Source organism: Silene latifolia, chromosome 1 (genome assembly GCF_048544455.1).
Source record: "Silene latifolia isolate original U9 population chromosome 1, ASM4854445v1, whole genome shotgun sequence".
Taxonomy (NCBI): domain Eukaryota; kingdom Viridiplantae; phylum Streptophyta; class Magnoliopsida; order Caryophyllales; family Caryophyllaceae; genus Silene; species Silene latifolia.
The window spans coordinates 14006426-14078514 of NC_133526.1; the positions used below are offsets into that span (position 1 = coordinate 14006426).

The 72089-nt window shown below is 35.7% G+C and overlaps 2 protein-coding genes across 2 annotated transcripts; both read left to right on the top strand.

Annotated features, from left to right (window-relative positions):
* The first annotated feature begins 6484 nt into the window (after positions 1 to 6484).
* On the top strand, positions 6485 to 15495 carry LOC141640890 (uncharacterized). Its single transcript, XM_074449568.1, has 8 exons — positions 6485 to 6637; positions 7037 to 7249; positions 10254 to 10358; positions 10470 to 10522; positions 10611 to 10707; positions 14356 to 14429; positions 14691 to 14805; positions 15448 to 15495. The coding sequence occupies exons 1-8, from the start codon at positions 6485 to 6487 to the stop codon at positions 15493 to 15495; spliced, it is 858 nt and encodes a 285-aa protein (XP_074305669.1).
* Positions 15496 to 41039: 25544 nt separating this feature from the next.
* LOC141640896 (uncharacterized) lies at positions 41040 to 48827 on the top strand. The gene is made up of 8 exons (XM_074449576.1): positions 41040 to 41225; positions 41920 to 42027; positions 42145 to 42275; positions 42468 to 42534; positions 42613 to 42677; positions 42780 to 42873; positions 46758 to 46825; positions 48401 to 48827. The coding sequence occupies exons 1-8, from the start codon at positions 41040 to 41042 to the stop codon at positions 48678 to 48680; spliced, it is 999 nt and encodes a 332-aa protein (XP_074305677.1). The 3' UTR covers positions 48681 to 48827.
* Positions 48828 to 72089: the final 23262 nt, after the last annotated feature.

Consider the following 72089-nt stretch of genomic DNA (forward strand, 5'->3'; position numbering starts at 1 on the left):
GCATTTTGTAAGGAGTCGCCACCAATTTTTATGGGAAATTGGAACCGTTCGAATACCTCGTGTCATGTCAAGACACAAAGTAGTGACATGAACACTAAGCAATCGTTACCCTTAGCATTCTATGTCTAGAATGACTCTCGTGGATGCCAATGAACACGGGTGCTCACGGAGATCTGGAGTAAGGGGTGAGGGTACGTATTAGGAAGCTCTTTTGATCGAACACCTAATCCCGCCCGCCTCGATAGCGGCCTCTACTAATGATTAGGGAAGTTATTCGTACTTGATATATCGTCGGCTATATGCATGCAATGCAACATCCAAGTTTTAATCCTAACATGTGAGAATTAGCTAAGTCGGTTGACACGTAATTAGCATACAATTGGGTCGAAGTTGGATTTAATATTGATTTACATGTGGAAACATACAAACAATAAATGGAATACAATAATTATGAATTACAATAATGAAAATTACAACGATTACATTGGATAGGCGATTTATGTCGAAAATACCTTTAAAACGGATAATTTGAGAAAAAGAAATAAGAATAAAACACGACAGATCAGAAGGTGATAATACGATATTAGTTGATTAATACGTAGCTAATTAAACTAGGTCAAGGCAGAAAAGGAGTTCAGAGACAGAACTCATCCTGGAACAGCGCGCGCGAGCATCGCGCGCCCTTTGGAAGAGAGCGCGGCGATTCTTTGCGTCTATTCCAAGGGTGAACTCGGGTGTTTGAATCGCAAACCGTTAATGTTAATTGGTGATTTTAAGGAATTGATTGCGATTTTAGACTCGGATGAAAGTTATTAGCAGATTATTTACATATGATTGAGGTCATAAAACAGTAAAACATGGATGAGACGGAAATAAACGGATTAATTATGTGAAGGGTCGATGTTAATGAATGATTTATTAAACTAACTAACTAAACGAATTATTAACTAAACATGATGAATGACGACGGATTAATGACTAAACAAGTGAAAATATATCAACAATGAATCCCAGAAACTCAACATGAACGAATTGAATCTCTAAAACTCGAATTGAATTTAATGACGAAAAACCCGCAAATATTAATTATTAGGGATTTGAGTCGGATTTATGACGAATTAAAACATGTTAATGATGATGGTTAATATACATATGAATTATTAATGATGAAGAATTAAAGAACAAACATATGAAAACAAATAAGGAAGACGGAATTACAGAGGACGAAGGAAGAAGAAAAGAAGCGAATCTGCTGGCGGCCTCACGAAGAGGCGCGGCGAGAATCGCGCTCCTTCAAGAGGCGCAGCGATTCTTTGCGTCTTTTCTCGACGTCCTCGTCTCACGGAAATCCGTAAAAAGGTTTTTAACAAAGGGTTTTAGAAATCGATTTTAACGGTATTTTCGACATAAACCTTACAATGATGATACGATAAATAAAAATACAATAAATAAAAGGAATTATTACACCCTCAGACTTACATGTTGACGAAACGAGATGAACTAAGATATCGATTAGTGAATGCTCGACGCGAATGCAAAGAGAGTGCCCTCGTAAGAGAAAAATGATTGATTAATTAGGTTGATTGAGTGTAGTTGGTCAAATTGGTCGGTCATGCAACGGAGAGGCTGGTACCCGGAAAGATCCGAGCTTACGTGGTCGGAAGTCCAAGCACGTAGGCGCCAATTAGTAAGAACGAAGTCTAGAATGCAAAGGGAGAAGAGAAGGGCGGACACTCGCGTGAGAAATATGAGGGACCGAAGGTCTCTATTTATACTAATCACGCGGAGGAATTATGGTAAGACTAGGATACGGAAGGAAAGATCCGGAAATAACCGACTTAGGTTAAACGCGGAAACTTGGACAAAAAGAAAAGCCCTGGGAAAAGGCGCAGCAGGTGCTGCGTCCCTTGGAAGAGGCGCAGCACTTGCTGCGTCCTTTCCCGGGTAGGTTCCTCTGCGCGTAGAAAACGCGCGTTTGACAGCCTGTCGTATTTTAGGCATAACTTTCTCTACAAGACTCGGATTAAGGTGATTTCGGTGGCGTTGGAAAGCTAAGAGAGAGATCTAGAACTTTCTGTGAAATAGGTTTGACCCAAAAAAGTCGTTATGAGCTCGTAAAACGGGCCTAAAGCTCGGGTTGTCAATTTACCTTAATGAAATGCACATTTTGTAATGTAAACTTTATGTTTAGCCTAATGAAGTGACATGGGACTCAAAATGAGATATAATCTCAACATTTTATGACATCCTAACCTTAGGTAGACAAGCACGTTGCTTTGACTCGGGATTTGACGGTTTATAGAAATGAAGACGGTTTTTGACCCAGACTCCAAATGTACTCTAATTACTGCCAAAACGACCGTATCGGCGCGTAGATGACAAATAAGAGGTAGACATTAATATTTGAGCAATCACTTGACGATAATCTTACGAACTGTCACAAATCGTTCCGCGTATCAAACATGCGGCCCAATCATCACCGGGTGGTTTGCGAGGGGTGCAGAAACGAGGTGTCTACACATATTACTATATCCAATGTTACTACAATTCTTTTCACTACTAACAGAATTACTTTTACTCTTTAAGTATCCAATGAGTGATTACTATATCCAATTAAGGTTACTTTTATTACTCTCACTACTCGAAATAAATATATTATTATATATATGCATTAAATATATTACATATATGCATTAAATTAATTAAGTCGAAATAATTATTGAATATTATATTTTTTGGAAATCTAGCTTGATTTATTTACTTTTTAATAGTTTTCAAAATATAATATACTTATATTATATTTGTTTATGTTAAAATAACTAACATCTTTATACTAATTAATACCATAAGTGGGGCATGTTTATTTTAAGGAAAATTACCATATTCCGTGTTCTCTAAATTTATACTTCCACCAAAACTTACATTGAAGTTACTTGTTCAGATCCATCGCACAGTGCTATTGATTTAAAACTATATAGTATAATTAATTTGTATAAACCAAGTGGTGTTAGTCCAGTGGTAGCTGAGTTAAACCTTGAAGCTTGCAGAAATGCAGGAGTTGAGAGGTCTCAGGTTCGACTACCAGCTGGGGCGATGATCACTTGGCCACTGCAGCCCCCGAAGGGGGTGGCTTACATGGTCCATGTGGTGGTGCGGGAATGCATGGGCCCGGGGGGACTCAACCCCCTCGTCATCAAAATAATAATAATAATAATAATAATAATAATAATAATAATAATAATAATAATAATAATAATAATTTGTATAAATTTATTTAATTATATTGAAGTCCCTTGGTTTCTGGAATTAATATATAGTACTAGGTTTGGTGCCCGGCTTCGTCCGGGCTACCTCTATTTACCGTTAAATTTTATTTTCAATGAAATAAACTATGTTGGAGTTCTCAAACTCACACGTTTATTATTTGTAATATATATTTCTACGGCATATCTTGCAATTATGATGAAATGTAAAATTTATTTTCAAATTATGAGAGACGTTCACTACCCCTCTATTAATATTATTACTTTCACGACATTCTTTCTTAATATCATTACGTTCACTACTCCCGTGGTTACTATTGTTTCTTTTACTAATTCCTCTATTTTTTTCTGTTAAATTCATTATTCCTGTTAATTTTATCCGGCTTATATTTAAATAAATAAAATATTTCCTTGACTCGATTGGTTATTTAATTGTTCATACTTTTTCTCATTGTTACCAATATTACTTTCACTACATTCGTAGTTACTTTCACTACTCCCATTATCATTATTATAACTGTCACTACTTCCACATTAATACCATTAATTTTATTAATCTCGTTAAAGCTACTATTACTTTTACTACATTTAATCAATATATATATATATATATATATATATATATATATATATATATATATACCATTAATAGCATTAATTTTTTTTTTTGAAGAAAAACAACGTACAAATATTAATGGAGAGTACTTGATCATATTATTAAATTTAAATATAATTATTAGATATAATGAGTAGCAATTGTCCGTATTCGGTATTCGGGATCTGGTTGGATATTGAACTAAGTGGAAAAAAGATAGTGTAATTCTGAGTATGTTATTTGTCCCACATTGAAAAATAATGCAGGTTTGATGAATATATATTATGTATAAATAGTAGAATTGTCTCACATCAGAAAAATAATCCAAGTTTGGTGAATATATTACATATAAATAATAGAATTGTCCCAAATCGAAAGGTTAGTATAAGGCAGGGTGATTATATGATTATAAATAAGAGTTAACCCATGTATATATCAATCTTTTATTTTTTTTGAAAGAGATATTTTAATAATATGTAAACCAATCATTAGACATAGAATATAAACATTAAACCCTTATAACGTTTTTTTTTGCATTATAAATAAGTTTATTACCCCGTTGCAACGCACGGGCATTCAAACTAGTACTATACTATAATTCTATGATGATAGTAATTAATTACATAAGTGGGGCATGTTAATTTTAAGGAAAATCACTATATTCTTGTGTTTTCTAAATTTAATTACTTTAATTTAATGTAATTTCCATAAATATTCTTCATCAAGGCATCTTTATATTATACTTTTAACCAAAACTATATAATATTTACATTGAGGTCCCTTTATCAGGTCTATCACACGGTGCTATCGATTTAAAACTATATAGTATAATTAATTTGTATAGGTTTCTTTAATTACATTGAAATCCCTTGGTTTCTAGAATTAATATATAGTATTGATATGCGATTTACTTACATTTCGTTTTTAACTCAATGCTCATATCCTATGGAGTATTAGATTATGTTTTTTCCATAATAGCCGGCTTTCATTATTTTTAGTAATAAAAAAAGGTCCGCACAAAAATAATTTAATCTAAAAGTCCTTTAAATAATACACTTTTCTTGAAAATATCGCTAACATCCCCCTACTACTAAGAGAATAAAAATTCTCTTAATTTTCCCTCCAAAAAGCATCTAGCTAAATAAGGTAATAAATAAAATTTTCTTTCATTACATTATTATCTTTTCAATGAATATATTCTTATAAATAAACTCTAATTTTTTAAATAACTTCATAATTATGATTTTTTCATTAAAATAAAATAAAATTGATAAACTATAAAGTATAAATTGCTAAATTTTTCAGTAATGCAATAATTATTACTGTAGAAAATAACACATGTTTACTATTAGCTTCGTGACAAAAAAAAAACATTCACTAAAAAAAATTCACAACTTAAATAAATTTTTTTATTGGTTTTCCATTTCATTTTTTCTTTTCATATCAAAATACAATGGGGTGAACTGATAAATATTAATGAGGTGCAAATTTAAAAAAGTATAAATCCTCCTATATACTAAGAGAATACAACTTTTCTAAAGTTTTCCCTCCAAAGTGCTCAAACTCATATATGAAAACAAATTAGATTTTCATTTATTAAACTAATTTTCCACTTAAAATAATCTATACATAAAAACTCATGTATCTCCTATAATTAACTTCGTGACGAAAAAAGATTTTTTTTTTTAAATAATTTGATGTAATTAAATATTGTCATAAAAAACACAATTCATGGAATTATTCAATTCTTTTGATCAATTTTAATATTAGTTAGTTATTTTTTATAAATATTCGTGAGATATAAATCTAAAATTTATAACTAATACACTAAAAACTAAAAGGCCTATATTTACCGCGCATTTGCGCGGGATCTACACTAGTTATAATCAGTACATTACAACTTATTATAATCAGTACATTACAACTTATTATAAGTACAACTCATTTATATAAATATCTTAAATTATTACTATATAAGTCAATCTCACAAATGTCGCGCATTAGCTCTCAAATGTCGTGCTTTAGCACGAGATGTCAACTAGTAATTAGTTAATTCAATAACAAATACGAACACAAGTTATGTTATAAGACGATCGTATGCTATGAGCGTTCGACCACTTAAAGTATGATCACTTAATTGTAAAAATTATTATTATTATTATTATGAAATGAGCACTTTTTAAGTTTAAATGTTCATTTTTTGTTCGTTACACCATACAACAGTCGCACACAATATTTTCTATAAGGATTCAGACACACATGTTAGACAAAGTCTTACGAAGTCACGAGTACCAACACTAGTCATATATGTAGAGGTCGTGTTAACTCTTAGTCTCTTAGTTATTACTCGTAGAACAATAGAGATAGCGGCTGCGGGTCCCCTCGTCACAAAAAAAAAAATACAAAGTATGTTTTAAGATAACTGTAATTACATTTTCTTATTTTAGTAGATAAATATTCTAAATTTTGTTTCACTCCTAAAATTATGAGGCCAAAAATTGACTTCTACCATCCATCCTTTTTCAGTTCATATCAATCACATTTGTTTTTTACTTTTTTTTTTTTTCCTTTCATTGTCTTTCAATTGCTAGGTTTTCCTAAGCTTCATCATCAACTAGTTAACAAAATGCCGTGGTTAAAACTAGCAGTGAATAAGGTTATAGAGGAAGAAAATAAGAAAAAAGCCAACTTCTCACGCATTCGTAATGTTGTTGATAATGTAGTATTTCATGCTGGTCATGTTGTTTCTACCGGCGTAAACCTTTTTCAAGATCGTATTGTAATTCTTTCCTTTTGATTATTTTTTTTTATATTTTGTCGAATTTTATATTTGTCGATCTTGGTTATACGGAATAATATTTTTGTGTAACACTAAAAAATTCATGGTGAAGTTTAGACATTATTTTATGATATAATTCGTATGAATTATGTGTACAAATTCTTACGATGTTTTAAGTATGTGCAAAAAAGAGGTAAAGTACGAATAAAATGGGTACACGAATTATAATCATGTGAAATTCAACTCTTTATTAAAGTGATTATTGAAAAACAAGAAATTTGCATTATACCTAACGCTTGTAGGTTATAATAATAATAATAATAAAATTGATCGAGTTTACGACGAAATTTGTATGAAACTAATTATATTATTATTAACACTTTAAATTTTATATTTCAGGTAAGTCAAAGTCGACAAAGTTTTAAGCAGGAAATGAAAAGATTGGAAGAAGATTTCACTTCAAGTAGAGGGAAAGAGAGAGTTTTGCTCTTACAAAAGTTGTTGGGATTACTTGTGCAAATTGAAAAAATGAATCAGAATTTTAGTGATGATGACAAACGTCAAATATTTCAACAAGACAAAAACGTGGAAACTGATAAGGAATTAACAGAAGTAAGTAAAATAAGATATATCTTAAATTGCTTATAAAGGTTAACACTAATGTTTGGTATATGATAAATTAGGTCATTATTGAATGCAATCTTGAATGTTTGACTCGTCAAATTAGTAGTTTAACAGATATTTTAACGTGTGTCCTAATTCGTGATATATTAACATTAACAAGTCATATGAGAAAATATTTTCAAGATTATTTCATGAGAAATTAAAAGACGAACGTATTGTTACATGCCATTTTTAATAATTCTGATAATTTTTCCTCATGTGACTTTTTAATGTGTGTTATCCAGTATATCTAGTTCTTCTTGTTACTTATCCAACTGATCTCAGAGATGTAGTCATACCCAATCAAACAAATGTTTTCAAATAGTCCTGCAAAAAAAAAGCACTTAAAAAACAGATGGTCATGAGAATCATCTAAGCATGATCTTTAGACCACCCCAAGCAAGTTCAATTGAGAGGTCAATTTGTGAAAGGTCACCTTAATCCACATTTAAGCAAAAGATTAGGGTGACCCAAGGTGAGAAGAGGTCAATTGATGACTTTCACTTGCTCAAATTGACCCAAGGATTGACCTTACATGTGTCAAATTGTAATTGGTTACAATATTTAAAATCCAATAAAAAAAAGAAAACTAATATATTAACATTAAAAGTACAAAGGCCTAAAAAGTAGTCTGCCCAAGTGCCAAAAGCGTCAAGAACGATTCGTTGAAATTCGTGGTGAAATTCGTGATTATGCCACTCATATCGCTCTGAAAAATGATCTCATTGAGCATATTTGGCAAAACTTTCGTAACTAAAATTAGTTTCGGATGCTTTATATTATTCCGTAATATTACATGTTTTTTAATATCATGTTGTGGGTACATTTATTATGTATATAGGTACGAAATTACTATGTCACGATCAACAATAAAAATGGTACGAAATACAAATAAAAGGGTACGAAAGTTTGGTCTCTCAATAACTTAGTGAGAGATCGTATCTCCCAAGTTTTAGTGTATCATGTTTTCTTTTTTTTTTTTAAAAAAAAAATATGTATGCAGCTTTTTAAATTATGTATGCGGGTTTTTTTATTGTCAATGAAATCGTCTTTTCGATTATTAAATTTTAACTTTGTTATTTAATAATTTTTTTCAGAAGTATACGTCATTAAATTAATGTTTAATATATTGGAGTACTTTTATTTTTTTAAAATTACAATAAAAACTTGTGTATAATTAGTTAGTAAATATTAATTGAAAAAGTAAGAGAGAGGTTTCAGTGGGGTAGAGAATGTGGGAAATGATTGGAAATGATTAGAAATGTTGAAAAGTGGAAAATGATTGGATTAATTGACCCAGGTCACCTTCTGCTTGGGAGGGTAAAAATGGGTCAAGTTAATAAGGGGTAATTAAGAGTAAAATTCTGATTGACCCGATTAAGTCGATCTTTTGCTTGGAGATGGTCTTACAAAGACATCATTTGTTCATGATTATTAACGTTTTATGCACAATATTGTCAATAGATGAATGTTTCTTTTTAGCCGCAAACATAACAAATATGTTGTGACTAGGGACTATTGTCTTGCATGCTATATCTTGAGCATTGGCATATCCAATGGGGATTCAGTGGATACATTTGAACCCCCATTTTCCAGAAATAAATGCATATTGTGTAATGAAGATTCACAATAATTAAGTTGATTTAGTTGTTGGAGTCTCGTGGTTCTTATTGTTTAGTTGAATGTCATGAGTTCAATTCTTGTACTGAACAATTTTTGTTCAATGTTATTTTATTTTAGTTTTTTATATTTTTTTTTTGTCCCATCAAAGAAGAAAATTTCGTGATTAGACTCTATTTTTTATAGTAAAAAAATTATTTACCCCAGTCAATCAAATCCTAGATACGTCACTGCTCTTGCCCAGAGAAGCTTAGCAAATGAAGTTAAATATCAGTGATATGCAGATGAAACAGATAACCTTTCATTTAACCGCACAACCAGTTAATATTGCAGTAGCGGCCTAAATGCTACCATCTTTTTTCAAACAACAATCTCTGACTTTTAATATACACATCTAAAGCTCTAAGAGTGTAAATCCTTAGGAACAATAGTCCAAATACCATCATTTGTTAAGAAATAGATGTGCATCCATTTCATCCAATGCCCACCAAATCCCTTGTCAAGGTTCCATAACCATTTGAAAAACAGCTAGTCTTGTTTGTGGCGGGCTAATTCCGTCACAAGCTTGTGACCTCTCACAAAAAGAGAGAGGGGATAAGGTGGAGCACCTCCCATGTGCTTTCCAGTCACCTCTCAATGGGTATTTTGTGAGAGAAAACGGTATCTGTCACAAGCTTGTGACGGATATCGCCCGTCTTCAATGAGATTTTGTGTTTGAAAAATAGAGTTGTATTCCATGTCAACAGTTTTTTATATTGAAACCCACCAAAATCCTTGTCAAGGTTCCATAAACATTTGGAAAGTAGAGCTTTATTCATGACAACAATTCTTTTATATTGAAGATTCAAACAAGCAACCATGGAGAATAAATATTAGCCAAACTTTTAAATATCATTTCTTCTGCATTTGGCATCTAATAAAATCCTTCGTTGTTTCCAGATCCCTTCTAGTAATGTTAGAGAAATTACCTTTATGTAATCAATTAAACAAAATGATCTTTAGATATACTTAGTGTATATGTATTAAAGTTCAAAAATTCATTCCCTCTAAATTAAATATGCAGGAACGATAAAGAAGTTGTTCTAAAATCATCAAAGTGTGTTGATTTTTTCACTTTGTTAGTTGCAAGACCTTGAAATTAAAATGTTCAAATTTCATACTTAATTACTCTCTTAACTACATTTAGACAATATGACCATTTTATTAAAATAATAAAGTTAATATTTTTTTTCCAAAAAAAGTCAATTCGGGTTTGATTAAAATTTTATGCACTTTTTTCTTTGCTACAAAGATTAGTTTTAATATATTTTTATTATTCATTTTTTTTTTTCAGGTTTCACATAATGACTTAAAACATGCAAATTATGCTAATGAAGAACTTAGTCTTTATGAGGTATTCTTTCAAAGTCAAGTTATTGAGAGAATACTCTTATCAATGGTAAATTTTCATAACTTATTATATTCTTATGAAAATAACTAAATTAAGGAATAAAACTCATATAAGACGCTAATAGTAATACTTGTGACAATATTTTTTGTCTTATACCAGATTCTTGAAGCGCCTAATGATGAAGAAATAAATCATCTTCTCGAGATTTTCAGGTGACTTATTATAATTTTAAATCAACATTTATTCTATGCTTTAAAAGTCATAATATGATGCATTTGATGTTTTGGCACTATTTGGCAGAGTTACACTCATACCAGAAAAAGACCTTCATATTTCTGTTATTCATTGGATAAAAGATTTAGCAGAAGTATTTTCAACATATCATGAAGAAATACTCGTAAGTATATATCATAATAAAATACATAAACCTAAATACGGAGTATTTATATGTCTTTACTTTCTTTATTTACTTTACTACTTCGAATGAAAATGATGTTGCTCCAATGGAAATGACACAAATTGGCATTAATTATGTTTATTTCATTTTATAATAAACCATGATAAAAAAATGACGATTTCAAATACAAAACTCGAACCCTAATCAGTTTAAAGTGGAGAAATAATATATAAGAAATTATTTATATGAGTGATCAAGTGGCAGAGTATTTATTATTTTGCTTAATAATAAATAAACTAGTTTTGAAACCCGTGAAAAATCACGGGTCCTATACAAATTTTCTTTTTTTATTAATACTACTTGTATAAAACAGATTTTGATTTGGAAACATTGTAGACGATAAAATAGGATGGAAATTATGAGATTGAACATAATAACACGGTAATATAAACAATAATAATATGAGAATAGTGGGGAATAGAGGCATTGTATTTATCGTTAAAATGTGGGTCTTTGTAAAAGATACAAAAAAAATCTAATCATGAGTAACTCTTCTTCTCCTCTATTAACTACCTAGTAAATTAATGGGATTTAGGCATTTAGTAGAGAGTTTTTTTGAATGTATATGTTGAACGAATGACGTTGCTCATTGCTCTGATGATTCATAATTTATGCTAACTCGTAAATTCAGTAATGATTTGCATTCTCAATTCATCATACTCAAATTAAATAGTCTAATTACATGTATATAGACATAAGTTGTTTATATAAAAATCAATGATTAATACTTATACATGGGTTATGTATTATGTAACTTCAAGATATTGGTGCTCCGGAGATTGAAGATTTTCTTAACCGCCAATTTACCAAAGGCGGTCAAGTTTTTCTCCTTCAATAGGTAAAAGAAAAATAGCCTAACAAAGTGAATGAAGTAAGACTAATATAGTAATTGAATACATTGAATACGTGTCTCTCCATTTCAAATTTAATTATCATTTGATGGTTTTTTTTTCTCTTGTAAGATTATCCGTCGATGTTGTGTCGATACTATCACTACAACTAAAAGGCCAAGAATAACTAATAGGCTAAAAACCTTAGCATAATTATTGGAACAAAAATAGATAGGCTAATATCAATTAAAATGTCAACGACATAAAAATACATCCTCAATATGGTGATTACTCCATTCACGAGCTTCAGATTTGATCATCCATATGAACACATCCTCCAACATCAAATATCGTGTTAACTGATATTGAACTAATATCTAAAATAAAAAAAATTGATAATTCTTAAATTGTGTTCTGTACTCACCGATTGTCATGTATTAATAATTAAAATAGGAAAATCTCCCAAAAAAACAGAAATTCCAAGAAAAAAATGAGAAACATCATGCTACATCTTAAAAAATCCACATACTTGTCGATTGTCATTTGCACGTATTGATCTCCAAGTATGTCATGCTCCTGAAAGTTCAATCAATTGTACAAATTAGTATTATGCCAAAATTATTTGTACACAAAATACAAAATTGCATAAGATATACCGAGTATATGTAAAATATTATCAAATAAGTTTTGTATTAATAATTAAAATAGAAAAATATCCCAAAAAAAAAAAAGAAATTCCAAGAAAAAAATGAGAAATACTATGCTACCTCTTAAAAAATCCACATACTTGTCGATTGTCATTTGCACGTATTGATCTCTAGGTATGTCATGCTTCTGAAAATTCAATCAATTGTACAAATTAGTATTATGCCAAAATCAATTGTAAACGAAATATAAAATTGAATAAGATACACTGAGTATATTTAAAATATTATCAAATAAGTTTGACCAATATAGTAAAATCTTATAATGGAAAAGAGAACATGAAAAAAAAAACGAATGAGTTGTAGGCTGATAAAAAATTATAATAAAAATGCATGTCTATTGTTGTGCTCATGGAATAAACATTATTATCTCAAGAAAAAAAAAAGTAGTAATTAAGAAGTCATAATATCATAAAAAGATTTAAGGTAAACTAAAAATATGAATCATTATAAAGAAACTTGGGAAATGAGTTATGGAGAAAGAATATGAAAAGTATGGTTAAATGCTTGTGGTGAATTGAATAAAGTATTGAAGTGGAAGAAGATAAAAAGTTTGTTGTCTTCTTTAATTTTTTTTAATATTGTAATTGTAAGAATAAATATTAGGGGACATAAAAGACAATAATGATGATATGATGAGACTTGTAATATGGCTTCTTGAAATCATATGGTTATATCAAATGTCATTTAAAGTGTACTCAATGTTAGCCTTTTTATACTATTTATTATTTATTATATAGATTTTAAAGAAATAAATAAATATATACTTTAATTTTATGAGTTGTGTTAATATGAAAAAATTTAACCGATTCACTAACATCTATGTTCTCTTCCAAAAATTTCAATTAAAATGTGAAATATAATTGTAAATTATGAAACTTTTATGTGAATTTTGGTAAATTACATCTTTTTTTGGTTTTTTAGCTCATCAAATCTTTAATATATACATTTAGTTTAAGAATATTAATGATGTCTTTTGATTTTCTTTATTTGTATTTTACACAATATGTAATGACTTTTTTGTAAGGACTTTTAGTAATCATTCAATTTTGTTTTTAAGAATCATATCAAATAACCAATAATCTAATAATAATTAATAATTAATAATTAAACAGTCAATAAAAATTAATGGAAATTAATGGGGTATAAAATATTAAATGCTAATGCCATGTGAAATTAAATTAAATGCTTTAATCTAGCCTTTTAACTATATTGTATAGATTTACTTGAGTATTTACAGAATTTGTTTGTAAATTACTTAAATTAAATAAATATTTTCTTTTCCATATATTTTATATTTTCCAAAACCTTATCCTTTACGTGAAATAATTTCATGAACTAAATACGGTATTTCTACCCTTTTAAAATTCTATTATTAGTGTTTAATTTCACAAGTATTTACAGAATTTGTTTGTAAATTACTTAAATTAAATAAATATTTCCTTTTCATATATTTTACATTTTCCTAAGAAAATATTTTATATGATCGTTAATACTTATTTGTCGATTACTTAGTTCTGTAAACATCTTCTATATACAACAAAGTTATAGTAACAATAATAGTGAGTTAATGCCTTTAAAAAAAAAGTAGTGAATTAGTGACAATACAATTTTTTTTTGTTTTCAACTTCATTTATTCTTCTTCGTTCTTAATTTCTTATGTATTCAATTTTTTTTATTTCGAATACATATAATAGTACTCCATATGAAATATCTTGAAATTATTAACTTATAGTTAATGCGTATTTTTTTATTGTATTTTTTTGAGTTAATTAAATTTAAATCTAATGGAATATGGATGGATTTTTAAAGTAAATAAGTGAATTAAATTAATGCAATATAATAATAAATTGGATAATCCACGTCATATTAGTTTGCCAAGTCACATGTTATTGTATACGTGGCTTTTTTTCATCCAATGTGGCATTGTCTATGTGGCATTTTTAGGCTAGCCTTTTAATAGTATTTATAGATTTAGTTTCAATTTATTTAAACTCATAAAATAGTTTGTAGTTGTATTAATGAAACCTTTTATTTTCTCCTTGTTCTCTTAGATGAAACGAGAAGAATTACTGCAATTTGCTCAAGTTGCAATGTCTGGACTTAAAAAGAATGTTGATATTACAAGGTACAATATAAAACTATATAGTTAATTAAATATTGGTTCATTTGAAATCATGACAAATTATTTAGCAATGTCCTTAAGTGGCTAAAACCTTTTAAAATACTTAAATTATTGGATTTATAACAATTTATTTATTTCTCAAAAGTTTTAGATATCAATGTGTGTTTTCTTGACATATATTGTAGATAAACTTGACGCTTTGTATCCATATAGATAAATAAACTATAATTTTATTTCTACCTTATATTATGTAAATTCCTTCAGGATAGATGTAGAAGCAAATAATTTGAAATCACAAGTTTATTCTATTGCAATTAAGCCTTTGGGTATTGAGGATGATCACGAACTTTTCCAACCAAAGAGCTTTTTAGCAGATGAGGTATGTCTAATTTAAATTTGTTTAACAAATACTTTATCCATCATAATTAGTTGTTTATCTTTAAGATTGGCATGTCCAACTTGGACGACTTCCTATCACTAACATCTAGCATATTATACCAAGTATATAACTATGTAAATCAGGCCAGCTAACTGAAACAATCCGAGGATTCTTTAATGTCCCTAAATTACGAGAGATACTTTGTTACTTTCAAGACTAGATAAAATCACCAAAGCGAATCCAAGGTACAGATAATAATATAGGGGATCTAACTACATCATTCCAAAATCTCTTCTTTGCTCCCCTTTGATAAAACCATACACTAAAATAACATATAATAAATTAGCTCCTAATCTCCAAAATTTCAACGTCCAAAACTCTAGGTTCTAGACATCGAGATATTACGTTGCATATCAGCAGTCCAACTTTGTTAGTTAGTTGCTGCTATTGCTCCTCGAAAATTTTGTTACAAGGTTAGCACAAGGCTGTTATAGTAACCGATTTCATAGTTAGTTAATTAATTTGATATCTTCTCTTAAAAGCAAGTTCTGTAAATTTTGTACAAATTTTTAACTTAAGAAAATCATAATCAATAAAAATATTCTTTATTTACATTATTATTCAAGTTTTCTATCTGTTTAGCTTCAGTTTTCGAGTTTTATATCTTCATCTCCATTAATGGAGTTTTAGTGAATTAACGATTTCTACATGGTATCATTTGCCAAAATTGATCCAAAATAATTTTCTTTATTTCCTTTTTCTTGATTTCTTCCTGAAATCTACAAATCTTTCGCTATTTCTTTGTTTCTTTTCCCCAAAATTCCTTCACTCTACGATTCTGACTTCCACTACTTATGCCAAAATATATGCAAAGTGAGATTAATTGGAAGATCATACAGTATATGATTTTAGGGATTTTAGTACCTAAAAAATTGTTAAGTAAGCCTCTAGCTGTTACTCTCCCATACGGGAATTGAAGTTAGTCAAATATATTTGTGAACTCGTCTTAAACAGCAAAATAGCTCTACTTAATGTGTTATTTCTACCTGGTTTTAAGCACAATTTGTTATCCGTAGGAAGGCTCATGTCTTGATAGGCTACGTCGCACACCTAATCAAAAATAAACTAACTGGCCTAAACTAATGCAGTAGAGGAAGTCGGGATCGTATTCACAGGGAAACAATAGTATTCTATTTGCTAAATCTATGTCCGTCTAAGTAACAAATTGGGGGGTTGTTTGATTACTTACTAAAACTAAAGTAGTGAAAGGAAAGAGAAATGAGGCGTAAGAAATTGAGTCTAAATATATAAGGAGAAATAGTTAAGACCGTCGGTTCACCACGGTCTACAACTGTTATAATAGAAGCAAGAAAGAACTGATAAAAACAATAAAGAGACAAACGCACAGATTTACGTGGTTCACTAACGGTGTGTTAGCTACGTCCACATGGCAGAAGGAAGAGAGTTTTATTGATATGTGAGGAGTTTTCAGATTACAGATTCAGACGGTATGACTGCTAGGTAGAGGTTTAGAGAGTTTATATAATACTCTCTAAGACCTAATACAGAATGACCTAATAAAGGCCCAAGACAGACCTAGCCCAATTCGAAGCGACGGTTAACAGAATCAAGGCACAAACCCAACAAATCTCCACCTTGACTTGAATTCTCTCACAAACAGACAGATGTACCAGATGCATTCCCATAAATGCCAGATGTACCGAAAAGCTCTTCTCCCTTCCCCCTCGGATATTGCCCCCAAGAGGGCAATTACAGATCGAGATATTTAGCAAGTCCAAACAATGTTGGAACTTGCTATGCGGAACGGCTTAGTGAACATGTCACCAAGGGTTATCGCGGTACCCACTTTGTTCACCTTAATCCTCTTCTCATTTCTCAGAAAGTGATATCTCACATCTATATGCTTAGTCCTCTCATAATGGACTTGATCTTTAGCCAAGCATATTGCACTAAGACTCACACAGAATACAATAGCTTGCTCCCGATGTAGACCCAAATCACTCGACGAGTCCTTTTAACCGATTCCCTCTTTAGTCAGCTGCGGTCAACGCCATGTACTGCTTCAGTAGTAGACAAAGTAATCGTAGGCCGCAATGTAGCCTTCCAACCGACGATCGAACCACCAAGAGTGAAAACATAACCGATCATTGATCGTCTGCTGTCAACATCTCCCGCATAATCGTAACTCGAGTACCCGACACAAGGCACTCTCTATCACCTCCATAAATGAGACCAACATCGATGTACCCTTAAGGTACCGAAAAATTCTCTTCACAAATTGCCGATGCTCTTTACCTGGATCACCCATAAACCGGCTCACCACACTGACTGACTGTGCTAAATCGGGTCTAGTGCAGACCATAACATACATCAAACTACCCACTGCACTAGAGTACGGAACTCGGGACATGTACTCCCTTTCTTCAGCGACTTGGGTGAGAAAGCAACGCACAGATGTGCATTCGATGCACTAGGAGTATCTATGGATTTAGCAAAGAGACATGCCAAACCTTGCTAGCACCTTCGAATATAGCCTTTCGAGATAAGAAAAGCTTCTTCTTGCTCCTATCCCTGTAGATCTCCATTCCCAGAATTTTCCTTGCTGCACCCAAATCTTTCATCTCAAATTCAGCACTGAGAAGACCCATCAATTTTTGAACATCAGACTTGCTCTCTGCAGCTATCAACATATCGTCTACATATAGGATCAGATAAATGAGAGACTCATTCTTCAGATTGTTGTAATAAACACAACAATCATACGGACTCCTAGTGTAGCCAATCTCCAACATGTAGTCACAAACCTTTTATACCACTGCCTCGTAGACTGTTTTTTTAGCCCATATAAGGACTTCTTCAGCTTGCAAACATAGTCTTCTTTACCCGGAATCTGGAAACCGTCTGGCTGAGTCATGTATATCTCTTCTTCCAACTCTCCATGTAGGAAAGCTGTCTTCACATCTAGCTGTTCGAGTTCTAAATCCTGATGTGCAACTATTGCTAGCAACACTCTGATGGAAGTATGTCTGACCACTGGCGAAAATATTTCATTGTAGTCTACCCCCTCTTTCTGACTAAACCCACGAGCTACCAATCGAGCTTTATACCTTATACCCTCAGCAGCAGTCTCTCCCTCTTTCTTCTTGAAGACCCATTTACAAGTAACAATCTTTCTCCCTTGAGGCTTCTTGGATAATTCCCAGGTCTGATTCTTTTGAAGGGACTCCATCTCATCTCCCATGGCAGCAAGCCATTGGGCAGATTCAGGACATGTAGCTGCTTCTTTGAAAGTGGATGGCTCATGTAAGTCAGGATCCACCTCCTCAGCAACCTGAAGTGCATAACCCGCCATATCTTCAAAACCAAGTCTATTCGGAGGCTTCCCAAAATTAGGCCTGATTGACCGCTCACGGGTCAAACTCTGCTGATTCGGAACTGGTAATGAAGAATCTGATGGAACAGATTGTGGTTGATCTTCTTCCTGTGGTACACTCTCATCAAGAGTGTCTTGCTGCTCCACCTGTTTATCAACACTACTACTACTATCTGAGAGCATATAAGACTTCACAGTAGGATTAACCATAGAATTTTCATCAAAGACAACATTTCTACTCAAAATAACCCTACCCTCAGATGGAGACCAGATACGGTATCCCTTGACACCATACCCATAGCCCATGAATACTCCCTTTCTAGCTCGTGGCTCAAGCTTACCTTCACTAACATGATAATAAGCAGTACTACCAAAAGCCCTTAAAATAGAATAGTCAGCAGACTTACCAGACCACATCTCAAATGGAGTTTTGAGATTCAGACTCGTGTGAGGTCCCCGATTTATCAGATAGCATGCTGTACTAACTGCTTCTGCCCAGAATCTTCTTGTTAGTCCAGCATTAGAGAGCATGCACCTTGCCCTCTCCAGAAGTGTCTGGTTCATTCGCTCTGCTACACCATTTTGCTGAGGTGTATCTCGGACTGTACGATGTCTAGAAATCCCTTCATTCTTGCAGAACTCGTCGAACTCAGAACAACAAAACTCTAGGCTGTTATCAGTTCGCAGCCTCTTGACCTTCTTCCCAGTTTGATTCTCCATTAATGCCTTCTACTGCTTAAAGTGAGTAAAGGCTTCGTTTTTGTGCTTCATCAAATAAATCCAAGTCTTCCTGGAATAATCATCAATAATAGACACAAAATACCTGTGACCTCCCAAAGACTCCACCTTAGAAGGACCCCAACAATCAGAATGGATGTAATCAAGTGTGCCCTTGGTCCTATGCACTGCTTTAGGAAACTTGTTGCGATGTAGCTTCCCAAATACACAATGCTCACAGAAATCCAGATTCTTGACCTTGTGACCACACAGAAGATCTTCTTTTGACAGAGTCTGCATCTCCCTGAAGATAATATAGAGTACCATGCTTGATACCCCTCAGAACCACATTCGAACCTTTGCAGACGTTCAGAACTCCACCTACACCTTGAAAGCTGAAACCCTTACTGTCTAACGTGCTTAAGGAGATCAGATTCTTTGTCATTAGTGGAACATGTCTAACCTCGTTCAATGTACAGAATTTACCATCATGTGTCCTTACTCTGACTGAGCTGATTCCAACTATCCTGCAAACAGCACTATTGGCCATAGAAATAGTGCCTCCATCTACCTGTTCATAAGTTGTAAACCACTCCCTGCGCGGACATATATGGTAAGATGCTCCAGAATCTAGAATCCACACATCAGTGTGATGCGTGACCCTACCCGTAACTAGAGCATAATCATCTTCCTCGGAACCCGCATCTGCTACACCAAGCGATGGCATACTAGACTTGTTCTGTTTATCTTTCTTGGGACAATCGAATTTCCAATGCCCCTTCCCTTTACAGTAGTTACAGACATCACTAGGTTTAGGACCTTTAGAAACATAAGAACCAGAATTACCAGAAGTACCAGAAGTACCAGTAGAATTAGAATAACCCGAATAAGAAGGCTTCTTAAACTTTTTCTTCCCCGAATTTCCCTGTCCATAACCCCCACTCGGCCGCTAACCCTGCACCTAATTGTCTCGTACTGTGCACCGGCCGCCTTATGGCGAGCTTCTCTAGTATGAAGAGACGACCTAACATCTTCTAGAGTAACAGTATCTTTACCCACAATAAAAGACTGTACAAAATTCTCATACGATAACGGTAAAGAAACTAACAGAATTAATGCGGCATCCTCATCTTCCACCTTAACATCAATATTACGTAATTCTAGTAAAATTGTGTTTAACTGATCTAAATGATCTCGAAGAGGCATACCTTCCCGCATTCTCGGACTAAACAGACGTTGCTTGAAGCAACTTATTGGTCAAAGACTTGGTCATATAAAAGACTCTCAAGCTTTTTCCACGGACCGGTGCGCGTAGTTTCCTCCGCGACTTCAGTGATGATATCATCAGCAAGACACAACATAATCGTTGAATGTGCCTTCTCCTCCGGACCGCCATCTCGGCGGTAGCGTAGCAATGATAGCAAATTGCGCTTTTCTGTTTTCTTATCTGAAAGCGACGCCCACAACCCTTGCTGTTTTAACAGAGCCCGCATCTTGATCTGCCACAGACTAAAACTATTCCTCCCGGTAAAACGATCGATCTTTATGTTCATCGCCGACATCTTTCTCGCTGGTCAGGAACCCGAAGGCTCTGATACCAGTTTGTTATAACAGAAGCAAGAAAGAACTGATAAAAACAATAAAGAGACAAACGCACAGATTTACGTGGTTCACTAACGGTGTGTTAGCTACGTCCACAGGGCAGAAGAGAGAGAGTTTTATTGATATGTGAGGAGTTTTCGATTCTGATTCAGACGGTATGACTGCTAGGTAGAGGTTTAGAGAGTTTATATAATACTCTCTAAGACCTAATACAGAATGACCTAATAAAGGCCCAAGACAGACCTAGCCCAATTCGAAGCGGCGGTTAACAGAATCAAGGCACAAACCCAACAACAATGACCAAAGGTAGGGTCTAAGGTCAGGATGAATACGGTCTGAAGGGTAATGAACAGGTCCTCTCGGTCCACTATTCACCCTTAAATACTTCTAATTTGCTCCGCTCTAATTAGGGTGATCTATTGTTCGTAGCAAGTCTCTACCCTTTCCCATCTCTCGATCAAGGTCAAGGTTCAACAAAATGGTCAATTAATCACATGCATTTAATTAATCAAACCGCAATTAAGATGCTACGATTAACCATTCAACGTAGTAAATATACAAGCCCTAATACAGAAAATCGTTATATAATCGTGGTTCCCCTAGATCCTAGCTTAAAGAAATTAGCTACGCATAACTAAATTAATGAAATTAACAATAATAACAATAATTAAAGCAAGCATGATTAATAAAAAGGAACAAGGGAAAAGAATTAAAGGAAGAACGAAGGTTGATTGATTACCGAATAAAGGAAAAGAGTACGAAGTTTTCGATCCAAAAGTAAGAGCCAAAGCAATGTAGAAAATGTTTTAGCAGTAGAGAAACATAGGTTAATAATGTTTACTAAGTCCTCCAAAATAACAAGAAGAGTAAATTATTAATCAAGCAACTAATGGGCCGAAATTATAAAGCAGATTTCGACCAAAGTAGAGATAAGTCGATCGACCAATCAGAATAGTCGATCGACCATTCTTCGTCGCGCAGTTCCTGCAATGCGCACTGAACTTCAAACGGCCGTCATTTCTTCGTTACTTGGCAAATAGAGCATTTTCGATGACGTTGCAAAGCTAACAGGATAAGCTTTCACCTCCAATTTTAATTACTTTATTATCGTTTGTAGAACTCGAGTTATGCTCTTCAAAGTAGGCACTAGTAATGGGAAGCCTTTCTTTTGCTCTATAAGCTTACTTATTTCACTAAGGACTCCAAAAAGGATGGTTTCCTAGCTCATTTCATACCGACGATTGCAAGCATTAGTGATAGGTTTTAGCTTGTTTGCACATACTCGGACTTATAACCTGCATAAAACATAACACGACCCAAAGTAGCCAAAACAAGGGATAATAATAGTCAATAATGCATACAAATACGTGCAAAACTACAGAATAATAAGTTTATAAATAAAGCACACATCATGTCTGATTCTGGCCTTATTGCTAATTTCACTTCTACAAATTTCTATGTTCAAGATCCTTCTATTAAGGAGATCTATGCACATGTAGGAAGAATGTTGGCATATGTCAACTTAGTGCTTCATTTATCAGTAGTTATGCATATAAATGCAGCACTGTTTCACTATTTGCTATTGTTGCTACTAATTGTGTTGATGTAGCTTTTATCCATGTTAGGATAGAACACACCTCGATTACTACTTTAAAACATGTAATGCCTCGTCTCATGCTTTTGAATAAACGGGGTTCTTTACATTGTGATACTTGTTTGTTATCTAAATATCACAAACCTCATTTTCCAATAAGTACATCTATGATTAGTACTAGGATTTTTGAGTTGGTTCATATATATGGACCCCACTCTTACATGAGCTTCCTATTTTCTTACCATAGTGGATGATTTCATTAGGGGGCTAAATGGACATTTTTTTTCTCGAAACTAAGAAGAATTTATCAAAATTAATTACTCAGTTTCTTGCCTATGTTCACAATCATTTTAGTCAATTTTTAAGACCTTAAGAAGTGATAATGGAACTGAAGTGATTCCAAAGGCTTGCATTAAGTTGATATAAGATAAAGACAATTCATAAAAAAATCCACGCCGGAAAGAAAAGAGGAAATGAAGCATATGCACTTGCTTGAACACGTAAGAGCACTAAGGTTCTAGAGTCATTTATTAAAGAGATATTGGCGAATTGATTAAGATTGTCATTCACTTAATCAATCTCATGTCTACTCTAGTTTTGAAATGGAAGACACCCTATGATGTCCTCTTTCAATCTTCTCCCGATTATACTTATCTTAAGACCATTGGATGCCTTTCTTATGCAACTCAAAATATTAGAACTAAATTTGTACCTAGAACAACAAGATGTGTCTTGTTAGGGTGTCCATTTGGCCAAAAGGTTATTAGGTTGTACGATATGGACACTCGCCCGTAGAATCATTCTTAGTAGAATATCATTTTCAGAAGAAATTATTTCATGATCCTTTGTTAAGTCTAACAGTGGACTAAAAACCAATGCATCAAAATATTTTCCACAGGTTCTTCCTTATATTAACTCTCCATGGATCTTATGATCAATTATTAAGTTGTTACTCCAAATATACACGACATATGTCATACATCATAAAAATTTCCCTATTCTTATGATTTTCATATATTATAAGATTTCAATAATAATAACACTCATACTATAATTCCTCTTCCTCTGGTTATTTCATTCCAAACAATTCCTCTTCCTCTGGTTAATTCATTCCAAACAATAGTTTCATTCCAAAAAATAATATTGTTTTTAAGAATACTATCACAACTCAGATTCATAATAATACATAGCTTTACAATTGATCATGTTAGAAAATTACAGAGAATTAAATAGTTACAGGGAATAAATACATAGCTTTTCTATGTCTAATTACTTTCTTTATTAAAAAATCCAACATTAATGACTTTTTTAGTGCAATTGTAGTCTATGTTATTGATATTCTCATTATTGGTCATGATGAAAAAAGAGATTACGCTTGTTAAATATTTACTTGATAAAGCATTCACAATAAAAGATCTTGATTTCCTAAGATACTTTCTTGGAAAAGAGGTGGCAAGGTCCAAGACAGATATTTTACGCAACAAGAGAAAATATATCAGTGATTATTAAGAATGCACAAATGGATAAATGTAATCCTGCTAATATCCAACTCCGTACTGGCTTGAGTTTATCAATTGACACAAGTGACATTTTGAATAAACCCGAGGTTTATAGAAGACTGGTTGGACAAGACCGGGCATCTCCTAAAATCTTCAGCAGTTAAGTCAATTTCCAAGTGAATCGAGAGTTCCTCATTTTCATATTGGCTTGAACTTGATCAGATATCTCAAAGGCACTCTCAATCAAAGGCTATTTTATTATGCTGTTATTGATACTTCACAACAGAGTTTCTGTGATGCAGATTGGGAGTCTTGTGCATACTCAAGCAACTATGTCATAATGTTGTGTTTTTCTAGGCACTTTCTTAATTTCTTAGAAAATCGAGAAGCAAAGCTACAATAAATAAATCATCAACCAATTCAAAATAATAGAGTATGAGTCAGACCCTTAGTGAACTATTATTTGGCTTATTGAATTATTATAGGATTTCAAGATATAAGTTCCTACACATATTACATTTTTCTATGACAACAAAGTAGCAGAACACATTGCTGCAAATCTAGTGTTTTATGAAAGAACAAAATACATAAAATTAGATTGTTAGAGAATGATTGATAAAGGCCTTATACATCACATTTCTAGTTCACAACAAATTGATGATGTGTTTACAAAGGCTCTTAGTCAACATCAACATTCTTATTATTACAACCTGATCCCCACCATCGTAAGGCCGTTATTTTGTCCTCACTTAAGCCCCAAAGCACAAGGCCTTGTTACTAAGTGGTAAGTGGAATCCCTTATAAACATATCATAAGCTCCTTTTTTTCCCGATATGGGACAACTTTCCTCTCAATATCTTAGGGTGTTACATTTATTTTGTTACCGGGTTATTAGGACTCATAACTTCTCCTCCAAGTACTACTTGAAGCGTCAAATTTTGAGATATTATGTTGCATATCAGCATATCAGTAGTCAAACTAGCTATGTTGTTGCTACTACTAAAAAATTATGTTACAAGGTCAGCTCAAGGTTGTTACAAGGTCAGCTCAAGGTTGTTACAAGGTCAAACTTGACACATCTGACCTGTAACTGATTTCTTACTTAATTATCTGACCTGTAACTGATTTCTTACTTAATTACATAACTTATTATATATCTTCTCTAGCGAGCAATCTTTATAAATAAACTCATTTATACAATTAACTTTGTAACTTAAGAAAATCAATATCAATAATAATCTTTTAGTTATATTGTTGTTAAATTTCTAACTCTGTTTAGCTTTAATTCAGAGCTTGATCTTCATCTTCATTAATGGAGTATTATTGAATTAAGAATTTATATACTAGAAAACACAAATACGATCATTATGGTGAGAAGAGTAGTTAGTCACCACATTATACCTCATAAGCTTATTATTAATGATCTTGTTATCATTAACTTCTTTAATTCTAGTTTCAAGCAAGCCACACACTTCAATTTTATTCTATATGAAGAGGTAAAGGTAAGAAACAATCCCTTATACTTAGGATTATTTCATGGGAATAATCTATCCTATGCGTGCCCTGCAAATAACATCCCATCTTATCAGTAATTCCAATTAAATCTGTTCTATTCACCATTCTTCCCGTAATACTCTCAGAAGATCGGCAACCTGAAGAACCGGTCATCCTTGTTAAACTTAATCTTGCTGGTTTCTTTCTCATCATCATATTCACTAAAAAAAACATATAACTCAAATTTTATTACACCAGCCCCAAATGCACATGCTTACTTAACCCAGTAAACATCTCCACCATCAAGACCACCACGCTCACATCCTTATTCCTTACTTAACCAACACCACCATACGCACCCACCATGACTAGTTAGGGAAGGAAGACAACCGAAGTAGATTGGTACCTGTGAAGCTATTGACGGCGAGAGGAGGAGGTCGGAGGACATATCTGAGCAAGGGGATTAAGTTGGTGGTGGTAATTTGTATAATGGTGGTCAGAAAAGACGAAAAGGGACATGGTCAAGCAAAGAACATGGTGGTGGTGGGCTGTAAAATTGGGGTCGTTAGAATGATTTTCGGGTTGGTCGGAGGTTGAGGATGCGTGTTGGGGTTTGTTGTGGGCGATTTTCTGGGTTTCTTATTCTTTTTGGGTCTACTTGTGAAGGACGGTGGTGGGAAGGGGAGGCAAGGCGGCAACATCACTTATTTCCCTTGTCCCTTTCTTTCTTCCTTAGTTTCTGAAATCATGTTGCTTAATTTAATGGGCTGAAGCGGTGCCATGACCATCGACGTCGGCGACTAGAGTGACTAATTCCGGGCAAGATAGATTGTGTTTTTGAGGATGATGGTGACTCCAGGCGAGATTTCTAGCAAATTGATTGTATCAATTTCCGATAGTGGGACTTCGTTTTCAGAGAAGGCGACCAAGTTTACGAAGTGTTTTGGGGAATAATATTTAAATGGTGTTATGGTGAGATGAGAATGCGGTGGTGGTGATGGTGATGGCTATTGACAAGAGCCTTGCTTAAATAAGGAGGGGAGAGAATAAACCCTGAAGTACCCAGTCATCATTTTAGGGGAGTTTGTTACGGGAAGAATGGTGGATATGATGGATTTAATTGAAATTACTGATAGGACGGAATATTATTTGCAGGGCATCCATAGGATGGATTATTCCCATGAAAACTATCACTTACAGATAAAGGTAGGATGCGACCTTTGCACATGAAGACAACTCATCTACCATACATCTTTCTTTTCATAAGGTTCAATCTACTCTAATCCTCTAGATACCATGAAAGTTACAGCATAAAACTTATTTGTCACAACAAGATCTTGGACCACACACTTTTTAGATCGAGCCTTACAAGTATAAATAATAAAGTCGTAAGCATCGCGAGCACCTTGACCCCTCTCCTTTACATGTGAACTCGAGCCTTGGCAAGTCCCAATCATATGAAGTGGTTCTTCAATTATGGTTCCTTTACAATGAGCTTATTTTCTTTGTGATCTTAGGTGTAGAAATTTTAGTATTTACCATTCTCCTTGATATGCCTAATTTTTTACTACAGTGACAGGAATAAGGGATACACTCATAATTTCTTCTATAACTTTATTAAAAAAAGACATTATTAGTAATTATTAGTTAATCATGAAGAAGCAAGATCAATATATCGCACTTGGGACACTCATAATAATGAGTTTTGAAATGATACTTTATTAACTTTACCATTCAGTTTTTCACATAAATAAAAGAAAAACTTACAATATCAAAAACTTTTCCGGAAGGAGAAGTTAACATTCTAGTATTCTACATATTTAAAAATTATATTTTGATTTGTTTGTCCTTTTTTTCTAGGCTTTAAAGGAGGCACTTTTTAAAATTAAAGTGTGCTCAAAATTTAAATCTCTAATGTTAAAGAAGATGACGTTACAAAAAGAGGAGACTGGGGAAAATTATGCATGTAAGGTATTATATCTCTACATTTTTTTTATTATAAACTTTAAAATACTACCGTTGTGAAATTAATTCTCATGAGTCATGTAAGTTCTAGACTAAAGAAGATTAAGTGTTATAAATTATGTATATTTTAGGTAGATTTTAATTTATATTGAAAAAAGGTTTATTTTATTATTTGATAGATATATTAATATTTTTTTGTGTTTTTTTGAGAATATTTGACAGGTTAACAAGTTAAAGATTTTGTTGCGCTCACTCACAAACTCAACCTTAAAAGCAGAAAAGCGCATATTTGACCACAAGTTAGATATTTATACTATTCTCTTGCATAGCTACTTAAAACCCACAATATCCATTATTTAAATTATTTATTACATCATTTTGTGCACACTATAATATAACCCTTTTGTTTATATATATTTCTCAAATTTCAAAATCTCACTTCCTTATTCAATATTTCTCAAAACAATATGTTTTCATAAAAATTAAAGTAAATGACTCATCTAGAGAAACGAATATGTTATGTATAAAAAACCTTAGGGAGTAATAAAATTTATCAAATACTTTATCTAATAAAATACCTTGGTCGTATTTACAAGCTTTTCCATATTATCTACAAAACCTATATATATGGTTTTAGACTTTCAGCTTTGTGGTCACATTTATTTTTACAAGAAAATTATTAATATGTTAAAAAGTGATTTGTTCCTATTAATTTTTGTCAAATGGTTAGTAATATAGGGATGAAGGGTTTCAAAACAATTTTAAACCTAAGAAACTCGATATATGAAATCGAACATATTCCAGCAAAAATTCTCTAAAAGATAATACTCCAACACCTATAACTAATAATGCGTTAGTACTTGGTATTAAACGCTTTTTTCCTTAAGCCTTCATAAGGGGTCAATATGTTTTTTTATTCAATAATGCTAATACACTTACCATAAAATTATGGTAAATCGAATTATTTCGACTGAAACAGTATAAGTAATCATTTGATCATAAGTTAACAACTTATGTATTAGGGAATCAAACAAAATAGTAATTTTTAGATAATGATGATGAAGATGATAAATGTAATGTAAAACAACAACAACAACAACAACAACAACAACAACAACAACAACAACAACAACAACAACAACAACAACAACAACAACCCTCTATATATTCCATACTATGATCATTTAATGCACTTTTGTTTATTTTCAGAGTATAAATTAATATTAAGCATGCATGTTGATTACACTTTACTAATATGAAAAATGAAACCATTTTGTCTACGTTTATAATGAATGTGCATGTCTTATACCTGATAGATGAATTATTTAACTATAACATAATTTTGATGTAAAATGCTTCTTATATTTAACCAGGAATCATAAAGATGAAACCAAACATTTTGGCTCAATCAAAGCTTTTGAAGTAAGCCTCACAGAAAAGGTTATTTAGCTTTTATTAATTTTATTTTTATGAACGTTAATTTGGTCATCATTTACTACTTATTAGGGTATAGCTATTCAATATATTATTAATTTTTCTCGCAATAAAGTTTATCGGGACCGTTTTTATGTGAGGAAACACGATGAAACCAATGAATTTTGTAGTGAAACACAGGGAGTATATAAAATATTTTAAATTATATAATTTTCTTTTTTTACATTAATTTGTATTTCTGTTTTCAAAATAGTAGTACGTATCACCATTTATGAATGTTTACTTTATCACGCCAATCGACCTTAAGGATTTTCTATACCATTTTTGAACACGTCTCATGTCTCACCCATCCCTCCTTGTGATACATTATTAAATTATATAGAAAAATTTAACAGAAATAATCTGTACTATAGGTGGTCTTCTTATTTTAATCCTAATTTTACTTCAACCCAAAATAAACCAAAATATTACCCCATTTTCTCATAATAGATTCAAGTGATTGATTATCTGAATAACAAGTTGATGACTTTTCCTTATACATTTTACCAAAAATCATACCTTTCTCCCTCAATGATCACCTACACCACTAACCACCTACAACAACCACTGGTGGCGCACTAATAGGAACTAGGACGTTGATCCCTCACATTTCCTCTGATTAACCCGTGTGGGGTCTACCAATTAAGTTTGTTCCATTGGCCAGGCTTGGTAACCCAAATGGACTTAAGCAGCTCCATCATGGGTTCACTAATATGGAGGATGGGATGAGGTTGTGTTTGTGGTTATGGATCATGGGACAAGAGTGGTCAATTATGGTCAAGTTGAAGATGATTTAGAGTTTGTGCTTGAGATTGAAGTTGAGAGGTATGACAAGGATGATATGTGTAATACTCGTGCTAATACTAGTCTTGGATGGAAGATTCCTAGTTTTATTTTTCATGAGGTTGTGACTAATTTGAATAAGGGTAACAAATATTATAAGGTATTACTCCCTTTATCCACCTACACGTATATGGTTTACGGAGTATTAATTAACTATTATTGAAACATTAATGATGATATGCGATTGGAGTCATAATCAATTTGGATGAATTCTTTCAATTTCGGGAAATTGTTTAAGAAAAAAAAAAACAAAACTTGTTTTGTAATTCGGCTTGCCAGCAACTAATGATGTAAGGGATATTTTGATTGTTTGAGATTTTATTATTTTATTCACAATTGCACACCTACACTTGCTTGCTATGCCACCATGGTAGAACTAGGTTTGCCAATCTTTTCCTTAAACAGTTAAAACCATTGGATTGAAGTAATTAAAATTACCTTGGGTCATTTTTTGGAGGTGGGTATTTTGCCATGGGAGCAAGTTAGGGAAGAAGGAGAAGTAAGGGTGTGATACGAATGGTGGTGATTGGCTTTGTGAATCAGAAGAAGATAATTTGATTAAGGAGAAAGAAAAAGAACGAAGAGTAGAAGGAAGAAGAATGAAGAGTAGAAGAAAGTAGATGGAAGAAAACGAGAAAGAAACAAAAAGAAGTATGTTTAAATAACCATAATGGGAGAGGATGGTGGTATGCCGATTATGGGTTGAGGTTGGTTGAGGAGCTGGTGAAGAGGGTAAGGTTGATGGCACTAGCATACATCTTGGCGTGGATGTTGAGAGGTGGTGGTGATGGTTGGAGGAGATAAGTGTCAATGGTAAAGGCGATAGTAGGTGGGGGGTTAGTGTTTGGCTATTTCATTATATGAGTGTTAATCAAATAAAAAGGAAAGTTAGAGGTAGTCTCTTTCCTTTTCCTTTTAACTATTTCTATTCATATCTTTTTCCCATATACGAATGAAACTTCCCGTAAGTTTCTTTATTTGAAAGTGCACGCAGTATTCCTGTGGTTTGACGCTTTCTCCGAAATACTCAATTTTTTTATTCAGAAAACATTAAGAGGCCATAACTCGTGTTTACGAGTTCAGAAAGTGACAATTTTTTTTTCAAATCGATCATCTTTCTGAGAATTTAGATTTGGGAAAAAAAATAATTGTCATATTTGGATGCCACGGTTAGGACTCTAAGAGTCTTTGTACGTCAAAGTTTTTTTGAACGAACAAACTTTGAGTGACCATATCTCTTGGTCACGAGTTCCAAACTCGACAGTTTATTTTAAAACCCGTAATTCTCGGAAAGATGATCGATTTGAAAAAAAAAATGTCACTTTCTGAAATTGTAAACATGAGTTATGGCCTCTTAAAGTTTTCCAGGTAAAAAACTGGGTATTTCAGGCAAAATCTCAAACCTCAGGGGTACTGCGTGCGGCGTGCCTTTTTCGTTCTTTATTTAGCCATTTCTTTGCGATGAGATGACGATCTTTATGTTATAGTAGAACTTTAATGTATTGTTAATTATGATTGTAGGAATTGATAGTTGAAATCGAAATGCTTGAAAAGCAAAAAGAAAAGCTTGAACTTGAACTAGAAAAGGTACTTATTCTTCCGTAAATTTATCTTTTTTGAGAAGCTTATGCACTTCCATGTTTTTCTTAAATTATCTTATTTATTTCCAAACACAGATTTGTACATTAGCATATTTTAAGCCTCAAAGGTCTTTAGTCATAAAGTGATACTAATATAGTTAATACAGAGTACTCCGATATAAAGGAATTCAAGCTATAAAAATAAAAATAGCTTAAGCAACAAACCTAGTCACATAAATTGATTAAATTTTTGAAATGAAGGTAGTCTAAAGTGAAATACCAGTGGGGAATAAAAATCATTTTGAGAATAAGAGTAGGAGTAAAATAAAGGGACGTGTTATTTCCCGCACACATTTTACTAGATCCTACACAAAATTTCCGACTTTTTCCATCTTTACCCTTCTCCTTTTATACACAAAAAAAAAAGAAAAAAAAATTAAACCTTAATTTACGATCAAATCATCCCCAAATCACCTTCCACTAATTTAATCATTATAATGTTTTTATAATACAATTTCCAATTCACAATTACACATACAACAAATTGATCAATCAATCAGTCGTTTAAACATCTTTAACCTCCAATTGAGTGCCATGAAAAGTAATTGCAGGTTCAAAACAAGAAGCAAGTGAAAGTGTAATTCCAGTTTCAATCTTCTAAACACGGTATAATTTGTTGATTAATTCCAAACCTTTTTCCGTCGTTGATTTCGCCGCTAAGATTTAGGTTTGTGTGTTGTATTTCAATCGTAATCATTTTCCGACGCATTATGCTTCGATTTCGGACAATTATCTCCCTGTGGAGTTGTTTCCGCAGTAACAATGTAACAACCCAAGAGTTTGAGATGAAAGTTGTCCCACATCGGGAAATTGAGAGGTTTGGGATATGTTTATAAAGGATTCCACCCACCACTTAGTAACAAGGCCTTGTACTTTTGGGCTTGAGTGAGGACAAATAATGGGTCCAAAGGTATGCATCCCGTCTTATTGGGGTTGTGTTACGACGGTGGTGGGTTGGGTTGTTATAAATGGTATTAGAGCGACCCTACGACCGTGTGGTGAGCCCGTGGTCGGGAGTACCCGGGTCACAGACCTAGCGGGGAAGGATTCTGGGCTTGGCTGCACTCAAGTTCGAGGCACAACGAGGACGTTGTGTTCTTTAAGTGGGAGGGTTTGTAATAACCCAAGAGTTTGAGATGAAAGTTGTCCCACATCGGGAAATTGAGAGGTTTGGGATATGTTTATAAAGGATTCCACCCACAACTTAGTAACAAGGCCTTGTACTTTTGGGCTTGAGTGAGGACAAATAATGGGCCCAAACGTATGCATCTCATCTTATTGGGGTTGTGTTACGACGGTGGTGGATCGGGTTGCTATAAACAACCTAAGAGGGAAGAAAGAGCGGTAAAAGCTGGTGAAGTGGTGGTCGTCGCCGGTCGGTGCTTGACCACAGTGGCTGGAGCGGTGGATGGGTGGTCGGGGCTGGGGCTGGGTTTGGATTTGGGTTAGGTTAATTTCTTTTCTTTTTTTTAGTTGTATGAATGGGAGGGGTAGAGTCGGAATATGTCATAATTTTGTGTAGGATTTAGTAAAAAGGCGTGTAGGAAATAGCAATTACGAAAATAAAACTTAATACAAGTTTTTGAATCAACTAAATATGTCAACATATCGTTTTGGATCTAGCAGTAATCTACTAGCTTTCGTTGTATCTCCTATATACTAAAAGAATAAGAAAATGTACAATTTTTTCTGCCTAAAACACATTCCCTATTTAGATAATTCCACATATAATCTTCTATATACTTTCCTATTTGAAGTACAGAAAATTTGTCTCTGAGTTTTTTGTGATAAAAATTACGTTAACTTTATAAGGCAAGTCATGGCTAAAATATACTCCCTCCCAGTCACTATAATGTCCCCTCTTTCCCGAAATGGATTATTCAACTAATGTTCCCCTTTCTATTTTTAGAAACTTTTACTCTTATTTTATTCATTCCTCTCTCCTATCAACAAACCCTATATAACACAACTCTTTTACTCTTATTTTATTACTTTTCTTTATGTTTTGGCCCCACAATTCTTTATTTAACTACTAATAATTAATCACTCTCTCTTATCACCAATCCCACACAACTCTTTTACTCCTATTTTAATACTTTTCCTAAAGTATTGTGTCAAAACCAAATGGGAAGATTATGATGAATGGTAGGGAGTATAATGTTAAAAAAGTTATAAAATAATATCATTATTTTTGTGTATAAAAAAATATTTTCATTAAAATACACTATTCGTGAAGTTACTTAAATCTCTTAGATATTTTTGTTCTTTTATTTTTTTTTCACAAATGAAAATACAATGATGACAAACGTTAAAAAATTAATAAATTGTCAACTTACAATCTATTAATATTATATCAATTTTTCTAACATGTGCCTTATGCCTTAAGGCACATATTAATAAGCTGAATAAGGAAGGATTTATAAGATATTCTCATGGGAAATATAAGTATAAACTTAATAAGTAAAACTTTATAAATATCGTGCATGTATTGCACGGATTTTACACTAGTTATTACTAAGGCTCTTAAAACTTGAGAAGCTATTGTTTGTTATTTAAATTCAAATTAACTCTTATATTATAATAACGAACGTAGGTTAAAAAATATCAAACACTTTACAAGTTAAGAATAAATGTTTAAAAGCTTACATCTTTCAAAATTATGATGTGTAATTACTTATATTGGTTGACATAGTTCGTTAAAAAATGTGTCACGTGTTCCATGCTCAAACTTCCGTACGAGCAATTTTGAGCTTGGTTATTCGGAGCATGTTACTCTAGTAAAAAGGGTGGCAAACTTAATATCTCTGGTTTGGAAGTTATCACGCGTAACATAATTTTACTTATTGCCGCACCTGCTGGTAAAACGGTAGCGGCTACTAGATATAAAATCATCAATACTTATGAGACGGAATGTCCTTTTTGTTTCAACAATGCGGAGACTTGTCCCCACACATTTTCTGGGGTTATGGGTGGGTGGATGAGATTTGGGAGGGGGTAGGGCTGGAGGAATAAGTGGACATTGGGGCTGAGAGGACGAGGAAGTGATGAAGGAGTTGAGGGAAGAGGAGCATATGGTGTTTATGTTATCGTGTTAGGCTATATGGGAACGGGGGAATGATTAGGTCTTTGAGAGGGGGGGGGGGGGGGGGTAGGAGGAGTGATATAGTAGTGAAGAGGGTCTCAGATTTGATGTGCGGGTTGAGGCAGGAACATGGGAGGGTGAGGGGAGTAGAGGAGTAACGGTCTAGTACTAGAGTGTTGAGGGCGAAAGAAAGGAGGTCGGGGGGAGCACATTGGGGAAGGAGAGGGAGAGGGAGAGAGGTTGGCGTGATCCGGTGGCTGGTATACACAAAATAAATACAGATGCTTGTGTGGTGGAGGGAATGGGTACTGGACTGGGGGCGGTGTGCAGAAGGACAGGGGGTGTGAACGTGTGATGGAGTGGACAGCGGTAGTTAATACGGTCGTTTCTGTACCAAAAATAAATACCTAAATATACTAACAGAAGCTAGTGATAAGTAGGGTCGATCTCCATAGGGAGGCAAGGTATCTATCTGAAATCCGTCTCTCTAAGTCACAAATGGGGGGTTTTAGTTTGGTTTCCTAAAATACTAAAGGTTTAAGGGCAAGAGAAATAAAGTAAGAGCAGCAAAGTGAGAAAATAAGATATAAGCGATCAGATAAAAGAGAGTATGTCAGGATTTCGGTTCACCATAGCAATTTATCGACTCAGATGCAAATAGCCTAGACAATCTACTGTGAGAAGGGCATGAGAAAGGTCCTTCCGGTCCGCAATCCACCCTAGAATTCCACTAACTTAACTTCCGTCCTTATTAGGGTAGTCTACTGTTCATAGCAGGTATGTTTATTCCAATCTTCCGATCCAGGAACAAAGTTAACCAAATTAATATAATTTAGAAGCATACATTCAACTAAATTGGTGTTACAGTTATATTGCCATGGGGATAGATTCTCACATGTAAATCGTCTAGACTATTCACTACGTCGTCAAAATTCTACCAAGGATTCCCTAGTCCTAACATAAAGAGAATTAACTACTCATGTTATTAAGGCTGTCAACAATAACAACAAAAGGCTTACTAATAAGAGACATGACAAAGGAATAAGAACAAAGCATAAACTAAATTAAGAGAACAATTAATAGGAGCAAACAAAGAATTAAGATTAAAGGGAAAAGAATGATTACAAGGTTTGAATCCTGAGAGAAAAGAGGCAGAGAAAAGCTCCCGAGATTAAGAGTGTGCAAAACATAATTAAGAAGTGATAAGAGATGTAAAAGTGTCTCTATGACCTAATCCCGACTTCCTTTATATAGGGAAGTCATTATTAGCATAAAATAAACCTAATACGGAATAGAAATCCCGAGTATATAAGCTAGTCACTCGATCGAGTAACATTATATCACTCGATCGAACAAATCCAAGCTAAAACCTCTCGATCGAGTACTTTAGGTACTCGATCAAACACTTATCAGAAAGGCACATTCGATCGAAGACTTTAAACTACTCGATCGAACACTATCTACTCGATCGAGTGGTTTCCAGCGCATAATTCCTACTTCGCGCACTGAACTTCAAACGGCTGTCATTTCTTCGTTACTTGGGCAAACAGAGCATTTCCGGTGGTGTTGGAAAGCTAAGAGGACAAACTTTCATCTCCAATTAGAATTACCTGAAAATAAGTTGTATAACTTTAGATATGGCTCTTCAAAGTAGGCACTAGTAATTTGAAGTTCTTCCTTTGCTCGCCTAGCTATCTTACTTCTTTGCGCATCATAATTAGTAGTTTCCAAGCTCCGACTCAACTGATCTCCCAAATGAATCCATAGGGACATGTTTTAGGCCTAATTACGCTCATTTCCGGTTCATACCTGCAAATAATGCAAGACAAACCAAATTAGACAATCCGGGGGACATTTGTAGCTAAACACTACACAATATGCATTAGAATGCACACAAATGAAGTACAAAATACCTATATAAAATGCACGCATCAAATCTCCCCAAACCAAACCTTTGCTTGTCCCCAAGCAAATTAAATGCAGACTAATGGAACGGATATGAAAATTCAGAGCTAGCTATAACTTGTCTACTTGAACCAATTTAATGCAATCGAAAATTAACAGTCATAGCTACAGCAGTGAATACGCAAACGAGTTGTATGATGTCCATAAATAGAGCTGACCTATCGACCATGCAAGACCAACAAAATCGGACTCTCACGGGTCACTCTTCTCTCATGAAGCAAATGGTGAATATAAATGTGTAAGAGAGAAAGAGAGAACCGTCACTTACCTAAACTGCGACCTACATAACATGCATGCAACAAAAATGATAGACGATTCAAGTACCATACACACATTCCAACCAACAATGTCCGTCACAGCCGAGGGCTTACAAATGATATGGGAAAGTGAGGTTACAGGTTAGAAAGGCAAAATAGATTATGGAAATGTGGAGGTAAAGCGTCAAGCTAGCACCTAAACAGAACCAAATAAGACTATCCGAATCTCAGCTGTCTAGAAAATAAAGCACAAGTGCCCTTCTTTGACACTAAACTCACTACCCAATACACTATCTCCTCAAAAAGATATGAATAAAGCAGAGGAGTAAGACCGTCACAAGATAGAAATAAGCGCAGACGATCTCCTATTTCTCAAACCAGCTCAACCCAATTTTTTTCTTTTTCTTCACTGTATTCACGTTTTTTCAATTTTTTTCTCATTTTTTTCTTTCTTTTTTTCTTTTCTTTTCTTCTTCTTTTCACGTTTTTTCATTTCTTCTTTTCCTCATTCTTTCTTTTTCTACCAACTTCGCACAAATAACAATCACGCCAAACTCGCAACAATGAAAAATATACCACAAAAGTCACACTAAACTAGCTTGACTGGCAGGCTAAATTTTGGGTGTAGCTAATGGTTCAAAAAGGCTATATTTGGCTAAAGTGGAACTAAATGGGTGAAAATGAAAGAAAGGGAAATTTGTAAGCACCTCCCTGCATGTGACACCGACCACAAACCCGAATGTATGCAATTGACAAGAAATCGAATTTCATAAACGTGCAAAAGTGACAAACATGTTATGCAAGGAGTACTACTCTCAATTCCTACATGAACCGGTCATGAAAGTCACCAGTTATTTGGCTCTAAAACTTAGAAATTGTAAAGTAGGTTGCCAATTTATCAGGTCAAGTCTACACAGTCAGCTATATTTTTAACATTAACTCGTAGATATGCGCATGACTAAACTAATAACTGTCAATAAGATGCAAGGCTCAAATAAAAACGACAAGTTAAAGTGCAATTTTATCACGGAAATCTACCGTTCCGACTCAACCTATATGCAAAATGAAACGTGAATATTTTTTGAGTTTTTGAAATTTTCTATTTTTTTGAGATTTTTGATTTTTTATAAAAATAAACAATAATGCATACAGTAATTAAACGTGATAACGGAAATGCAATAAAAGCAACATGCAGACACAGATATGGATGCATAACCTCCCCAAACCAAACCGTACAATGCCCTCATTGTACCCAAAAATAAGGATAGAAAATGCAAACTGAAAATAAGAGAGTGAAGCTCCAGAAAACTTACAAGATAACGCGAAGTAGGGACCTCCCCAAACCAGCCAGCAACAAGGGAGGTCGCAAATAACATCACAAGGCTCAAGTCACAGCAACAATATTCGATTGAGGTATAAAAGCACTCGATCGAATTAAATGGCCTGCAGAAGTTGCTCGATCGAGAACAAGAAGTACTCGATCGAGTGATCCTCGTGAGTTACCTTCAAATACGCAATAAACGCCCAAAGAACTGACGAAGCAAGTCTAAGCGTTCCAGACTATCGTCTGAAAACCCATTATTACAAGTCCATCAAAATTGAAATGTTTGAAAAATTAACTAAAAAGTTTAAAACTCCGGGTTGCCTCCCGGACAGCGCTAGTTTCAGATAGGTCTCAGCTCGACCTTCTTCTTATCATCCACCTATATAAATTAATGGCCCACAACAAGGCTGTTGACTGAATGAGGTCCCCTCAGCGTCCATCAGCTTTACCTTAGGCCTCCATACCATCGCATCAACAGGAGAACAACAACTTATTGCAGCATAATAGACGTCACTATTAGCCTTCTCTCGCGCCTTCCTCTTACGCGGAATAAATCCTTCAAATCCTCCTCCCGGGTCTTCTAACCTGTCAAGACCTGTATAAGAAGAAACACGGCGATATTCCTCCAACTTGCTCCCAAACTGGGGCGGAGGCGTTAAATCAACAACAGTAAATGATTTAACGGAAGGAATAGAAAGAATCTTATCGGAATCAACTAAAGGAATAGAAATAAATCTAGTCGAATAGGATTGGTCTTCATTTACCTTCTTAATGTCATACGGAATAGGCATGAATGACGAATCAACACTGTCCATAGTTAATAAATTCGATCGAAAGCTTTCTTCACCCAAACTGCTCGATCGAACAGACCCTGTGACTGTTCGATCGTGGTCTTTTTCCTAAGCAATGCTCGATCGAACAATCTCTGTAACTGTTCGATCCAGTTCCTCCTCGAATAAAATGTTCGATCGAACAAAAGAATATGTTCGATCGAGCTCCTCCTCAAATAAGTCATTCGATCGAATAATGAAGCTAGCTTGATCGAATTTTACATACGGAACAGCATTGAAGTCTTCGTTTGATACTTCATTTTCGACAATATCATCAATTTCCGAGTCATACATATCAGCATCTTGCTCGGCAGCTACTTGAGCCAATTAAGTCTCAAGTCTCTTGATAGAAGCATCTCTAGCTTGCGCAGTTTCTTGCACTTGTAGAGCAAGTGCCTTCACTAAAGACTTCAATTCAGCAATCTCTTCCTTGTTGATAGTGGAGGGAAGAACTTGCTCTGGCGGAAAAGAAAATGAAGGCCTTTGAAAGCCTTGCTGCTGAATCGGATGTGGCGGCACATAGTAATTCTGCGGTGGAAGTGGAGAATAGTTTGAGTAACCCCCACTTTGAGAACCATAACGACCTTGTCTATACTGCCGATATGCATAGACTCGGTCATTCTCCGTATAACAAGTAACAGTATCGTGCCCCCACAACACCACATCTCTTACAATGGACCACCTGCTGCGCCGTAATATGGGACTGAGGTGGACTACCCCAAGATCATCTATTCTCCAGCTGGTCAGATCTTGCATTCTGAGCTTCAAACTGTGCTATAATTCTGGAGACGCTAGGCATCTTGGCAGAAGAATCAAAGGTACTCAAGCCTTCCCTTTGACGATCTTTCTTCTAGAATCGTGTCTAGGTAGGACCTATAGGACCTATCAAAACAACACCAAAGGAAAAAGATAAGAACTGCCTCAAGGAATAAATCCCTTGAGGCGCAAGACAACCGAAAATGAACAGATAAACAGGCTAATTGCCTCCCCGCAACGGCGCCAAAATTTGATACGGTCGTTTCTGTACCAAAAATAAATACCTAAATATACTAACAGAAGCTAGTGATAAGTATGGTCGATCTTCACAGGGATGCAAGGTATCTATCTGAAATCCGTCTCTCTAAGTCACAAATGGGGGGTTTTAGTTTGGTTTCCTAAACTACTAAAGGTTTAAGGGCAAGAGAAATAAAGTAACAGCAGCAAAGTGAGAAAATAAGATATAAGCGATCAGATAAAAGAGAGTATATCAAGATTTCGGTTCACCATGGCAGTTTATCGACTCAGATGCAAATAGCCTAGACAATTTACGGTGAGAAGGGCATGGGAAAGGTCCTTCCGGTCTGCTATCCACTCTAGAATTCCACTAACTTAACTTTCGTTTTCATTAAGGTAGTCTACTATTCATAGCAGGTCTGTTTATTCCAATCTTCCGATCCAGAAACAAAGTTAACCAAATTAATATAATTTAGAAGCATGCATTCAACTAAATTGGTGTTACAGTTATATTGCCATGGGGACAGATTCTCACATGTAAATCGTCTAGTCTATTCACTACATCGTCACAATTCTACCAAGGATTCCCTAGTCCTAACATAAAGAGAATTAGCTACTCATGTTATTAAGGCTGTTAACAATAACAAACAAAGACTTACTAATAAGAGACATGATAAAGGAATAAGAACAAAGCATAAACTAAATTAAGAGAACAATTAATAGGAGCAAACAAAGAATTAAGATTAAAGGGAAAAGAATGATTACAAGGTTTGAATCCGGAGAGAAAAGAGGCAGAGAAAAGCTCCCGAGATTAAGAGTGTTCAAAACGTAATTAAGAAGTGATAAGAGATGTAAAAGTGTCTCTATGACCTAGTCCCGACTTCCTTTATATAGGAAAGTCATTATTAGCATAAAATAAACCTAACACGGAATAGAAATGCCGAGTATATAAGCTAGTCACTCGATCGAGTAACTTTATATCACTCGATCAAACAAATCCAAGCTAAAACCTCTCGATCGAGTACTTTAGGAACTCGATCGAACACTTATCACAAAGGCACATTCGATCGAAGACTTTAAACTACTCGATCGAACACTATCTACTCGATCGAGTGGTTTCCAGCGCATAATTCCTGCTTCGCGCACTGAACTTAAAACGGCTGCCATTTCTTTGTTATTTGGGAAAATAGAGAGTTTCCGGTGGCTTTAGAAAGGTAAGAGGCCAAGCTTTCATATACAATTGAAATCACCTGAAAATCAGTTGTAGAACTCTTGATATGGCTCTTCAAAGTAGGCATTAGTAATTTGAAGTTCTTCCTTTGCTCGCCTAGCTATCTTACTTCTTTGTGTATCATAATTAGTAGTTTCCAAGCTCCGACTCAACTCATCTCCTAAATACATGCATAGGGACATGTTTTAGGCCTGATTACGCTCATTTCCGGTTTATACCTGCAAATAATGTAAGACAAACCAAAGTAGACAATCCGGGGGACATTTGTAGCTAAACACTACACAATATGCATTAGAATGAGCACAAATGAAGTACAAAATACCTATATAAAATGCACGCATCAGTAGTACAGACGAAGGTGTGCCAAGACCCTGAGATGGAGGAGGCGATAACAATACTTATGGGCATGAAGGAAGCGAGAAGGATGGGATGCTTGAAGATCGTTGTTGAAACCGATTGTTTAGTTGTTGTTCAAGAGCTGTGTAACGAGAGAAAAAGAAGATCCGATATTTACTTGGTTTATGAAGATATCCCACGTTAATTAAGTAATTTATTTACTTCAGTTACTTTTAATTTTGTTAGACGAGAGTCAAACAGTGTTTCTCATTGTTTAGCTCATACGACCCTGTGGTGGTATGGGAGACGTTTTTGGTCTGAGGATTTCCCTCAAAACATTGTCGACTTTGTTTCTCATGATATTTATGAGATGACTTAACCTCTTCGGAAGTTTTTTCCGAAAAAAAAATAATAATAATAAATTATGCCACATCTAATTCCATTTGTATATATAAAAAAAATAAACTAAATATTATTTTTCATTACTTTATAGATTGTCATAATCCTCTCAATTTTACCACGGCCTTCATTACAAGCAAAAAAAAAAACTAAGAGTTTATTACTCATAATTTGTCGCCATGTAGCAGCTCACCAAATAAACGATTTAGAAACTTTGTTACCTTATTTTAAACAGGGATTTCATTTAATATTTTTGTGAACATTTCCATTCTATATGAATTATTAAAATTTCTAACCATAAAACCAAAAGAATGTCTAAGATTCTTTATGACACGCTTGATAGATTACTATATAGTTAGTTTCATAAAAAATAATTTTGTTGTTATTTACTATTTGTTAGATTAATTTAGAAATTGCCATGACGCTAATACTTTTTTAGTTTAATGTGGTACACTTTTTTTTTTAATTATATCTAGGTAAATAACTCGCTAGATATGGCTATAACACGCCTTGATAATGCTAAAGAAGAGAGATCCCAATTTCATGAGGCAAACAATACAATTATTCAACATTTACAAATGAAGGTATCTTTAATATTATTTTATGTATTTTATTTACTTATATCGTTATTGAACGAGTTAATTATTCAGTGTTTCTAGCGGGTATGCATCTTTGTGAATATTTTGATATTTCTGTTCTAGGAAAAAGAATTGTCGACATATATAACTTCGTGCAAAACAGAAGCTGGTGTTATAGTAGCATGGAACAAATTTATTGAGCATGCATGGGACGTCCAATATTCTCTATTCAAGAAAAATAAGAAACAAGTCATGTACGACACTACACTTTTAACCTTTTGAGTTCTTGACTAATAATAATACATACTATGTACCTGTTAAATATTAGTGATGTTTTAGAAAAAAAAAACGTACAACATCACCATTTAGTTGGATACTGCTTCATCAATCTTACAATGGTAATGTTAATACTATTGACATTTGTTCGAATGTTACACATGATGAAGTAATGAGCTGAAGAAATATGGAAAACTTCATGTTGAGATGATTTTGCACACTTTAAAAACCTATGAGGTACTTCAAAATAAATAATCAATAATTAAATTTATTAGTTTATACATATAAATTAATTGAGTTTTATGCGTTCTTCAGAATGTGTTCAGAAATATGGTTGGACAGTTCAAGGTACTTGCACGAAGATTAAAATTAAGTGAAGAGTATGTCAACCTATCACACACTTATTTACACTCATATAATATTTTCCATCAATTTTTCATTTAATATTTATTAGTTCTCACAATACAAAGTTTGTTACCTAGGTCAGATGAGACATTTCACCTTGATGATGACAACTTTGTACTAGCAATAACAAGGAAAACTCTTGAAGAAGAGTATCTACAATTTGAGTCTCAAGTAATCAACTTTACAATATACTATATTATGTTCATGTATCACATTTCATATTTTACTGTATACTGCATTGCATGTTTTACTTATATCACATGTTTTTTCGAGTAAAAAAAATACAGTAGGTCTCATGAGAGACCGTCTCCCACTAATTTTGTGGGAGACATAATAAGGAAAAAAGAAATTCGGTGGGTCCCTCACCCCATCATGTGAGGTCTCTCAATAATGCTATTGAGAGACCGTCTCTCTGAAATTTTATATTTATATTAGGTAATACACCCTCCATTTTTCTCTTTTCTTCTAGTTTGACTGTGCAGTCTTCAAGGCGGTACTTTGACTACGTTTTTAGTGCATTTACATGCTAAATTCTTTGTTGGAAATATAATTTTTTGAATGACTCTTGAATGCTAAGTAAAATTATATTAATATCACAAGGCAATTCATCATAGTTTTTAAGATATTTAAGGTCAAAATAATGAAATCTTGACCAAAAGGTCAAATAAAAAGAAAAGGAAAAAAAGGAGGCAATATGAGATTGTATTTTGATACAACTTCATTTCATGGTAATGACTACTGATGTCCTATATCCCTTTTTCTCATTACTAATGGAATCTCATTTTGGAAAGTATGAATATTTGACATTACTGGTGGAAGGTGTCTTAACAATAATGTAAATATTGTAAGGTCATTCAGGACAAATATCTAGTAAAGTAATACGCTTATAGAGTTATAGATGTTTTCAGTGACAAGTGACCTGTGGAGTGAGATTTAGCTTGTTAATAGGCTTCTAGATGTTTTTGGTGGCAAGTGACAAGACAATGAGGGTGGTGGTTAATTAAGGAGGGAGTGGGTGAGGTGTTAGGAGTAGGGTGTAGGGTATTGATGGATTAGATGCAGGGTTTGTGAGAGGTGAGGGTGACGACTTGGTGGGATAAGGGGTGTGAGGGTAGAGTATGGAAAAGACATAATAAGTCGTTCATACATTATGGGAAGGACATATAGTTTATTTTTTGTATGTAAAGGGGCAATTAGGCATAATGATTATACATAACCATTCGTGATATGATAAATAAACACGAAAAATATGACGATTAAGGCACAACTAGTCATGTTTAGTTGGTATGGCCATATGGGTATCTAGGGTTCTTATAAGCATACAATTGGATAAGTGGCGGTTTGGAATGCATATGGCGAAAAAGATAAAGGAAGTATGGCGTGTCTAAACATCTTTTTGTGTCCACCAACTCTAGTAGTACGAGACTTTTTTAAAAGAAGTGTAAAAGTAAATCCGTCAAGATTTGCCCTATAGCGAATAATCTCGTACTATTACAAATCGTGGGTACCGGTGCAAGTGTGCAACATGGGTCCCAACAAAGAGGTATCAATACTTATACACAACAAGTTGTATCGGAGCTCATTGTTGACTTGAGCTAGGCACAAGAAAAAGTATCAGACAAGACTTGAAGGTGACTTATACTATAAATTGTGAAACTCTTAAACTCGAGGAAGACCTGATATGTTTGCAATAGGCAACATGGTCTTAAGGCGATGAAGCAAATCCGTCCAAAAAAGAAAATATTGTCGGTAGTCCGGGCGTGATGTGAGGCATGCTGAGGCTTAATGGAGGCAACAAAAGCGATACATGATTAGTCCAAAGGCGATCCGGCGCGGCAAGCTGAGGCAATAGATGCGGACCTAATCCAAGATATATTAGAGGTAAAAGGGTTTGGTGCGCAAGTGTAGCAAAAGTCTTATGAAGGGAATCACAGACCCCAGTGGGACACAAGGTGTGTCGATTACACGGGAGGTTATCAAGACTTGGTGACACTAAGGATGCCTAGAAAATACTTAAGGTTGCATGGTGTGGGGAGTTTTCAATAGAAGTCAAGTTCCAAGTTAAGATGGTGATCCTTTATTGGGAGGGAACTCAAGTCCCACACTGGTAATTTAAAGATGGAAAAACGTCTTTATAACTATCAACCAACTCTAATAGTACAAGGCCTTTTAGACAAAAGCCCAACAATAAATTTGTGAGGCTTTAACCCAAAGTGGATAATATTGTACTATTATGCATCATGGACACTTATGCAACATACATGGGTCACAACAAAGACGTATTAATGCTTCCGCACAACAAGAAGAAAGATAACGAGTTTTTGAAATTCGCCACTATTGTCGAAGTAAAGAGCTAAAATGTTTGTTTTAAATTCTTTAAAATATACAAATACAAATGTGTTATATGTGTCGAATTTCTTTTTAAGGGGATATTGCCAAATATACTTTGTGTATTTATTGACAAAAATAACATAGTACTTGTAAAAGTCGCGCGAATAAATTTAGGATATCCAAATATCACTTAAAAGAATATGAAATTAGGCTGGGGACGTGATTCATGAAGTATAAGACAGAAGAAGAGAGTTCAGAACTTTTATTCATAGCACAAATATTGCATAATATATTTTTTTTAATTAAGAATGTTAGCTGTAGATAAAATATTTTTCAAGATAGAGAAATGTGGTTAAAGGTTGCTAGGGGTAGAGGGAGACCAAAACAGACATGGCAGGGAGTGATACTGCACGATATGAGATTTCTCGAGCTTGATCAGGGAATGGTGACGGACAGGGCACAATGAAGAGCAATTATACATGTGGATTTTTAGTATTTGACGTTATTTGAAATATTTAATGTTTTTATTTAATTTTTAAAAATTTATTTGTTCTTTTCGGATTTATTACAGCTTTTTAACAACTTTCTTATATATTAATACCTGGTTCACTTTTAACTTTTAAGGTATTCCGGACCCTTAAGTTTTACTTCGATTTTCAAAATCGTTTTAATCTTTATTCTCGATTTAAATTCTAAGTTTTTATAAAAAAAAGTCGGACTTCCATTTTAAAACCTATGAGTTTATCGGGCATGAAAAATGTAGTTGTCGAAATAAAACTATGGGTCAAGGCCATCAATAATTTAAACTTACATGCCTTCTGGGTGTTAATAATTGGCTCTGGTTAGTTTCTCAATGAAATGGCCAATGGGCATTGATAATGAGGAGGGCTTGGAATCAAAACCCGATATTGGTATGTACATTGATAATGAGGAGAGGTTTCAAATCAAGGTCCATTATTTAAATTTAGTGTTCGAATCCCGCCCCCCTTTTATGCCAAGTTCCGTTATTGAAATCAAGAGGAGGCTCGACACCATGTAAGGGTAACAATTTGTAGGAAGTTTTAAAGCTTAACATCGTTATATGAAATTACATATACTCTACTCCCTCCGTCCCGGTCATTTGTTATTCTTTGGTTTTGGCACAAAGACCAAGGAAAGGAGTGTCTCATGCAAGAACGTCGATATTCATGCAAGAACGTAATGTCGTTGCAATCAATCTGCAAGCTTATCACTTACAAGTTACTCCCTTTATCCCGGTCATTTGTTGTCCTTTTCCATATTGGGGTGTCTTAGTCATTTGTAGTCCTTTCTATTTTAAGAATGAACTTGATGAGTAATTTGATCATTCTCATTCAATTTGTTCCACTTGTCATTTAGTTATTGATCCTCTCTTCTTTCCTTGGTCTTTGTGTCAAAACGAAAGGACAACAATTGACCGGGACGGAGGAAGCACAACTCTAAATCTAGCACATAACCATCCGGTAAATGGCCACGTAGCCTTACAAGGGATACCAAGAGAATAATAATATAAGAATAAATTGTCCATGAATTTCATATATAGGCTAAAACTCTCAATTTGTATGTTTTTCCTCTCTTATGCACCTTTGACGTTGCAACATATCAAAAGAATTTTCATATGTGTTTTTTTCCTTGAAATATTTGGTTGCCATAATGTAATGATCATTCATAATGTTTTGATCTATGAATTCATGTTTGTCTCACAGCTCATAAATGCCTTCGCTTTCATAGAAAGCATTCAAGAAACATATCGGTGGGGTATAGATTATTACAGGTATTATATGTATTAATTATTAATTATAATTTACTTGTTATTTATTTGTTAAAGATTTACTTGTAGTTATATTTTCAAATCAAATAATAACATTTAACAAGAAGAATTATCTACATAATAATTAATAAATGGTAGAAATTGAGATATATGAAATATTCCAAAGGTCTCATTATTAATAAAAATAATAATAAGGACATTTAACTATATTCTACTTTTATTTACTACAATACAATCTAACATTGCGCGTAAATATTACCTTTATCTCATTAATTTATTTTAAAAACTTCTAACACAAACAACATGGTTATAGCCTAAAATACAAACATACCCATATTCTATTCTTGCTAGAAGCGCTAGCTACAACCAAACAATTAATAACTTCTTTATTTATTTGGGATTACTATATTTTATTTTTGTTTCATTTAATTTTTTTTAGGTGTTTGTTTCATTTAATTAGAGTCACCATAATTCCTATAAGGGATAACAAAAATGTCTTTTTAAATATAAAAACACTTTTTTAAAAAAAACTAACGGGAGTCATTCATCATTTGCCTTAAACTTGCATCTTGTTTGAGAATTATTTAGGTTGTGAATGCACTTCATACATTTGTGAGGTACTCTCCTTTAGTTTACTAAAAGCAAATGAGTATACCCCTCACAAGTTCCATTTTGTCATTTTCGATAATCTAAAATCCAACCCCAAATCATTTATTTAAGAGATGATGGTCTTATCCGCTCATAAAGACCAACTTTGATATAATATTAAATTGATGTTTCATTGTAAGTGTAGTAAACTCAAATGAGTATATTGAATTCTATAAAATTAGCCGTTTAACATGAAATTTTAAAGATAATATTAATATCATTTATCCTACTCTATGACTCTTATTGGTAAAATATTTGAAAAGGTCATTAAAAACTTATATAGTGAAACTTTTAAAAAATAACTAAAAGTTCTTTGAAAATTATAATATGATAAGGTAGCTATTAACTGTAAAATGTTTGGCAAATAAGCTAGAAATTTAGCTGATATATGATGAAAACCTCGTTTATTAACAGACGGAGGTCGAAAAAAAGATTGAGGCTTCCCTTATTCTCGACGGAATTTCTCCAATTCACTTTTTTCTGACGGGTCTTTCTTTAGGGCAAGTAGTCTTAGGTGAGGGAAAAGAGAAATTTCACTCTAAGCTCATACTTTATAAAATAAAAGTAGTTGAAGTATTAGATTATTTTCTACATGCTACATAATATAATTTTTTTTTGCCAACTTTTCTATTTCAGCTACATTTACAACAAAAAAAAAAAAAAAACTCACCGGATTTTCGCTCAAATAAGTTATACTAGTCAATAAAATACCTTATTTTTCTTATTAAACAGAGTCTAAGATTTGGTTTCTATACTTAGATTAAACTTAGCTTTTCCACATATATATCAAATAAAAGGAGTTAATAATTTATTTCTTAATATCTACGATTATTTGGGTTTAGGTCATAGTAATATAATGTTATAAAAGACTTACAATAAATTCTCTAGTACTTTTTTACCCATTTAATTTTTTGTTGTTCTTTTAAATAGGGAGCACGAGGAAGAAGTAAGATTATTACTTGAAATCTTTACGAAGATTAAAGAAGAATTTGAATCTTTGGAAAGACCAAATATAGAGGAGGAAACAATTGATAAACTATCTTGGAAAGGAAGGCCTTTAAAAACACGTATTGGCAAGAAAGACATGATAGATACATTGAATATATTAGAATATGATGAAGAAACACCTAAAACCGAATCTGCAAAGTGTATTGAAGAAAAATTTAAAGAGGAAATTGTTGATTGGGAGTTTGACGCAATTGAAAACTAAGTGTTTAGAAATCTTGTGACGAGCAAATTATCGGTATGTAATAAAAATTAAAAATGTTATATCTTTGTGTGTATTTTTTTTTTTCTGCTCAAGTTGTAATTTATGAAAATAAGATCTCATAAATAGTCTTATAGCCATTACTATAAACATCCGCATAGTGATTTTATCACGTGTATTTGTTTATTCCCCAAGATTTTGTGTATTTTTTGCTCACCTACGTCTTAGTCAGTTATGAGAGCTAATAGGTATAACTAAATCGAGTGACTCAAATTTATACTTAACTAGTGTAGATCCCGCACAAATGCGCGGTAAATATAGGCCTTTTAATATTTAGTGTATTCGTTATAGATTTTAGATTTATATCTCGTGATTTTTTATAATAAATAACTAATATTAAAATTAATCAAAATAATTGAATAATTCCATGAATTGTGTTTTTTATGAAAATATTTTAACTACATCATATTTTTTTAAAAATATTTTTTCACGAAGTTAGTAATAAGAGATACAGTTTTTATGTATAGATTATTTTAAATGGAAAATTAGTTTAATAAATGAAAATATTTTTTTTCAATATATAAGTTTGAGCACTTTGGAGGGAAAACTTTAAAAAAGTTGTATTCTCTTAGTATATAGTAGAATTTATACTTTTAAAATTTGCACCTCATTAATATTTATCAGTTCACTCCATTGTATTTTGATATGAAACAAAAAAATTGAAATGGAAAACTAATAAAAAAAATTATTTAAGTTGTGAATTTTTTTAGTGTGTTTTTTTTGTCACGTAGCTAATAGTAAGCATGTGTCAAATTATTCTCTACAGTACTAATTATTGCATTACTGAACAATTTAGTAACTTATACTTTATAATTTAATATCAATTTTATTTCATTTTAATGAAAAAATCATAATTATGAATTTAGTTTTAAAATTAGAGTTTATTTATAAGAATATATTAATTGAAAAGATAAGAATGTAATGAAAGAAAATTTTATGTTTTACCTTATTTAGCTAGAATGCTAGATGCTTTTTTAAGGGAAAACTAAGAGAGTAAAAAATTTCATTTAAGTTGTGAATTTTTTTAGTGTGTTTTTTTGTCACGAAGCTAATAGTAAGCATGTGTCAAGTTATTCTCTATAATAATAATTATTGCATTGCTGAAAAATTTAGCAACTTATACTTTATAATTTAATATCAATTTTATTTTAATGAAAAAATCATAATTATGAATTTATTTAAAAAGAGTTTATTTATAAGAAAATATTCATTGAAAAGATAATAACGTAATGAAAGAAAATTTCATTTATTACCTTATTTAGCTAGATACTTTTTGGAGAGAAAACTAAGAGAGTTTTTATTTTCTTAGTAGTAGGGGGGATTTACATAGAGAAAATTAATATTATTAATGAAAATGTAAAGCATAATTTCAATTATTATTATTATTATTACTACTACTACTATTGTTAATATTGTTACTATTATTACTATTATTACTATTATTATTATTATTATTATATTGTTACTATTATTACTATTATTATTATTATTATTTGTTCTGTTTTTGTTTTTTGTTTTTTATATAAAACGCAACTTTTATTGAACTCAAAACAATTAACATGAAATTAGTGACCAACCAAGATACTATCTGGGCCCCCACTCGTTTTGCAATAGCAAAACTAAGGTAGTTGAAGAAGGTTCTATTCATGGAGTGAGGGTAGCTAGTAGTGCACCAGAGGTATCCATTTATTTTTTGCGGACAATTGATCTTCTAATCAATGTTAACATGTTTAATTTAAACTTTGGTATACAACTTTTCCTTTAATCTGATAGTTAATTAGCATTTCAAGAGATTTTCAGTACTACATTTTATGAAGGTAATCTAACTCAACAAAATCTAGGTAAGAATATTTTTATTTAGCTGCATCATGACCCCTTGGAAATTATCTAAAATCAGCCACTGTACTTGAATTTGATAATTGCTCGGAAAAAAACCTATATTACTCAGATTCTTCGACACAGTGTCGAGTATCTCATAGTCCATTTCAAAAATTAAGTGACATGCAGATTCGGTTTAACTATTATTTTAACCAATTAGTTAGACACATTCTACAACATATTAAACTACCATGTTCCAAAAAAAAAACACAGAAAACTTAACTTGGCAAACAGGTAAGGTCGTGTTTGTGTTCATGTCAACTTTAAATGGGTTTCTATTATCTCAACCCTAACCCGACCCAATTACATAAATGGGTCATTTGCCTCAACCTTAACCCGACCCATTTAAGTTTTCTATAACCCAACTTGACCTGTCTAACCCATTTATGATTATGCAGGTCATTTTTAACCCACTTAACCTGTTTAACTCAATAAACTAATAAAATAAATTACGCTTTAAAGCCTTACTATTCCAAAAATAATGAATGAAAAATGTTTATTTTTAAGTTGTTTTGTTGAATTATTAACTCAGCCCAAATATATTATGACACTTTTAAATAAATGGGTTATTCGTGTCGGGTTCGTGTCAAAAGAGCTTAACCCTAACCGACCTATTTAAGTTTCGTCTCGTGTCCGTATCAACCCAATTACTTAAATGGATCACATCATCTTGACCCTAACCCGCTAACTTCGTGTCGGGTTCATGTCGTGTTTTCAAGTCGTGTCAATGATTGCCGCCTCTATAGAAAACGATGAAAATAATTATCTTCTTTGTTTTAAGTAGGCAGTTATTTTCTCTATGTTTCCCTTATCTTTAATCGTCTTTCAAGAGTTTTACATTACTTATTTTGTCGTTTTTCCTCTTATTTGACGTTACTGAATTGAATCAATCAAGTGTAGGTGTCGTGTTTGATTTTAACTTATGTTACATGTATCGTGTGTTTTATCGGATAAATAATACGTATCAAATATGCATTACAGTGTCTAAGTGAACTCTGGAAAGACATTAGCTTAGTTATCTACATCCTCACTCGTCGTATCAGACGAAGATGTATTAAGTACGCTATATCGTGACTAAGGTGGCGTTTAGTATGTGATGGGATAAGAGAATGAAATTAAGAAAGAAAAACACCCAAAAAGAAAAATGATACATTTTCAATTTATACTTGGTTGTTTTATACATGTATGTGAGTCATATACACAGACAACCACCACTCTAAAGCCAACCACCAGTAAAAAGCCTTATCAACTTCATTTCATACGCCACGATCAATGATCACTCTACCGGCCCCATCCTACCCTCAGTCTAAAAGCTCCACTCCTACTACAATACCTCTCTCCTTACCCCCTAAAACCCCCTTTCCCACCCTCCCAAAATACTAGATATGGTGTTTTTGGGAGCTGGGAAAGAGGTTTCGGGATGGGGAAAGAGTTAATTATAGGGGCTGTGTTTTTGTGGTAGGAAAGCGGTTTGGCAGGTGTCGAATCTACTACCAAACAATATTTGTGAGCTCTACAAACAAGCTAGTATAGCAAGTAAGCGGAAATCGATCCACGGTTTGTCTTATGAAATGCTTTTCAATTGCTTAAAGCGGTGTTTTATGTCACAAGTAATTGAGTTTTGGGTTTGGTCTAACTAGCAAATGTAAACAACAATAAAAATAATGTACATAAAAGCAAGAACTAAGAATATTGGGTTGTAAGCGATTAAAAAAGGAACTAGGGTTTCATTGGTTCATGGGGGATGATCAAGGGAACCAAAGAGTATCGAAGTTTCAAGTTAAGGTTCTAATCGGACTATAAGTGGTGTCTTTCGGTCTAACGACCCTACCTAGGTCAAGTCGGGTTAGCTCACAATTCATCAAATATGTGGTGTGCGCTAGTTGAAACTAGAATATTTAATTAAACATTAGACTTAACAAACATGGATTATCCCCTTAATCAACCCTCTAATCCTCCATTAATTCTAATTAAGACACTACTTAGACAACTCACTAATCATCATCATCATCATCATCATCATCATTAACATGCTAACAACCTTGATCAACAAACACATAAACTAAATTAATCATGATGATTAAGATAAGTAACTAGTAAACTTAATAAAGGATTATAAAAGATTAATGAGAGATTAAGAAATATTACCGACTAATTAAATAACGAATGAAATAGATGAAGAACAATAAAAGAAGCCCTTTAATTTGATGAAGAATTGTCACTCTTATTCAAAAAAATCCAAAGAAATCTTCAAGTATAAACAAGATCTACAACTAATGAAAGAGTAATCAAGGAATGATTACACTAATTAAAGAGAGATTAAGGTGTTGTTTGGCCTTACTTATGGAAAATGACTTTTCTTTTTTAAAAGGAGTTTATTTACAAGTTACTTTTCGGAAAAGTTTTAGTTGTTTGGCCATACTTTTGTAAAAGCGGTTTCTCACAAAATTTACATGTTTGGCCTAACTACTTTAATATAACTTTTGTTTGCTTATTTGGTTCTTTATGTAAAAAGTAAAAGTAGAAGTAGTAAATATCTACTTCTCCTTTTGGGGGTAAATAATGAGTTTTTGACTTTTCAAAAGCACTTTTAAAACTCTCTAATTTACCATGTTTGGCCAAGCTACTACTTTTTCAATTACAAAAGCACTTTTTAAGTTTGGCCAAACAACACCTAAGCTAATTAATCTAGGATTAGAGATAGAGTTCTAATAATCAAAGATTAAAACTCTAATTTGATTACAAACAACCTATTTAAACTAATACAAGATTAGGTTAAAGCTATATTAGAAAATAAGGCATCAACAGCATGGACCCTGCGGTCTGAGGGGTGGACCGTGTGGTCTTTTCATTTCTCGATATCAGACCGTGTAGTCTGAACTGCTTTTGCTCCTTTTTTTCGAATTTCTGCTCAATAATCTGTGGGGGATCATGCTAGACCGTGGGATCCAGCCAGGGACAAAGTTAGGGTAAAATTTTATATCGGGCCGATTTCCACCTCGTCCCATGTTTATACTCATCTATTTATCGTAGAATTTATATTATTATTTTAACATTTTCGATATATTTATTTTTACGAAACATACAAAGTAATATTTATTTTTCAACACACTTTTCCATATTTTATACATAGAACGTTTTTTATCCATACAATGAAACAAATCAAAACATAAATGATGATAAAGCCTATTTTAAGACTGTTCTCTTATAAATTAAGGTGAGACTAAAGTTGTAAAAATTATTTATCTACGTTAAAATATAATAGGCCAAGATGTCGTAGAGCCCGTATAATCAACGCTAAACGAGAAAAATGTAGGGAAAAAACAAAAGCGATGGTAAGAACAAGCGTTATGCAAGTCGAACCCAAGACTACAAAGAAGTACACCCACCAATCTTAGGAGTTTTACCAATTTGCTACTTGAAGACTAGTGATTTTCTTGTGACCATTTAGTTGTTATTCGTAAAAAGTTCACCTGGGCCATGGCCCATCCGGCCAGGACTGAGCTTCGTCCCTGGGTCCAGCCTATAAATCATCCCAAATCTTGTATTTTGGTCCTAGGGTCCTTGGCCTTGGGTCTCCTCTTCATGCTTAGTGATTAGAACCGTCAATTTAATTAACTTCCAATTGTTCATTAAACACGAGAATTTCGGCTCTTTTGGTTTCTTCCCTACAAAATGCAAGAAATGGCATATAATAACAAATAGGAAGCTAAAGACTATGACAACGACTCTAATTGACACAAATAACACGTAAAGTAGGGTCGATTATAGGGTGGAAAGTGCGTAAATTACAACCACATCACGGTTGTACGACAAAGGTTAGTTAGAGTAAGGCGAATGAAGGCGTTAATGTGGATTAGGGTTGGACGAGTAAATGGGTTGCTGGGAAGGGATTAGAAAGGGAAGGGTCGCCGACCATAACGTCGGTGATGGTTCCCGAGGGATGGTGTTGGATTGCTGGTGGGTGTTCATGGTTGATAGGTGGTGATGTAGGTAATAGGGGAAAGGTATGTGATATTGGGGTGGAGAAGTCGATTTCAGGATTTAGAGGGTAATCTAATCATGAAAAAAAAAAGTAAGAGATATGAAGTGGTAGAATATGACTTCCCTTCCTTTTTCTGTATCCCATTAGCCAAACCCGGCTTTAATTATAATGTAAAAAAGACATGAACTCTCTTCGTCCTCATTTACAGTCCCTCATTAAATAACGTAATTACTTTTTCATGTACACACTTTACACTATCATGTACATTTTTTTCACAACAACAACAACGTCAGAGCCTTAATCCCAAAATGATTTGGGGTCGGCTGACATGAATCATCCTTTAGAACCGTCCATGGGTGAACGCACACCTAAAAAATGCGAAAAAAATAGGAAAGAAAAAGTGAAAAACAAATGGGGAGTGAAACATAATACAAAAGCCAGGTAAACTTATAGGTTTTAAAATTGAAGTCCGTATTTCTTTTATAAAAACTTAGAATTTAAAGCGAGAATAAAGATTAAAACGATTTTGAAAATCGAAGTAAAACTCAGGGTCCAGAATACCTTAAAAGTGAACCAATTATTAATATATAAGAAAGTTGTTGTAAAAAGGTGTAATAAATCCGAAAAGAACTAATAAATTTTAAAAATTAAATAAAAACATTAAATATATCAAATAACGTCAAATACTAAAAATCCACATGTATCATTGCCCTCCATTGTGCCCTCTCCGTCACCATTTCCTCATCAAGCCCGAGAAATCTCATACCGTGTTGTATCACTCTCAGCCATGTCTGTTTTGGTCTCCCTCTACCCCTAGCAACCTTTTCTGTTCTCCAAGTCTTCAGCCTCATAACTGGTGCGTCCATAGGTCTCCTTCTCACATGGAAAAACCATCTTAGTCAGTTTTCCATCATCTTATCCTCTATTGGCGTCACTTTCACCTTTTCCCTAATCACCTCATTCCTTAATCGATCTTTCCTTGTATGGGCGCACATCCACCTCAACATACGCATCTCCGCCATACTTATCTTTTGAATGTGACAATGTCTCACGACCCAACACTCGGAGTCGTAAAGTAAGGCAGGCCTAATCGGCGTGCGATAAAATTTTCCCTTTAATCCTCGGGACATATCTTTATCGCATAAAAACCCTGTAGCACTTTGCCATTTCAACCATCCCGCTTTAATTCTGTAAGCCACATCTCCGTCTAACTCCCCATCTTTTTGAATAATAGATCCTAGATATCTAAAGAAATCTTACCCCTCAACAACATTTCCATCGAAAATAATACTCCCCACCTCTGTCGATCTCGACCCCGCTACGTTACTGAACTAACACCTCAAGTACTCGGTCTTACTCCTGCTTAGCCTAAACCCACGAGTCTCCAAAGTATGCCTCCACAGTTCCAACTTTCTCTCAACCCCCTCTTTCGTCTCATCAATCAATACAATATTATCCGCAAACATCATACACCAAGGATGTCGTCCTGAATATCCCTTGTCAACTCATCCATAACTATAGCAAAGAGAAAAGGACTAAGTGCGGAACCTTGATGTGACACCCCCATACTCCAAGTGCCTTACCAGGACCACTTAAGGTACGAGAACGTCACCGTCTCGATTACCCGAGGCAATGATAATCATAAGACAATAGCGAAACGTACTTAAAAGTGAATAACGTTTAAAGTGATTACATACCAACTCCAAAACTGATAAAAAGAAATAAAAGTTCTCAAACTGTCTACTATCAAAATACTATAAAGTGTCAGACACAGCGGAAGACATTCTAAACTGCAACGTGGTGACTCATCCCAGCTATCTCATACGCATCGTCTCATACCTGCTCAATAACTACTCACCACCCCCGAATGGATCACCACAGTTTTCAAAACATTTAAACGGGGTCAGTACTAATTACACAAAACAATGCCACAATGAAACAAGTACCAAAACAACTCAACAACACAACAATTCTCCAGTCTCAATAATCAAACTCCACACAACTGACTACACACTAAAGTGTGTAGCCCTACCAGAATACCCATCGCAACAAATACTCCACACCGCCAGTGGGGGACCACAACCGTTCCCACCTAAGCCCCGCTCATCTCCATCGAGCGATAAACCCATGTTCATTAATGTGCACATCCCCTCCTGTGGCGGGTTCCACAGAGTGCGAATCAAGGACGTGAAGTCACTCCCGCAAGTGACTCCACTCAGCCAGGGACGCACCCCGAAGATCACAGACAGATAAACATTAATCACAACACAAAACCAATAACCGTCTGAATCAATCAATAATACGAAATCACAACCGTCTGAATCAATCATCAATCACTAACTACAGCACAATCACCACACATTATGTAATTAATACTGAGTAGGGAAACCCTACCTGGAACAGCAATCACCAAGATCGTCACAATCAGCTAATCAACATCGCCCTTCACTGAAATTACTTCCTACCAAACATACAATCATACAATCACAATCTAACATCAACAATACTCCCCAAAACCCCCAAATTACCCAATCAGCTAATCAACATCGCCCTTCACTGAAATTAATTCCTACCAAACATACAATAGTATAAAAATTATATGTAAAGCTTACCCTCGACACAAGGATCACAACGTGGCAAAGAATGATGAAATCCGACACCTCTAGCTCCGGGATTTGCTAACGATGCGATGACAAACAAACTACGTAACTCCTTTTCTCCTCACTTAGGTTTTAGAATAGATAAAAGAAACTAAGAAAACTGACGGACAATCTTTTATACTTATCTCGCATCATTAACAAAACCCGTCAAACTCAGCCCGTAAAACTCACTTACTCGATCGAGTAAGTGACTTACTCGATCGAGTGTCACACATACTCGATCGAGTACCCATCAGGTAGACTATTGTTTCGTATAAAAACATACTTACTCGACAGAGTAAGCCCCACTCGATAGAATACCCATAGACATAGAAAACCGTAGTATTACAGTCTTACCTCCTTAAAAAGAACTTCGTCCCCGAAGTTCAACCCATACTCAAAACAAACATACAAACTTGACCAAGACACAACAACGCAACTAAGGACTCAAAACGAAACCCCGGCCTATAAAACATGAACTCTTAACACCAACTCCACCAACTATGTCTACCTCCACAACATGACTCACTATATCGTATCCACCATATTATAGCCTCTCTCGACACTAACTCCATACACTACCAACTACCATCCACAAACGTCGCTAGCTCCGTTTTACAAGCATATTATCCACTAGAAAATCCAATATCGAGCCACTCATAAACATCAAACGGAATGTTACACTTGATGCACCCCAATGATAATGGGAAATTCTTCCGTTCTCCCAACATTAGTGCGAACACTTGCACTAGCCCCCTCATACATGTCTTTATGAGGTCAATATATTTTCGAGACACACCCTCACTACGCCAAATAAGACATCCAATAACGGTCAAATAATGCAAATTACTGTTTTTAAATAGAAACACTGGACCGTTATTGCAACGACGGTTGTTAAATATATATACAACAGTTGTACAAATAACAAGCGACCGTTATATAACATCAAGAACCGTTGTTAAATGTTAAGAACGATATCAAATCCGTTGTCGTAGTTTACGATTGACAACGTCTTATCGTTAAAAACCGTTGTTAAATATTATATATGATAACGGTTCATTTCGTTATCTTATTTAATTGAATGTCAAAATTTAACAACGGCTTTATTGCGTGCAAAACCGTTGTAATATTCATATGTTGAAAACGGTATGTAACCGTTATCAATTTATATTGATGAAATTTTGTCAACGGTTCTGCTTAAATAAACCGTTGTAAAATTTTTGAACTCGACAACGGTTGTCGTTCGTTATCTTATATTTTTGGCGGTTTGAATGAGAGGGAAATATGTCAGGGGTTATTTATCTAAATAAAACCGTTATCTAAATAAAACCGTTGTCAAATAATTGTTTGCAACGGGTTGTTTTTAACCGTTATCGTTTTTATTTTATTTTTTTTTTAAAAAATGATTTTAGCCTGTTCTAGCAGCTGCTGAAATGCTATTTTTTCAGCTGCTGCTGAAAAATAGCATTCCAGCAGTTGTGTAGTGCAAAAATTCAATCCTGTATCAAAATATTACACACCGCAATCAATTATTATGCTATCGTATCAAAAAATTAACAAAAGCAAACGAAAACAAACAAAGAACGATGGATTGACAGAGGACGAAGGAAGAAGAAAGGAAGCAGGAACTGCGGCAGCCTCACGAAGAGGCGCAGCAGGCACTGCGCTCCTTCGAAGAGGCGCAGCAGTTGCTGCGTCCTTTCTCGACGGTCATCTTCTGGTAATCCGTAAAAAGGGTTTTTAAAGCACGGTTTTAGAAATTGGTTTTAACAAATATTTTCGACATAAACCTTACATTAATGATACAAAAAGGTAAATAACAATAATTAAAGAGAGATTTACACCCTCAGACTTACATGTTTGACGAAACGAGATGAACTAAGTTATCGATTAGTGATGCTCGACTCGAATGTAGACGAAAGTGCCCTCGTAAGAGGAAAACGATTACATTAATTAAGTTGATTAGTTGTGGAGTTGGTCAAATTGGTCGGTCATGCAAACGAGTCTGGTACTCAGAAGGATCCGAGCTTACGTGGTCGAATGTTCAAGCACGTAGACGCCAAAAAGTAAGAACAAAGGTCTAGAATGCAAAGGGAGAAGAGAAGGGCAGACACTCGCGTGAGAAATATGAGGAGCGAAGGCTCCTATTTATACTAATCACGTGAAGGAATAGGGTTTTCGGAGAGACTTTGGAAGTGAATCTCGGAAAGATATGAAAAAGATACGAGAAATACGCGAAAAATGACCGGGAAGAGGCGCAACATCCATCTGCGTCTCTTGGAAGAGGCGCGACTGACTGCTGCGTCGTCTGTTCCCAAGTGGTTTCCTCCTGCGGAAGAAAGATTTTCGTGCTTAAGTTATGGAATGACGGGATAATTTGGTTTTCCTTAATATCTTGTATGAATATTACGGGAAATTGTTTACCAAAGATTAAAAGATTGTGAAATATTTATAAAATATGGAATAGAAATATCCGGAACATTCCAGAACATTCCGACTCGGGATTTAACGGTTGTCGAAAAATGAAGACAGGTTTTAGGCCCGGACTCCAAATGTACTCTAATTATAGCAAAAACGACCGTATCGGCGCGTAGATGACAACTAAGAGGTAGACATTAGTGTTTGAGCAATCACTTGACGATAAACTTACGAATTATCACAAATCGTTCCGCGTACCAAACATGCGGCCCAATCATCACCGGGTGGTTTGCGAGAGGTGCGAAATGAGATATCTCTGAGCCCCCACTTTGACCGAGGCTTGGACAAGGCGAAAGTCAAAGTATAGCCATCAAGTCAATCGAAGATTACAACCAGACGACTATGGCGACGCGAGGCGCTCAAGGGGTCCGAGCCGGGGACCCGTCGTCGGGAACATTTTAGAGTCTGTCGACTATCGGGGAGGGTCGTTTAAAGTCCATTAGACTACGTAAGGAGGCTCGCCAGCCATAAGAAGAGACCATACCTGAGACTTCTGGATGAAACGGGACTGAAGACGCTTCGGTGAAACTCTTTGGTCTGAAGATAACTTGGTGTCTAAAGGTATGAAGGGTTTATCCTGAAAAGGGGTATTTGAATGATTATAAGGAAACGATGATTTTGAGGAAAGACAGCAGGACACAGTCTGGAACTGCTGGGGGAAATTTGTTCGTGTTCAGCTTCAAACAAACTTCGGAAGAATTCGGGATCGATGTTGATCTCCACGTCTCGAGAGGAAGTGTCTGTCGGTCATGAACTCTCGTTGGGGAACATAATCGGGAACTTATCTCCATATCTCGAGAGGGATTGTCTATCTGCTTACTCTCGCTGGGAACATAATGAAGGCGTGCCGAAACACCTGTGAAGAAATACCCGCTCGTTGTGACAAGCAAAGTCTTGGAAGCGATAAATAACGTATGATAGCCTGCTGTTGGCATAGAAATGCGGGTCTGAACGAAAGATAATCGTCAAACGGACCAAAAAAGATAAAATGGCATCGAGGAAGAGGCGCACCAAAGATGGGCCCACAAACAACGAACTCATAACGAATTTTTGAAAACTCGTATGGAGAGAACAGCAGGAAGAGGCGCAGCAAGAGCTGCGTCTCTTGGAAGAGGCGCAGCGCCTGCTGCGTCTGTTCCTGGAGGTGTCTTTTCTGCGTAAAAAACGCGATAAACAGAGGGTTTTAATTCATTTGTTCGAAACACAAATTCCTCAATTTCTCTCTCAAATCTTAACCATTTCCGCCAAAATTTGATTCAAAAGCTTGCATTCATCATGACTAATCGAGGTATGTATATCATTCTTGCATCAATCTTTTATATTTTGCTTAATTTGGATCGAAAAAATTAGGGTTTTCAACCCAATTAATTCGAAAATTTGGGGCTTTTCCCCCAAATGGATTTGCCTTGTAAAATTGGTACTAGAAATGGATAATTGGTAGTATAAGGATCATAACCATGTATTTGTTTCGAATTTTCGTTGAATTTTGAGCATTTGAGTGAAATTGAGACGGTTTCACAGCTAAACCGTAAATTGCTTCGAAAATGGCCTTAGGATTGCCCATTTGCCACGAAACTTGGTATTTGGGATCCTTGGGTGATGGGTAAAATTCCTACCATCTCGGAATTTTGGTTTGTGACGGCTTTTTCAGGACACTTTTTAGGGCATAATCGCCGTTATAACGAAATGCTGCCGAAATTTCGACTTGAACCCATGACTAGGCTTCAACTTAGGCTTGACTTGACCCTAATTACCACAAGAGTGATCAGGTTAGTGAGAATACGGCCAAAGATGGCGAGAAAAGAGCGATTTCAGGGCTTCCGAAGGCTCGAAAATCCCTTAATCCAGGCGTGTCGTCACGTGACGCGGCCTAAATTTACTTTAATGCTGCAGGTGATGAGGCGTCTACTTTTGGGAGAGCTCCCATGGAGATAGACGCTGCTGCGGACCCTTCTCGTGCCATCGAGGAGGCTTTAGAGGAGGCTTTCACCGCCGCGGTGATGGCTGCTAGGGACGAGGTCCACGAGGAGGAGGCTGTTGAGGAGGAGGAGGCCCCGAGGCGGGCCAACGTTGGACGAGGAGGTCGTTAGCTGAGGGGAGCACCCGCGTGGGCTGAGACCTGGGACAGCAGGCACTTGCTTTAGGCTGCGGAGGGTCACCTGTCCTACAGGACGGTGAAGAGCTTGGTAAATAGGAATTCATTACTCATCACTCACCCTCTATCATTTCACTTGCTCATATCTTTTCCAATTTTCATTCAAAACTAAAGATAGCTTTTTTGTTCCAAATCACAATAGGAGGCCGAGAACATCAGGTCGTTCTCGGGTTACACGACAGCGATGGAGTGCTACGAGAGGCTGTCGGCAGAGGAGCGCGCCATGATTGAGCGTGTAGCGTTTAGTGCCTTGGTGCAGGCTTGGAGGGATATCGCGAAGAGGAAGCTGCGGGCTAACCTTACCTGGTCCGCGCTTTCTTGGACCGATTCTGGGATACGACTTCCACGTTTTACATGCCTTTTGGTGAGGTGGGAGTCACGTTGGAGGACTACGATATGATTTCTAGTCTGCCGTGTGGGTCTGAGGCGGTGGAGTGGCCGGAGGCTGCCATGAGGGTGGACTCGGCCGAGGCTAGGAGGTTAATCGGCTGGAACTTATCACCGAAGGCTATTACAGTGCCTGGTTTTGTGCCCAGTTCCTATGTCCGAGACTACTTTGCGGGGAAGACCCCGGCGCTGGTGACGATTGACGGGAGAGAGACGGCTCCTCCTCCTGTCAGGTGAGAGCGGAGGGGCCGTTTGTGGCTTTGGTGGTTTCTGTCTTCGATCTACCTCGGAGACAAGGGAGAGAGGTTGTCGACGAAGCTTCTTCCCTTCCTTTCGACCCGAGCTCCCTAGGGCGTTGGGGCCGGTCATCTTCTGGTTTTTTGCGGTCCTCATCCGCTTCATGAGGGCCATGGTTCGTCCGGAGTTGATGGAGAAGGGGACTTCTCCCGGTCTTTGTCGACCCTGGACTCTTTGTTGGAGGTATGATTCTTCATTTAGACTAAAATCAATTCTTTTCCTTATCAAATTACGAAAGATCGTTATTGAATATCTTGCTTTACAGGCATAGGTGTACTCCTACTTTCCGAGCCTCTCGCCCAAGAGGACGGAGCCGCTGGAGAAGGCCTATCCCGTTGTGAGGGATTGGGTGATGTGCAGAACGAGGAGCAAGCGTTCCTCTCACGGTGTCTACCGGCTGGACGTGAACGCTCTTCAGCTGGACAGCGTGAGCATCTCACTTGTATTCATTTTGCTTCTATATTGCCTTTAATCGATCATAAGAATGATTCCTTGTCTGTTTTGTCTCAGTGGATGCCCAGGCCTTGGACGGAGTACGCTGGAGCGCCTCCTTTTGTGGCTGAGGTCCTTCGTCCTAGGAGCTCGAGCCGGCTGCTGTTGAGGACGTCGATGGGTCCTGTGTGGTACTTGGGCGAGCGCTTGTCTCGTCAGTGCTCCCGGGATGTGTTGACGGTTCCCATCGATCCTCCTAGGACGATGTTCAGGGAGCCTTCTGAGGTTGAGAGGGAGGCTGACTTGGCTGGCGTTGGTGGTGACGCCCTCCTTCTTCCTGGTGAGGACTACTCGGCGTTCCTCTACGGGAGGTTGACGTACTGGCCGGTTGAGGTAAGTGCTTTTTCCTTCTTTATTTTGATTTTGAGATACGATGAAAGGTTATCGATTAACGAGAAACATCTGACTTTGCAGAAGGTTGAGGCGGCGGACATCGAGCCCCCAGAGTACCCTGAGACCCTTGAGTATACTGACACGACCGGGAGGACGACGATTTCCGAGCTGCGTGACTTTGACGCGGCTGTGACGGATGCTGGCCTGGACGACTGGCAGCATCTGATTCGGAGGGTGAGCCTCTAATTTACATGATTTTTGTGTAAGAACACATTTGATTGAGCTTATTCAATTATTGAGAATTTCTTTTTGAAAATGCAGGTAGCGCCTTCTCGGTTCGTGGCGTTATGGAGGGTGGCCAACCGGCTGCGAGCTACTGCCGTTGAGGCACTTGTCGGTGGTCGAGGACGTCAGGTATGAACCTTGTGTCTATTTCATTTTTGAACTTTGATTTTCCAACTTCTCTTGTAATTGCTTGAAATGATTGACATGAGCCAATTTTGTTGTTTACAGGGGGACCGTGAGCTGGAGCGAGAGTTGGCTCAGTCTCGGGAGGAGACAGCTCTCTTGTTGAGGGAGCTTGAGGTTCGCGACGCCGAGGTTGCTGCTCTTGCGGCAAGAGTTGCGGAGCTAGAGGGCGACCGACAGTAGTTTTGTTTTGTTGTTGTTTGTATTTTGCACATTTGTACATTTTAGACCTTTATTTTGGACATTTTTGGACTTTGCTTGGGGCTCGAGCCCCCAGTTTGTTGTACATTTCCCTTTTTTGTTGTATATATGATGGCTTGAGTGCCTTTACTGCTGGGTTGCGTTGCTTATATCTGTAGGTTAGCTTTGAACAGGTTTGGTAGATGACGGTTTATGCCATCATGCTGCCGAAATTTCATAGAAATCACGTAGAACATACATTTGTATATACACACGGCCTGAGTTAGCGTAAAACGAATGACTCAAAAGAATGCGAAAATGCAAAAATGCAAAAAAATTGCCGGAAATGACCGGACGGGTACCTCATTTCTGCACCTCTCGCAAACCACCCGGTGATGATTGGGCCGCATGTTTGGTACGCGGAACGATTTGTGACAGTTCGTAAGTTTATCGTCAAGTGATTGCTCAAACACTAATGTCTACCTCTTAGTTGTCATCTACGCGCCGATACGGTCGTTTTGACAGTAATTAGAGTACATTTGGAGTCCGGGCCTAAAACCGTCTTCATTTTCTGACAACCGTTAAATCCCGAGTCGGAATGTTCTGGAATGTTCCGGATATTTCTATTCCATATTTTATAAATATTTCACAATCTTTTAATCTTTGTTAAACAATTTCCCGTAATATTCATACAAGATATTAAAGAAAACCAAATTATCCCGTCATTCCATAACTTAAGCACGGAAATCTTTCTTCCGCAGGAGGAAACCACTTGGGAACAGACGCAGCAGGTGTTGCGCCTCTTCCAAGAGACACAGTGACTGCTGCGCCTCTTCCCAGGTCATTTTCTGCGTATTTCCCGTATCTTTTTCATATCTTTCCGAGATTCACTTCCAAAGTCTCTCCGAAAACCCTATTCCTTCACGTGATTAGTATAAATAGGAGCCTTCGCTCCTCATATTTCTCACGCGAGTGTCCGTCCTTCTCTTCTCCCTTTGCATTCTAGACCTTTGTTCTTACTTTTTGGCGTCTACGTGCTTGAACATTCGACCACGTAAGCTCGGATTCTTCTGAGTACCAGCCTCGTTTGCATGACCGACCAATTTGACCAACTCCACAACTAATCAACTTAATTAATCTAATCGTTTTCCTCTTACGAGGGCACTTTCGTCTACATTCGAGTCGAGCATCACTAATCGATAACTTAGTTCATCTCGTTTCGTCAAACATGTAAGTCTGAGGGTGTAAATCTCTCTTTTATTATTGTTATTTACCTTTTTGTATCATTAATGTAAGGTTTATGTCGAAAATATTTGTTAAAACCGATTTCTAAAACCGTGCTTTTAAAACTCTTTTTACGGATTACCAGAAGATGACCGTCGAGAAAGGACGCAGCAACTGCTGCGCCTCTTCGAAGGAGCGTAGTGCCTGCTGCGCCTCTTCGTGAGGCTGCCACAGTTCCTGCTTCCTTTCTTCTTCCTTCGTCCTCTGTCAATCCATCGTTCTTTGTTTGTTTTCGTTTGCTTTTGTTAATCCTTTGATACGATAGCATAATAATTTCACATGTACATAAATCATCGTCATTAACACGTTTAATTCATCGTCAAATTCGGCTTAAATCCCTTATAATCCAATATTTGCGGGTTTTCGTCATTAAAGTCAAATCCGGGTTATAGGAATTCGATTTGTTCATATCGGGTTTCTGGAATTCGATCTTTGATATATTTTCATCTGTTTTTTGTCGTATTCGTCATTAATTTGTCACTAATTCGTCATGTTTAACCTATTTTGTTCACCCATGTCATTAATCAATCGTTCATTCATGTAAATAAATCCGTCTTTAATCCGTCTCATCCATGTTTTATTGCTTTTATGACTCTCATTCACATGTAAATAATCTATTATTCACTTTCATCCGAGTAAATAATATAATCGATCATTTAAATCACCAATTTACATTAACGATTTGCAGTTCCGGCTTCACAGCCAGAACTCACCCTTGGAACAGACGCAAAGAATCGCTGCGCGCCTCTTCCAAAGGGCGCATCTCTTGCGCTGTTCCAGGTTGATTTCTGTCTCTGAACTCCGTTGTTGCTTGACCTAGTTTAATTAGTTTACGTATAATTAACTATTAACCGTATTATCACCTACTGATCTGTTCGTTAATTCTTTATTTTACTCTTTTTCTCAAATTATCCGTGTTATAGGTATTTTCGACATAAATCGTTAAACCCGATGTAATTATTGTAATTTTTATTATTGTAATTTTCTTTATTGTATTTATCATATTTCTTCTATCATTTGTATGCCTTCACATGTAATTGAGCATTAAATCCTACTTCGACTCAATTGTATGCTAAATTACGTGTTAACCGACTTAGTCTAATCTTCACATGCTAGGATTAAAACTTGTTTGTTGCATTGCATGCATATAATCGACGATATATCGAGTATAGATGATGTCCCTAATCATTAGTAGAGGCCGCTATCGAGGCGGGCGGGATTAGGTGTTCGATCAAAAGAGCTTCCTAATACGTACCCTCACCCCTTACTCCAGATCTCTGTGAACATCCATGTTCATTGGCATCCACGAGAGTCATTCTAGACATAGAATGCTAAGGGTAACGAGTTCTTAGTATTCATGTCTCTACTTTGTGTCTTGATATGGCACGAGGTATTCGAACGGTTCCAATTTCCCATAAATATTGGTGGCGACTCCACAAAATGCAAACGCTTGTTCTCCTCCCAAGCGCCCCCGTGGGCCCATTGTCCACAAATATGTGGGCCTGTTATGTTGTTACATTAGCGAGGTCTCAATAGTTTTCTCATGCTTTATGTTCGAGTGTGTATATATAGATCCATTGTGTATTGAATTCTTTTGTTTTCTCAATAGCAGTTGTGTTTTGGCTGTTGATCATCCTATTTGTATTATTTTTAAACTGGGTTTAATTGATTGCGGTGTGTAATATTTTGATACAGGATTGAATTTTTGCACTACATAGCTGCTGGAATGCTATTTTTCAGCAGCAGCTGAAAAAATAGCATTTCAGCAGCTGCTACAAACGCTGCTGAAAAAATAGCATTTCAGCAGCTGCTAGAACAGGCTAAAATCATTTTTTTTTTAAAAATAAAATAAAAACGATAACGGTTAAAAACAACCCGTTGCAAACAATTATTTGACAATGGTTTTATTTAGATAACGGTTTTATTTAGATAAATTCGGGCCTAAGCCCATTTCAAAACCTCACTTCGAGTCCACTCCTACAGCTACACTATGGTTGACTAGGATACACATTTTCAAAACTTTGTCTTTTCCTCAAAGCTCACTCGACACAAGTGGCACACTCCCACTTCACAAGTCAAAACATTTCTTCTCTTAGCAAGTGTGTTAGAATGGTCGATCGTCTTTTGATTCGTCATCGATCTCTTATCCAGTTTTTCAAGATGCCTAAAACAAGTGACGTGAACTTCAATCAACTTCAAGATGGTAATGATCGAATCCTAGCCGCACTAGCTCAAATCGAAGTTACCCAAGACCAAGTGTATGATCGCCTTGATACCATCGAAGGCCGAATCTACGCCGTAGAAACGAGGATCCCTCCTCGAGAAAGTGAAGTCGTTGACGACTTCGTGAATGACTTCAGGGACGACAGCCCTCCCATGGGTGTAACTGCAGCTGAGAAAAGGCTCCAATACTTAGAGGAGTAATTCATGTATCTTAAAGGGGATGACATTTATTGGGAGAATAATCGCAAGTATGAGGCCGTCAATTCCAAATTGCCAACCAACTTCAATATGACGGATATCCCTAAATTCAAGGGGCACGAAAACCCTTTGAACCACATCCGTGCCTTCAAGGATTACATGTCTATCAAAGGCATCAAACCCGAGATGTTCTTAAGGATCTTTCCTTCATCTCTTGACACCATCCCAAAGCAATGGTTCTACTCTTTAGAACACAAGAAGATCGCCACTTGGGAAGATGCCGCAATCGAGTTTTCTAAGCAATATGCGGACAATGCCGAGATCCAAGTTAACATGTGCACCTTAGAGGTTCTTACCCAAAATGACAAAGAAGGATTCACCGACTTCCTAAGTAGGTGGAGGAAGACTAGTACCCAACTAGTTGAACGCCCGGATGAGGCTACCCTTGTGGAGAAGTTCGTGGACAATCTCAAACCCATCTATGCCAATCACTTGAGATACCAAAACATCAAAACTTTCAAGGATTTAACCGTACTGGGAACAAGGATTAAAGATGACATCCGTAAAGGGCTCTTGTCCAAAACGGTAGGTCGAGGATATCAAGGCTCAACGAGTCGTTCATACGGCTCCACTAGCAAGACCGATGAGGTTAACCTTCTCGAGCCATCCAAGAAAAGTACCCCACCAAGGAAATTCACAAATCTTGGGGACAGTTACTCCAACGCTCTAAAGAGGTTAATGAAACAAGACAAACTCCAACCCATAGGACCTACTCCCGAACCCGAAAAGAAATCCAAATTCTGGGACGAGAACTCGTACTGTGAATACCATAGGGGCAAGGGGCATGACACAGAAAAATGCTAAAAATTGAAAAATGTGCTTCAAGACATGATTGAGGATGGTCGACTACCAATACCGCCGGGAGGTAAACCCAACAACACTCAGAACCCTCTTGGGATTCTAGTGATCACAAGTGAAGAATCTACCTTAGATTGTTCACACCTCATTTCTCCAATTGAAGATGAGATCTACGCGATCGAGAATGAAGGGTTCTACTCCACCATCTCTCCTACCATTTCCGACTTCATCACATGGGCAAGGAGTGTGGATAGGCAAGTCTGGGAATTAGAAAATGTGATGACAACTTTACATGACCCTAAGGCAACACCTAAGGAGCATGTGCCACTAATCTTCTCTCAAAATGCTACTATGCAAGAAATAGTCGCCGTGGTTGATAAACCAGTCGACCAAATCACGCAATTAGAAGACGAGATCGTGAGAATGAGGGAATTAGCTACAATAAATGGAGTATGGGCCGATGACGATGAAGACGAGTATCTCATTGAAGACTCCCTAGTCAAGGAAATAGTCCAAAATGGTGAAAACCAAGACGTGGACCACCTAACTCGTTCGGGGCGTACATATCAAAACACTACTCAAAACGGTCCAACCAACGTTGTCACACCAAATGATAACGAAGATGACTCCACTGATCATTTGCTCAAGCAATTACAGAAGACAAAGGCTGATCTTTCAGTCTGGAAACTAGTAGCAAGCTCATTCCCACATCGCCAAGCTTTACTGCAAGCTTTGGCCAAACTAAATGTAGCACATAACTCCACACCCGAAGATGTAGTCAATTTTGTCTTCCAAGAATCACCAAAGCTAAGTAATCCTATTACTTTCTCAGATGAAGATTTGCCATCTTTTGGCGCTAGTCACAACTTGGCTCTTTACATCACGGTCATTTGTCTAAAGAAGAATGTGCCAATGACCTTGGTAGATGATGGCTCCGCGGTCAACGTCATACCCCTCAAAACGCTATACAAATTAGGCATGAAAGAGTCGAATTGGACCCCTACCAACCAAGGTGTTCGCGCATATGATGGTACACGACGAAAGGTAGTAGGACTCATTAACCTAACTATAGCCACAGGGCCAATCGAGCGAAAGGTTAACTTCCAAATAGTGGACATTGAAGCTTCCTTCAACATACTCCTAGGAAGACCTTGGATTCACGCTTCCAAAGCGGTGACATCCACCCTTCATCAAAAGATCAAGATCCCACTATATGGCAAGGTGGTGACGATAACTTCATCACCCATCAAGGCAATAATCGAAAAGAAGTCGAACAATCAAGTCCTTGCAGATCCAGTATATGAACTTGGGGGCTTCCAAAGCATAAGTGTCATAGAAAGCGAATTAGCACCCTTATACTACAATCCCTACTCCAACTTAGTGGTCAACCACATACTCAAATCCCAGGGATACTTCCCTGGAATGCCTTTAAACCCTATCCGAAGAAACACCTTCGCACCATACAAGGAAGGCAACTAAAAAAGGATACCACTTGGACTAGGGTACAAACCCACCAAAGAGGAAGTTCTCGAAATGCTCGCTCAAGTTCAAAACCGTAAGTATGTAGGAGTCCAAATGCGACCCTATCTCCCTACCCTAAATGGATACTTCGTTAAGGAAGGAAGTCTAGAACTTTTTCACGGATTTCCCGAGCCTTGGCATTATCTCGAGAGGAAGCTAGCCAGAATCGAGATCTTTCACGATTGCTGCTTCATCCCTCCAAAAATGGTTCCTACCGTCAAAACCCGTCAAGCACCTTGCTTAGACAAACAAGCTGTTAGTCTATTGTTTGGAGAAGATCAATTTGTTAGAGCCGCGCAGGATGAGATCATTACCATGATACTTCAAGACGATCATTTTCAACCCTACCGCGTTAATCACAGAAACAAACGCGAATCAGCAGAAAGGATGGAGAAAATCAATCAAGTGGACCAACAATCAAGGAAGACTCTTCAAGCTCACCACTGGAGACGGAGAGATGTTCAAAAGAGAACCAGAAGACGATGAATTCGAGTCAGAGTCAGAGTCAGAGTCGGAGTCAGAGTCGGAGTCTAGAGAAGTCACTAAGGAGTTTCCTCCTGTCGTTTTCCCCATTCCCTTTGTTTCTCCTAGCTTAGCCTCGAATAGTAACAGTAGTTTGGGAAATGTCCCAACCACTGTCCCTTTACCGCCACTGACCACAGATCAGATGGCTTCTTTGTTTCAACTTTTCTCAAACTTTAATATGAATAAATCAGGTTCTGCTTACTCTTTGTGTTATCTTGAGTACAATTCTGTTTACGATGATACTGAGGATGACCAAGACCCAGACTCAATTGAAATACCTTCCTACGTAGCCAAACAAATACTACAAGAAGGGTAAGGGGGGCCGGTAATAGAGAACACCGAACCCATCAATGTAGGAACCGAATTAGAACCCCAAGAACTTAGGATAGGGACCACCTTGAGCTCTACCGAAAGGGTCGACTTCATAGACCTCCTACACGAGTTCAAAGATGTTTTTGCGTGGTCCTACAAAGACATGCCAGGGATCGACAGGGATATCACCGAACATAGAATCCCGATTAAGCCAGGTTTCAAGCCTGTAAAACAGAAGCTTCGTCGAATGTGAAAAGAATGGGCTCTCAAGATTAAGGAAGAAGTCGATAAGCAATTCAAAGCCGGGTTCATCAAAGTTTCCGAGTATTCTGACTGGGTAGCCAACATATTACCTGTACCCAAAAAGGATGGGAGAATCCGTGTTTGTGTTGATTATAGAGACTTAAACAAAGCAAGTCCTAAATATGACTTCCCTCTACCACACATTGACATATTGGTGGACAATACTGCAGACCACGCATTACTATCCTTCATGGATGGGTATGCGGGTTATAACCAAATCAAGATGGCCATAGAAGACATGCATAAGACCGCCTTTGTCACTCAATGGGGAACCTATTGCTATACGGTAATGCCGTTTGGGTTAATCAACGCCGGAGCTACATATCAACGCACCGCAACTACACTCTTACATGACATGATGCACAAAGAAGTTGAGGTATACGTAGATGACATGATTGTCAAGTCCAAGGATAGAGAGGGGCATATTGCGAACCTTCGCAAATTTTTCGCAAGGCTACGAAAGTACAAACATGAGGCTCAATCCTCAGAAGTGCACATTCGGAGTAACATCGGGTAAACTCCTGGGATACGTCGTTAGCCAACGAGGTATAGAGATAGACCCTTCCAAGATCAAGGCTCTGATCGAAATGCCACAACCTCAAACAGAAAAAGAAGTCAGAGGATTCCTGGGAAAAGTGCAATATATAAGTCGATTCATATCGAAACTCACCATGATTTGTGAGCCTATCTTCAAGAAACTCAAGAAAATGGACCACACCATGTGGGATGATGATTGTCAAAAGCCATTTGACCGAATCAAAGAGATATTGGCTAAACCACCAGTGCTCATGCCACCTCAACGAGATCAACCTCTTGGTTTGTATCTCACAGTGACC

Coding starts and splice junctions, on each gene's coding strand:
- LOC141640896 (XM_074449576.1), top strand. CDS start 41,040: ATGCACGCATCAGTAGTACAGACGAAGGTGTGCCAAGACCCTGAGATG. Junction 42,276..42,467: donor AAAAATAAGAAACAAGTCAT/GTACGACACTAC, acceptor CACATGATGAAG/TAATGAGCTGAAGAAATATG. Junction 42,535..42,612: donor ACACTTTAAAAACCTATGAG/GTACTTCAAAAT, acceptor TGCGTTCTTCAG/AATGTGTTCAGAAATATGGT.
- LOC141640890 (XM_074449568.1), top strand. CDS start 6,485: ATGCCGTGGTTAAAACTAGCAGTGAATAAGGTTATAGAGGAAGAAAAT. Junction 6,638..7,036: donor ACCTTTTTCAAGATCGTATT/GTAATTCTTTCC, acceptor TTTATATTTCAG/GTAAGTCAAAGTCGACAAAG. Junction 7,250..10,253: donor CTGATAAGGAATTAACAGAA/GTAAGTAAAATA, acceptor TTTTTTTTTCAG/GTTTCACATAATGACTTAAA.